Source organism: Hemitrygon akajei, unplaced genomic scaffold (genome assembly GCF_048418815.1).
Source record: "Hemitrygon akajei unplaced genomic scaffold, sHemAka1.3 Scf000069, whole genome shotgun sequence".
In the NCBI taxonomy this organism is placed as follows: Eukaryota; Metazoa; Chordata; class Chondrichthyes; order Myliobatiformes; family Dasyatidae; genus Hemitrygon; species Hemitrygon akajei.
This window is the reverse complement of record NW_027331955.1, coordinates 65,588-137,676: the sequence shown is the minus strand read 5'-3', so window position 1 is coordinate 137,676 and position 72,089 is coordinate 65,588. Positions and strand designations below refer to the sequence as shown.

General features: G+C 46.0%; 1 protein-coding gene across 1 annotated transcript; it reads right to left on the bottom strand.

The window, feature by feature from the left end:
• Positions 1 to 53,604: 53,604 nt before the first annotated feature.
• LOC140722071 (uncharacterized) lies at positions 53,605 to 71,449 on the bottom strand. The gene is made up of 3 exons (XM_073036868.1): positions 71,381 to 71,449; positions 65,467 to 65,633; positions 53,605 to 56,466 (listed from the first exon to the last, which is right to left on the bottom strand). The coding sequence occupies exon 3, from the start codon at positions 56,069 to 56,071 to the stop codon at positions 54,344 to 54,346; it is 1,728 nt and encodes a 575-aa protein (XP_072892969.1). The 5' UTR covers positions 56,072 to 56,466; positions 65,467 to 65,633; positions 71,381 to 71,449; the 3' UTR covers positions 53,605 to 54,343.
• Positions 71,450 to 72,089: the final 640 nt, after the last annotated feature.

The window sequence follows — 72,089 nt, the reverse complement described above, 5'->3', positions numbered from 1 at the left end:
AACCCACACTCTCACACTGTAACAGAGACTGACAGACACAGAATGATACCCACTCTCTCACACTGTAGCAGAAAGTGACAGATACAGAATGAAACCCACACTCTCACACTATAGCACTGTAACCCTCTCTTCATTTTTACCTTGTAATCAACTGCATGCTCAATCCTATTACTCTGTTCTCCCACTTGTACAATGTCCTGTGTATGTTACTAAAAAGGACTTCTTTGGTTTCTTACGAGTAGGAATGCTTCTTTGTCTGTTAAAAGTTTCTCTTGCCGTTGTTTCGCTTTGGAATGGCTGATATGGTAATTGTATTCATTTGTTAATCAATGCGGAATGTTACTGTGTTTTGTGAGGCTGGGTACTTGGGGGAGGGGTTGCGCGGGCTTGGGGTGTGAGGAGAGTCCGGAGGATGACGCCGAGGAAGGAGAACGTGCGCTCGGACGACCACCGGGGAGTCCGAAGTGGGAGTTTCGGGAGGACAACGACCGAGGGGTCGAGTGGTTCGCTGGATGAGCTCCACCGATGTGCACTAAACTGACTGAACTTTGATAAGTTGGCGCCTTTTGCTTTTTTCTTGTATATATATATTGTACTGCCTAATACTCTTTTAATTTTAGTAAACTCTTTAAAGTGTATTTCATAACGGTATTTGTTGTGGGTTTGATACTGTTGGCGGGCGCGAGGCATGAACGCGATTCTCACAGCACCTGCGTGTACGGGAAGTGGGTTGGTGTGTGGCTGGATCTCTTTTCTCCCTAGACATATACCAGCCTGTTGGGTAAGTGTTACACACTTTATTGTTCTTCTTCTTTAATTCTACTGTGAATAATCCTTATTTCTACAACATGGCCTTGCAGCTGTTTCAATGTCGCTTTTGTTTCTTCAATCCTTTAATCGATATTCTGACTCCACCGTGAAATATCGTATTCAACGCGTTCCGACTGGGAGGAGAAAGGCATGAACTGGGAGATCGACAAAGAATTTAATGCGCGTGCTGATACTCATTTGCCTGCGCACGCGCGTGTGCGTGTGTGTGTGTGTGTGTGTGTGTGTGTGTGTGTGTGTGTGTGTGTGTGTGTGTGTTGTGTGTGTGTATGGGCTGTGTGTGCGTGCGTGTGTGTGTGTGTGTGTGTGTGTGTGTGTGTGTGTGTGTGTGTGTGTGTGTGTGTGTGTGTGTGTGTGTGTGTGTGTGCTAATAATGTCTTTAATATGGTTTTATGTGATGGTGTGGCCCTACTTTTCGGTTCTGCATTTATTTCTGCAGGGCACTGCGAAGGTAATGCCAAGAACACGGGCATTTTTACGTTCAACCATGAGAAGAATCCGTTTGGAATCTATAGATGGCAGAAAGTATTTTGTTAAATTATGCCGGTATTCACACCGGAGAGAAACGTGTGGATGGTTGTGCTCGTACCCCACAGGACAGTGAATGGCAGCCTTATCAGCCCATTGTATTCCTACAGCGAATTGCTCGCCACAGAAGTTCGGCATCTCACTGTTCCTCGAGTGGATTCATCATCGGCTTTGTCCGTTACTTCATCGTTTCAAAATCCACAGAACGAGTAGGAAATTTTATACAGACACGTTATAATGTATATTAGAGGTACACACTTACTTACGTAACTTTAGCAGCTTTATACGCACTTTTTCCCCCGAATCAATTTCTTTCTGAAATCCAACCTGGTGACTCTGTAATATCTTCACTGGTACTTATTTGCATTTACACTGATGTTGATACAATGCTTTCTATTTTTTCTCTCTGTCGGGTACAGCAGCGGATAATGTCTGTTATGCTGGGGTCATTGGTTTGCATTTCGCGCCACATACTTGCCAACATCTGTGTTTGTGACTGACTCGGTGACAGTGCAAACAGTGAGGGTTTGCGCCAAAAAGTACAAAACATTAATGTCAATGTATCATCTGCAGGAAAAAGTCACCGGTGCAATGTAAGTGAATCATAAGCTACGTGAATCATTATACCGGATAATATTGAAAACGCCGGTTTCGTGTAAAAACTATAGGCGTCCACCCGAGGCGTTTTTGAAAGTACCTCCGTCCACATTAAAATGGTTATTTGGGCGAATCTTCTCCTACTGGGCATGCGCAGGCCACATTTACCGAAATCAAGCGACATGTTTGGTGTCGAACCTCGCCGTGAAGGATTTGGTGCGCGTTGGTGCGACTAGAAAAACTTAAAATGAAATTGCCAAACGACGGACAGCTGTTGGCTCTCACGCAGGAGGACTTAAAAAAAGCAAACACCGGAGCGTATGGAGGCAACCGACAGGGAGTTCACGGATTGTATGACCCGACTGATGACGAACATTGAAAAACTGACTGACTCTGTTGCAGAGGGATTTGCAGTGATGAGTAATATGATGGCTCATCCCGAGTACTTTTCACCGCCACAATACCAGCTTCACAGCCACTACAATAGCAACACACACGGACACACGGACCACCGGGTGGCCCCAATGCACCACTGCACAACATCTTCCCTACTCCCACAGAGAGGTGACGCTGGAAACAGTTCCTACATCCATTGTGTCTTCACCGATGAAAGGGACGACAGATACAACGAATGCAATAAGGCTTGTTACTGGGCAAAAGTGAAATTTGTTGTTACCTCATTTGTTTGCCTTTACTTTTGCCATGTCTTTCTGTATTATTTTGCTGTATTTAACATGTGCAATAAAACGAGTTACTGGGCAAAGGTGATGTAGTTCTAGCGTTAGCCGTCCCTTGAGGCTACAAGACTGGTGTTGTTTTCAGTTCAATGAAATAAGGCGTATTATTTCCCCATTGGCATTATGGTTCGCTAAAACAGAGAAATAATTGCTAATTAGTAGTAATTATTTGTAGTAAATAGTAGTAATGTACAAGTTGTTTTCATCATTAGTAACTGATTATTCTAAGAAAGAATGCCATTCTGTGCTTCAGCTACACTGAGGACGGAAACATCCAGACGCGGTGGACTCTCAACAACGTGTGATCCGTGAAAAGTTTTACTCTGCAGACATAAAAGAAATTTGCTCTCTGGGCGTTGTTATAACTGTTTGAGTTTACTTAGTGGCTATTTACAACTTTTATGATATTTAGAAATTGGGAATATTCCGAAAAGAATTGCAAATACTAACAGCCTTGGATTAACAATGCCTGAAGACAGGGCTATTTGTTACACAGTGATTACAATTGTCGGCATCCCGGGTAAGTGCCTTTCGATTACTTATACGGAAGCAGAGACCTCCAGCCGCTCTCTGCTACTGCTGATGTGATTTTAATCGGTGTTTATTAAAAATCCCTAAAATGCCGTCTCGTTCCTCTCAATCTCCTGCCCTGTTAATATTTTAACCTGGTTCATGCAGACTTGTCACTGGAACTGCCTGTAGTCTTCTCATTTGTGACGTGAGACCTCGAATTGTACAGACACAACACAAACAACCCATGTCCAGCATAACCTCCCGTCATTAGCGGACCTCATTCCTTCCAACCCTGTCACGTGAGCAGTAGATTAAAGTTTACACTGGCAGTAAATAACTTTGATTTCAACTTGTGAAATTCTGTTCCCTTTTCTGGTTCAGGTTCACGGGAAGTGAGCATCACAGGCAATTCTGATATTATTACCGTCTCTCTAATTTTCCCGATCGGATGATTAACGTAACAATCCACCGCAATCTTGGGTCTACAGTCACATAAGATCCAGAAAAAGGCGAATGTTCTCCATCCCTAAAGGACATTTGTGAAACAAATGAGGTTTGACAGCAACTCAGTAGTGTCATGTGCTTCGTCACCGAGGCCGGCTTGTTAGGAAAGGGTGTAAGAGATTCGTCTAAAGTCAGGAATTCCAACGGCGTGGCCGTGCAGTAGGATTCCATTTCACCATAAAAGATGCATAAAGCTATGATAATGTATAGATACAGTCATTCATCTCCGTGTGGTTGGGTGATCGTGAACAAAAGGGGGTAGATTTAAGATCAGAGGGCAGAAATGTAGCTGGATTCCGAGCGACGTTTTCTCACATAGAAGTTGCTCTGGGTATTGAACAGCCTGACAAAGGAAATGGGCGATAGAGAGTCATTAACAATATTTAAAATACACCTGGGCAATTTGGCAAATGTGAAAGCCTTAGAGAGATGTGATCCAAAAGCGAACGAACGCGAGCAGCTCAGATGGCCTTGGATGGCCTCAGATGGCCTCAGATGGCATGGAGATATGGGCCGAAGGGATCGTTTCTGAGATCTATCATTCTTGGACTCTACTCATCGCTGCTGCATCGGTGAACGTGAGGAGACAAAGCAGCAGGTGCTCCTGTAAAGCGCTTTGTGCTGCGGTCAGGCTTTCAAACAAACCGCAAAAACACAGGTATTCTTTACTTCCACTGATAATGTCCAGCAGAGATGAACAACGGATTTTACTTCAAGCGAACAGATCATGGCTGTATCTTCACGCAAAATGTGTTTGGTTTTGTTAAATTCTTAATGTTGGTCGTTTTTGTCTCACTGCAGTTAACCTTGTGGCGATCATCATTCTCTGCCGAGGAAACTGCGGTCTCTCATAATGCGTCAGGCGCTACCTGATGGCGATGGCTGCGGCGGATCTAATGTTGGTGATTATCGAAGTCCTGTTTTACCAGCTGGGTCGAGCATACGGATTTCGTGACGGAGTCCTGTACAACGCTCCGTTCTGCCTTGTCCACTACGTCCGGTGTCACGTGGCCGTTGACTGTTCCGTGTGGTTTACTGTCGCTTTCACTTTCGATCACTTTGTGGCCATTTGCTCGCCTACTTTTCAAGCAAAATACTGCACACCCAGAATTGCGGGTATGGTGATGGGCGCACTATCTCTCGGTTTCTTTCTTAAAAACATACCATTTTATTTCATGTATATGGAAAGAATAGCGTTGTTGGTGAGGGGTAATTGGATTTGTTTCAGTAGACCCATAGTGCCTTTCTCGCCATCGTTTGAGGGGTTTTATTGGGTGGACCGTCTGTTGAATCCGTTACTTCCTTTCTTCCTCATTTTGACCCTCAATGCTCTGACCGTCAGACAGATACTGGCGGCGAGCAGAGTCCGCAGGGGGCTGAAGGAACGGGGAAATTGCGGGAAACACCGGGATCCGGAGATGCAGAGTCGGAGACAATCCATCATTCTGCTCTTCAGCCTGTCGGCGAGTTTCCTTCTCTGTTGGGCGACAACCACTCTGGTCTTCATTCTCATGCGATGCCTCTACACAGACCTGGAAAGGTCCATTCGGCTTTTTCAGGCACAGTTTTGGGGTTCTGTGATTCAGAATTTCAGCAGCTGCACGAATACATTTATCTACGGAGTGACCCAGACCAGATTCAGAGAGCAGTTGGAAGTTCTTTTGATCTCCCCCGCTACTTTTGTTTTGAAACATTTTAGAAGTCTCTACCGCTCGGTCGAAAGGGTCAAGTAATTTTGACATTCCGAAAATAAATCCACACCTGCTCTACAAGCGCATGAATAAACTGAACTTCCTAAAAACGTTGTTGTTCCCAGCAGTTCAGCCTTTCCATTAATTCAGGAAATGAGGTATTGTCATTTATATATAAGTTGTGGGGATAATCAGGTAAGGGGTTGTGAAAGGGAGACATGAATGCGGAATGGTGAAGAGGTTGTGGGGGTGAGTGTGGGCAATGACCAGCCATTAGAGAAATGGATGTTCATGCCATAATATTGGAAGCTACCCTGACGGAATACAAGGTGTCAGTACTCGAATCTGTGTGTCGCCGCCTTGGCAGTAGAGGAGGCCGCGGACGGGCATATCAGAATGGGAACGGGAAGTAGAATCGAAATGGAAGGCCACCGCTTTTCGTGGCAGGTGCTCGACGAGGGGGAGGGGCTTTCCGATCTACGCTGGGTCTCACTGATATATAGGAGCTCTCAACGACCGGATACATTAGATGACCAACAGACTCGCAGGTGAAGTGTCGCCACACCTGGAAGGACTGTTTGGGGCCTGAGGGAGGGGGGGTGTAAGGGCAGATGTTGCGCTTGTTCCAGTTGTAATGATAAGTGCCAGGAGGAAGATCGGTGGGGAGGGACAAGGAAGTCACATAGGGTGTCATCCCTGCAGAAAGCAGAAATGGTCGGGAGTTGTATGAGGATGGGAATCAATAAAACATGGATGACGCGATACAGACCAATCTGAAGCTCACATAAGAAAATCAAAATAAATATTACATCATTTATGAGTGGGACATCACTGGAACAAACTCACACAGTTGTGCACATTGAGGGACGGATAAAATAATCCGCAAACTCTTAAGAGAGAAGATACTCGGTGAAGGAAGCAATTTAGAATTGTTGAGGGAAATCTATTGATATACATGCTGCTGGAATATGAAACATTCTGCCTCTGTTTGTCTTATATCCATCAATTTATGAATTTACTTACTCACTTATATATTTAAATTACAGCACTTATCTAAAGTGTTTATTTTCAATCAACATTGAAGAAGTTGCATTGCCAAGCCATAGACAATTACAGACCAGGTGCTGTTCTATTTGGCTGTATCTGTTTGTGTAAGAAATAGCATGCAGAATGATGCCGGGCCGAATAGTCTGTTTGCCCCATGACTCTATTATCCTGAATGTACTGCTCCGAACAACCGACATTATTCATTGATGATCTCTCTATCTCACAATTATAGCATAAACCAACCGTAGGAGACTCTTGTTCCAAAAATAGCTCGGGGGAGACAGCAACTACTTTAAGATCAGTTACTAGATTTGAGAATTAAGGTAAAAAATAGACCCGCTCCCACTGAATCAGTGGCTTCCGGCTACAGGACTGAGAGGACACACTTAACGCTCGATCAGAGACTGACAGATACAGAATGAAACCCACACTCTCACACTGTAGCAGAGGCTGACAGATACAGAATGAAACCCACACTCTCACACTGTAACAGGGACTGACAGATACAAAATGAAACAAACATTCTCACTCTGTAACAGAGAGTGACAGATACAGAATGAAACCCACACTCTCACTCTGTGACAGAGACTGACAGATACAGAATGAAACCCACGCTCTCACACTTTTGCAGAGACTGACAGATACTGAATGAAACCCACACTCTCACACTCCAGCAGAGACTGACAGTTACAGAATGAAACCCACACTCTCACACTGTAACAGAGACTGAGAGGTACAGAATGAAACCCACACTCTCACACTGTAGCATAGACTGAGAAATACAAGATGAAACCCCAGTCTCACACTGTGGCAGAGACTGTCAGATACAGAATGTACCCCACACTTCCGCACTAGAGGAGAAACTGGTATATACAGTATGAAATGCACAGAGAGTGTGTGTGAGTATGAGAGAGTGTATCGGTGTGCGCGTGCGTGTATGTGCGTGTGTATGTCATAAATAGTGTATATGTGTATGTGGAAGTTTACATGCGTGTGAGTGCATGTGTGTAAGAGTGTTTATGTGTATGTGTGTGTGTTTGTGTGCGTGTGTGTGTGTGTGTGTGTGTGTGTGTGTGTGTGTGTGTGTGTCTGTGTGTGTGTGTGTGTGTGTGTCTGTGTGTGCGTTCATAATACTTTTAATATGGCTTTATTTGATGGTCCTGCGAAGGACACTGTAAAGGAAATGCCAAAGACATGGGTATTTTTATGTTAAACCATGAGATCATATCGGAATGGAATCTGTACACGTCAGAAAGTATTTTGTTAAATGATGCCGGTATTTACACCATGGAGAAACGTGTTGTGGTTGTGCTCGGAACCCACAGGACAGTGAATGAAAGCCTTATCATCTCATTATATTCCTACAGCTAATTGAACGCCACAGTGTTTCAGCATCTCGCTGTTCCTCAGGCGGATTCAACAGCGGCTTTGTCCGTCACTTTACTGTTCAAAATCCACAGCACGAACAACACATTTTATGCGTATAAATTTTGTGATATATAAGAGTTGCACACAAACATCCATACACATGCGCACACACAATAAAACACGCACACACACACACACACACACACACACACACACACACACACACACACACACACACAGACAGACACATATACACATAAAAACACGCACGCGCTCATACGCACAAACCCACACCCACACACATACATATAAACATAGGTACACACAGATACTACAGATGTGGAGAAGATAGTTTAAGAGTTGGAGGGAAACGTGGACAGTTCTGGAATTATCGACGGTGTCGAAAATAAACATTATACAGGGAAAGTGATCAAACTGACGTAAACATCGATGCCGTCCAGGTCTGAAGGAAAACTGGACAGAGTGTCTGTGTACACAGCGGGTATGTTTATATCTGTCGGCACATAATGGAGCATAATGGGGCGGGTTTAACAGCTGAGCGGTCAAAGTGAACCTGCTGAATTTAAAAAAAATACAAAGTGAATGACATTAGCTGAAAGTCTGCAGAAGAAGACTGAGAGTGTCCCTGGTTCCACAGCACACTGAGGGGAAACCAGGTCTATTTGTAGATGAAACAATAGATGTGACAGTGAAAATTGTCCAAAATGTTGGAAGCACCGATTCCCGTTTGCTTGTGGAAAGAGAACCAAAGTGAAAGTCTGAAGGAGAACTGGACAGAGTGTCTGTGTACACAACGACTATGTTTTGTATATGGTGACACATCGTCGGACGGGGTGGGATGGGTTTGATGTCTGAGCGGCCAGAGTGGAACTGCTGAATTAAGAAAAAGTGAATGGTATTAAATTAAAGTCCGCGGGAGGAGACTGAGAGGGGTTTTCATGTGTCCCTGGATCCAGAGCACACTGAGGGGAAACCGGAGCTATTTGTAGATGAAACAGCAGGCATAACAGTGAAAATTGCTGAAAATGCTGGAAACATCGATTCCGGAATGCCTGTGGAAAGAGAACCACAGTGAAAGTTTCAGGTTGGAAAATGGGAACAGTTGGAATCTCTGTCAATACAACTGTGGAATGTTGTAAATGAAGCTGATTGCTCACTTACTGGTCTCATTGCACATTTTGCTCGAATTACACAAATGGATCTGACTGAGGTAATGCTAATGATATTGATGTGTTCGCGTTACATCCCCACATAATTCACATCTGAGACACTGCCGGTGATCTAATTTGTGTGTTCAATAACAATGGTCAGAGGTGGGACCTTGTCACTGGAGATCGATTCCCTGTATAAATCAGAGCCTGTTGCAGTACGTCAGCCCAGAGTGGCTTGCCGAGCTGTGGAATTCAGAGCAATAGCGTTCACTGCGTCACTCAAATGGGATATCCAGTAATCTGGCGGATTGAAGACATTTACTACCCTGTTATTTCAGCCGTTGGAATTCCCGGTAAGCCGCCGTCACACCTGCAAACGGCAGAAACTGAGAGTTAATTCCGATGTTCTGAAGTGTTTCTCTCGCTACTTGTTTCCACAGCCACCTGTCCAGATCCCGCATTTCAGTCACGGGCGGAAGGCGCTGACAATATTAATCCCATTGTTTTCGTAGCAGGCAGTGCTCCATATTGGAGCCGAGATGCTGCCTTTGACTGAAATCCTCTCCGCTGTCTCGGTATCATGTAATAATTGTGAATCGAAATGTCTGCACAGGATGACTCCGGGCTACACTGCATCCGTGGGAGCCAGACGACCTTCTGTTCCGTCCGTATGAATCGACTATGAATTGCCTGACTGGGTGATGGAACAACGAAAATGGCTCATTATGTTAGAAATATGAGCAGAGGGAACCGCCGATGTGGATTTCATTTCATTCCTGTGCGGCTCAGACCAGTGACGTTGGTATATCAGACCCATTCCTTACTGCGGCCAGGAAACGTTTACCCAGCTGTCATCTGGTCGGTTTGGGAATTCACCCAGATTGAACCCATTTACAAAACTCGCGGAGAGTTCTCTGTCACGCCGATATTGCACACCGTCAGCGAGTTCATATGTTCTGGGTCCAGTATCCACCATTTGAAGCAGGATAAAAAAAACACAAGATGAAATCTAATAATAATAATTTTGTTCTATTGCCCTGACAGGTCAGTAATTTCTCTGTTTCCCTCCCTCTCTCTTTCAGTTAACCCGATGGCGATTGTTATCCTGTCCCGAGGAAAGTGCGGTCTCTCCAAATGCATCACTCGCTAACTGCTGGGAATGGCAGCGGCCGAACTCCTGGTCGTTATCTCTGACCCTCTGCTGAGGTGGACTGTTCTCATATACTTTAGGTCTTCCTTCCTCCATTGGACTCCCGTTTGCAGGGTCGCCCGTTGCCTGCTCATAGGAAGCACCGGGTTCTCTGTCTGACTGACAGTCGCTTTCACCTGTGACAGATTTGTGGCCATTTGTTGTGAAAAGCTGAAAACAAAATATTGTCCCGAAAGAACGGCGGCTGTGGTTATCGGGACAGTGAGTGTGTTGGGCTGTTTGGAAAGTATCCCTTTCTACTTTACATTGGAGCCTGTGGTGATAATTGATGGAGTTTTCTATGGCTGTGCCACCAAAGAGAGCTTCTATACTTCTCCCTCGTGGGCCGCACTTATTATGATACATCGCATTTACATGCCTTGTCTCCCGTTTATTCTGATTTTATTGTTCAATGCTCTGACAGTTAGACGGATTTTGTCCGCTAATAAAGTCCGGATGGGGCTCCGGGGCCGCAGTAACGGAAAGAATGACAAGGACCCGGAGATGGAGAACCGAAAGAAATCGGTCGTTTTACTATTCAGTGTAACCGGTAGTTTTATATTTCTGTGGTTAACACTGCTGGTTTTTGATATTTACGTACTGATTGCAAACATCCCTCGTGACACGGACACGGATCCGATTTATATCGCAGAATCCACGGCGACGATTCTGCAGATCGTCAGCTCCTGCACCAACACATGTATTTACGCCGTGACTCAGAGCAAGTTCAGAGAGGAGCTGAAAAACGCGGTGAAATACCCGCTAAAACTGTTAACCAAATGCCTCAAAACATAGAGCCACTTGTTGGTTTCTGCCAGAGATTTCAGTCGAACACCATGTTTCCTCCATAATCTATCCACTTTCCGATATGTAGAACCACGGGTAACAACTGAGCGCTCTGAAATACGCATGTGTTTTGTGATGATATATTTCACTCACTGTTTAGCCCGTACAGGTGAAATGTGTCCTTCATCAAATATGTAATATGTAGCGGTCACCTCAGCTGTAAGTCACCCCGATGGAGGGTCTATAGTCAGTCCCTGCCCGTTTTATTTTAATAAACTCCCTTACATCTGACAGCGTTTTACTCTGGGTTGGTCCAGTTAGGAAGAATCCTCTCCCTTTTCTCCATTCTCTCCGTTGTTTCTGATTCATCCTTTTCAGTGACGCTCACGGTGTTTTACTCCCAATATCTCTCACGTTGTCCTCGCTCACTCCTTCCCCCACGCCGGTGAGGGGAACGTGATCAGACTGAAACATAGCGGAGGTGTGTGTGTGTGTGTGTGTGTGTGTGTGTGTGTGTGTGTGTGTGTGTGTGTGTGTGTGTGTGTGTGTGTGTGTGTGTGTGTGTGTGTGTGTGTGTGTGTGTGTATGTGTGTGTGTGTGTGTGTGTGTGTGTGTGTGTTTTCTTTCCTTTTCCATCTCCGGACTGCTCCGCTTTGTCCTTTCCTATCTGCCTCTTTATCTCCGTTCACATTCGGTGGTCCCGTGAAAATCTGTTTCCTCTGTTGCCTGTTTCTCTCTGTCCACAAGTCCGGTCCCGTTTTGAACAAAATCTAATCTCATTGTAGACGAGTGAGTTTCACCGTGAGGGAAACATGATCGGGCTGGAACAGAGCGTGTGTGCGTTATTTTCCTTCTTTTTCAACTCCATCTCCATCTCCGACCTGCTCCCTCGTTGTCCCCGCATCTCTCCGGCTTTATCTCTGTTCACATCCCGAGGCCCCGTCACAGTCTGATTCTTTCCCTCTGTTTCCCTCTGTTCTCTTTCTCTCTGACCACTCTTCCGTCCGGTCGCGTACTGAGCAAAGTATATCTCATTACAGGAACATATATTTATATTGATCACCAAAGTACGCTGAAATTTAATGAACGTCAAGAGCAACAGGAAAAAGTTTTTTGTTTATTTTTTTCTCTCTCGACTAACTAAGCTCTACCTGGAAGTTTTATCGATGTATGAAAAATAAAAGAATGATACCGGAAATCCGAATTAAAATTACTTTAAAAGATGTTTTACCGCTTTCTGACGGAACATTACTCACTCTGTTGCATTTCCAGTTCCGTCTCACTGATGTCTGTCCTGCCACCGATCAGCGTTATACAACACTGGTGATTCTCCTCGCCCGGGGTTGACGGAAGCAAGAGTCGACACGGCAGATACCTTTTCGAGCGCAGAATAGATTTATGCATCTCACGCCAGTTAATACTAACTCAACGCTTTATCAGAAATAATGTTTCGAGTGATACGTAAGGATTATGTCCAATCTCTGGCCACCGTGAGCACAAAAGCAGCGTGAATCCCAAGCGACGACATTCTAGTCTTGTCCAATTTATCTCCCAATCAGATTGAGTGGCTTAAAGACTACAACATAATTGCCTGGCAAGATTAAATGACAAGAGCTTCGCATTCCGGAGTTGGTAATGACCCGGGGTTAATTTTGCCTGGTGAAGGCAGCGCAGTTTCCAATGTTGTTGACTGTTGACGTCTAATCGCAAACTGGGGACATCTGCAGACGCTGGAAATCAAAGTAATACCCACACAATCCTAAGGAGCTCAGCAAGCCGGGCAGAATCTATGCAAAAGAGTAAACAGTCAATGTTCCGGGCCGACACACTTCATCAGCGAGATCCCATTTAATAGGATCGGACGTTTCTACCATAATTATATGTATAAGGTGATGAGCGGCATTGATCCTGTGGATAACCCGAGGCTTTTTTTCCCCGGGACAAAATGACTAATACGCGGGGTATGCTTTTAAGGTGCTTGGAAATAGGTACCGAGGGAATGTCAGAGTTCAGTTTTCACACAGAGAGTGTTGGGTGCGTGGAATACACTGCCGGCGGCGGTGATGGAAGCGAATACAATAGGGTGTTTCAGAGCCTCTCGGACAGGTACATGGAACTTTGAAAAGTAGAGGTCTATGCACTGGGGAAATCCATGGCAGTTTCTAGAGTGGGTTTCATGGTGGGCACAACATTGTGGGCCGAAGGGCCTGTAATGGGCTGTAGGTTTCTATGTTCTATGTTTTTTAATTGTAGTATCGGTGACAGATGTTGGACACCTAGGTATGCCTCTCACAACTGCTGGTAATTGTGCAGAGCACTATGCACTGGGTTCTCTGCGGTCCCGTGTCGTTCTGATAACTTGCCATCAGTAAACCCTTCACATGCTATCCTGCTAATCGCCCTTAAGTATTGCAAAAAAAAAGTCACTCATTATCACGACCTGTTTTTGGAACTGGTAAACTAAGAGAATTGCCGGGACTGCAGGTTGATACAAGCCCTTCCTGATCGAATAGTGCTTTATGACAGGTTTCATGCTTTACATTGTCTCCAGTGACAAATCATGTAGCCGTATACATGATCTGTCGTGTATATAAAAGCACGAGGAAAGACATTCTTGCCATAGAGGGAGTACAAAGAAGGTTCACCAGATTGATTCCTGGGATGGCAGGACTTTCATATGAAGAAAGACTGGATCGACTAGGCTTATACTCGCTGGAATTTAGAAGATTGAGGGGGGATCTTATTGAAACGTGTAACATTCTAAAGGGATTGGACAGGCTAGATGCAGGAAGATTGTTTCCGATGTTGGAGAAGTCCAGAACGAGGGGATCACAGTTTAAGGATAAAGGGGAAGACTTTTAGAACCGAGATGAGTAAAAACCTGTTCACACAGAGAGTGGTGAATCTGTGGAATTCTCTGCCACAGGAAACAGTTGAGGCCGGTTCATTGGCTATATTTAAGAGGAAGTTAGATATGGCCCTTGTGGCTAAAGGGATCAGGGGGTATGGAGAGAAATCAGGTACAGGGTTCTGAGTTGGATGATCAGCCATGATCTGACTGAATGGCGGTGCAGGCTCGCAGGGCCGAATGGCCTACTCCTGCACCTATTTTCTATGTTTCTATGTATAGAGTCTTCGTGTGGTGGGGCGGAATGTACAAGCCCCTCGTGATGTTTGTTTATCGCCCACCGAGAGGGAGGTGCCTGCGAAAGCCACGCGTGTACGACATGCTCAGGCAAAGCAGGGGGAGCAAAGATGACAAACTTTGTTTTAACGATGAAGAAGGAAATATTATACATCCAGCCTGAGCGGAATGGAGTTGTAGAGCAGCGTTAGTATTAGGCAGAGTTAGACACTGTGTGCCGTTTAACTCCAGTAAAGTCTGACGCACGGGTCCGAGTAGTTGAGAAGTTGCAGTCTTTTCTGACTATAGTGACATGAGGGGCTGAGTTTGGCAATTCAACTCGTTGATTCTGTTGTTCACTCAAAAACCCTACTGCCACTTTGTCCATTGGACCATAATAGATGTGTCCAGTTAAAGAAAGAGTTTCTGCTCTGTTACGCACAGAAAGGAGCTTCTGGTGATCGCTCGGCTGAGATGTTTCAGTGTATCGGGCGGTGCGATGGAAATGCTTCAGAGGTCGGCATGTCAGGATAAGCTGTCGTTGGTTAAAATCTTAGTCCAAGTGTTTTTTTGAATTCTGTCTTTGGCAGCGCAGAGTTGTTCTGCAATTCTATCATGTGTCAGGGAAACGGGAAATGAAGTCAGTTATATTGTCTTCTGATTTTTGCCTGCACCAGGATCCCTCTCCAAAATCACTCTGCTGACGGATTGCCCCACTCGGGTAGGATCCCTCTCCAAAATCACTCTGCTGACCGATTGCCCCACTCGGGTAGGTTCCCTCTCCAAAATCACTCTGCTGACTGATTGCCCCACTCGGGCAGTCGAACACGGTCCCCTTTAACCACGTCCCCATGGTAACGGAAGATCCATCATTATCGTTTCCCCCTCTATTCCTCTGGGGAATTCAAACGCGCTTTGTACTTCAGTCCAAGTCGGTTCCGCACACAAGTTTTCAGAACATCTCAACATTTCCAGGCAAGGAGTTATAAATTTCACAAATTTGTCCCATAGCCCGAACTTCATACGGGGTCTATAGCCCAATTACTGCGGTGGTGCCAATAATATTTTTTTTTTTTGGATATTCTGTAACAAGATCGAGTTCTGAATTCGCTTCTTTCTTATTTCTCCCCGTTTCCTGTTCCAATACGCAAATTATAGACATGTCCTTTTTTTGAGACCCCTCGACCGTTCAGAAGCGACCTTAAAACTGGGCTCATCTTTCCTTGCATAGTTCTTTGTCTTGCTGTTTGTCCCCCTCCTGCTCCTCTGCTTCGTTTGACTGAGCGGGTTCGGGGTGTTTGATTCTGTCGTATCGCTTCTGCTGACATGAAAACTTTGTCCAGACCTGATTCCGGCCTGGTCACAGGCTGTCTAGGTGAGGACATAAACATTGAGACGCCTCCACTTTCTTTTGTTTGGACATTGTTTAGTCAGTCAGTCTATTTTTTGTTGTTGTTGTTGTTTCGGAGTTTGGTGTCTCTTAGATGACTCCAGCACTTATTCAACTCAAGTCCAGTTTACTGTCATTTAACTACGCACACGCACACCGACAAACGAGACAACGTTTCTCCGACCCAGGGTGTGAAGCACAGCAGCGCACACAGAACATACACAACACACAACCACTTATCAAAGCAAGGACAACATCCTCCGATGAGACAGGCACCAATAAACAAAGTTAAGTGCATAAGTCAAAGCACGTTTTTATATAATCATAATCCCACGTAGGATCTCCGTCTCCGCTACCAGTTTCCTGTTGAAAATATTTGATATACTTTAACTAAAATGATCCCCGTAGAGCCACCGTCCTTTGGTCCAACTACACAAGCCACTAGTAAAAGGAATCACATGGCTAGTATACCCACTTTCCAACCAGACCTCATCAGCCGGGAGACACCAGCGGATCTCCCAGTGGTTTCTTTCCTCGTTCAACATTCGGATGCTTCTTTCTTGATTTCTTCTTTACCTTTACAGATAAAACTCTCCCCGCATTTCACTCATCAACATTACTATCATTACTTATCATCTTCCTTCAATCTACTTACCTTGTTTTCATCTTTATCTTTACAGGGAATTCTCTCAACTCCTCCGCATTCCTGATCAACGTTACTGTACTACTTCCCATCCTACTTCAATCTACTTACCTGGTCCTGCAAAGGAAAGACAGTCAGTCGCAGGCACAAGCGCGAAAGAAATTTTGTTACATTCCTCTCTTCAAGTCTTATTTATATCTATTGGTTTTATTTACTAATCGGAGAATATCTTGGGTGGGACTAGGATCCGGATCCGGATCTCCTTATTTCAGACAATACTTCACATAATACTGTGGTCTTTCCTACTTGGTTCCGCCGATCCCATCCTTTCTACCCGGTCATGGGCCAGGATCAGGGAGGCACAGAGCGGAACACCCAAAGGGTGGCGAACTCGAAATTGCCTCTGCGACTCTCAGTTACTCCATCGGGCCACCCCGTTTTGTCGGGATCCTGCTGGACTACAGCAATTTGTCAGAGATATTTCAAAATGAAATTCGACACCAGATTTCAATTGGATAATCTTTTATTTGAGCAAGATATCATGGAGAGTCCACATGTGTGGAACTCTGAGGTACAAGTACAAGGCTTGCCTTTAGATCTAGTAGCAGTGAAGCGTGCGAAACCGTAGAACAATAGAATCCGGTCATAATGTTGTTTTCTTGATTTGTGGTTCATCCGTTTCCACCCATCTGACTTGTGCAGCCGCGTGATCGTTGCGAGGAGTATTGGTGAGGAGAGGATATTCTTAAGAGGAAAACGCAGGTCTGCGATTTCACAACCTAAAGCAGCATCAGGTACAACATCGGGATAATGAACGATACAAAGTCTTGCACCGATTGATTGAAAGACAATGTAAAGAAGCGAAAGAGAATTGGATGAATGAACAGTGCGGTGAAATTGAGCAGAATGAACGAAGTCATGATTATAGAGGCCTCCACCAACAGGCAAAGGATATGAGGAAATGAAGGAGGACTGTGCCATCAGCTGGGTGTATGGAAGACGGTAGTGGTAATCCATGCCATGATAAAGAAGAGATCATGGACAGATGAGTTTAATACATCTCGGAATTATTTGAAGATAGCAGGATTGAGGATTTACCACAATCAAATCAAATGACTAATCAGCAGAAAAACAATTGATGTCAGAGATGGAAAGTGCGATTTGGAGTCTAAAAGTCAGAAAGGCGGCCGGTGAAGATAAGATTTCCACTCAAATTCTGAAATCACTTGGCCCGAAGGGAAAATCGAACCTTTCAGCGATACTAAACAACAGTTATATGACAGGAAATCTTCCGGAGGACTTTCTCAAATCGGTATTTATCGACTTACCAAAAAAGCCATGGACAATAAAATGTAACGAACACAGGACGATAAGCATAATGTCTCACTGCGTCAAGTTAATGTTGAAAAAAGTGTTCGGCAGAATGAAAGGTACAATCAGCGGTGAAACTGAAGAAACACAGTTTGGTTTTCGTAAAGGCTCAGGAACAAGGGAAGGAACATTTGCGATGGAAAACTTCCTGGACAGATGCACTGAGGCACAAAAGACCATCTACTTATGCTTTATTGAATATGAAAAGGTTTTTGATAAAGAAAGACATGAGAAAGTAACAGAGATGCTGAACAAGTACGATCTGGGATGGGAGAATAAGGAAATTGTATTGGAAACAGGAAGCGGCGGTCAGGGCAGAAAATGGGCTATCACCATGGGCATGTATTAAACCAGGCGGAAGGCTCTCCGGATTTGTCCAACCTCTATGGAGAATGGATATTTCGGGAATGAGACCATCAGGAGACAGGGATTCCAATCGGAGGTCGGAAGGTGGGAAACATCAGGTGTGCGGATATTGCTGAAGGTTGCGTTGGCTCGCCTGGTTTGATCACCCTCTATGGAGAATGGATATTTCGGGAATGAGACCATCAGGAGACAGGGATTCCAATCGGAGGCCGGAAGGTGGGAAACATCAGGTGTGCGGATATTGCTGAAGGTTGCGTTGGCTCGCCTGGTTTGATCACCCTCTATGGAGAATGGATATTTCGGGAATGAGACCATCAGGAGACAGGGATTCCAATCGGAGGCCGGAAGGTGGGAAACATCAGGTGTGCGGATATTGCTGAAGGTTGCGTTGGCTCGCATGGTTTGATCACCCTCTATGGAGAATGGATATTTCGGGAATGAGACCATCAGGAGACAGGGATTCCAATCGGAGGCCGGAAGGTGGGAAACATCAGGTGTGCGGATATTGCTGAAGGTTGCGTTGGCTCGCCTGGTTTGATCAACCTCTACGGAGAATGGATATTCCGGGAATGAGACCATCAGGAAACAGGTATTCCAATCGGAGGCCGGAAGGTGGGAAACATCAGGTATGCGGACGAAACCGCGTTGTTAGCTGACAGAACTGCAAATTATACTGAATAAAGTGAATGAGAAAAGCCTTGAATGCGAACTAAAAATCAACCCTATGAAAACAAAATCGATGGTGGTAAGCAAAACAAACACTGAAGACTCACTCATGATGGCATCGTTACAAGTGAATGGACAAGACATTGAATAGGTGCGGAAGTTTGAATAGGTTGGCAGCTGTCTGACAGATGACGGGAGATGTGAAGTTGAGATCAGAAGGGGAATAGGTATTGGCTAAGACCCAGTTCATGAAGTTAAAATATCTACTATGCAATCAGAAGGTAGACATCCAAAAGTAGAATCCGCTTCCTCGAGTGTTACGTGTGGTCAGTGCTGAGGTAAGGATCAGAAACATGGATCCTGAGGAATGATGATATGAAACGAATTGATGCTTTTGAAACGTGATGCTGTCGACGAATGTTGAAGATCAGCTGGTAGAGTAAATTTCAAATGAGAGGGTTTTGTCTGAAGTTGATAGACCACGGATATTGCTGGAAAAGATCATAAAGTTAAAAGTTGCTTATTGTGGACATATCGTGGAGAGATAACATCGTGTCGGACTTGCTATGTGGAAAGGTGGAGGGAAAGAAACTAAGAGGAAGGCAAAGAACAACGTGGCTGGATAACGTCAAGGTTTGGACCAAGCTGGACAAGACTAGGGATGTTGTGGACAAGTGTCGGGACAGAGCGACATGCGGGAAATCGTTCGCAAGCTGGAAATTCCAGATGCGACCTAACGACGACGACGAAAGCAGCATACAGCACTGTAAACGTTATATTCGGAAATGTCGTCCACAAGGAGGGAGGTTGGAGATGAGAGAGAGAGAGAGAGAGAGAGAGAGAGAGAGAGAGAGAGAGAGAGAGAGAGAGAGAGAGAGAGAGAGAGAGAGAGAGAGAGAGAGAGAGAGAGAGCGGTGGCGAAGAATGTTACGAGGGAGGGAGAGCGCAGATGCGGGTTGGATTATTCGGCCCCACTTTACAATGGTGGCACTGCAGTCCCAGAATGCTATGCGTGGCGGAAAGCCCTCTAGACCCTCAGGGTACATTTTTCTCGGTTTTGACTCACTCACTCACTCTTCCCAAGACCCCCTCATCCATGACTTACCACGTCCGCACAGTCTCCCACATCTCTGCCCAGGCCTGGTCACTTTCTCCCCCCTGTGTCTCTCTGGGCATCTCGGTCTCCCCCAGGCTCCTATATCTTCAGCCATTTGAAATCTCTCTCGTCACCCAGCCTCTCTCTCTACACGGTTTCTCTCTCCTGTCTCTGTTCTCCACTGTCCCCTCCAGTCATTCTCTCTCTCTCGCTGCACATTGCTCTCTCCTACCTCACTCCCAGGTTCTTTCTACCCCCAAATCCCCCTCTCTCCACACTCGCTTTCTGCACAGTTTCTCTCTCTCCGTCTCCATGTCCCTCTTCCCCTCTCTCACTCTCTCTACCTAGCTCTATCACTCTCGCCACCTTTCTCTCTCCCGCTCCCCCTCCCCATATATCACCCCAATCTCGCCCTCCCACATTCTCTTTCTTCTACCCCAGTCACGCTAAGTTTTATATCTGTAATTAGTTTAGATCACGTTTTAGAGATCTGCTTTCACTTTAACATGGAGTGAATTTTTTATGTTTATTGCTGATAAAAAAATCCAAATTAAATCCACTATTATACAATGCTGTACAACAATAAAACAAGAACTTCCAAGTTGGTGAATACTTTTCATAGGCACTGTATGGGTATTTGAAAGAAAGTTTAAACTCTTAAAATTGTATATTCATTGGCACAGTTCCGGAAAACGGTAGAGATGTGGATCTGGTTAGATACGTTGCTACTGCGAAGCAAAAATCGATTCGTTCTGGATTGGAAAGCTCTGGAGCGAGCCTGGGATTATCTCTTTGGAGGATGAGAGGTGACTTGATAGAGTTATGCACGATCGTAAGAGGCAAAGATAGACTCAACCGCTTGTGCCTTTTTTCCAAGATGTGAATAACAAATACGAGTGGGAAAATACGGTGGGTGGGTGATGATAGGTTTTCTATACAAGGAGAGGTAGGGGCTTAGAAAGCTCTCCGTGGTCTATCAACTTCAGACAAAACCCTCTCATTTGAAACTTACTCTACCAGCTGATCTTCAACATTCGTCGACAGCATCACGTTTCAAAAGCATCAATTCGTTTCATGTCATCATTCCTCAGGGTCCATGTTTCTGATCCTCACCTCAGCACTGACCACACGTAACACTCGACGAAGCGGATTCTACTTTTGGATGTCTACCTTCTGATTGCATAGTAGATCATTTAGCTTCATGAACTGGGTCTTAGCCAATACCTATTCCCCTTCTGATCTCAACTTCACATCTCCCGTCATCTTTCAGACAGCTGCCAAGCTATTCAAACTTCCGCACCTGTTCAATGTCTTGTCCATTCACTTGTAACGATAGTGGCTGATATATTGGGGCGATAAAACAGACATTGGCACACCCAGGCTCTCAGTTTGATGTATGATTTCTGTACTTCTGCTTTTCACAGTGAACGTGGTGACGATTGTCATACCATCGCGGGGAAAGAGTGCAATCTCTGAAACTGTCAACCGCTATCTGTCGGCCATATATATCCTTCCTTTAACATGCCTTTGCATGTCGAGATGAGAGTTACTTGTGTCACTATTTTGGACAGTAATGGGTGTCCTTCGTTCTGTATTTTCAACTCTGATCCCATTCCTCGTTGTCGTCCTGCTCGATGGTTTCACCATCACGAACAATTCAGTGGCCAGTAGAGCCCGCGGCAGACTCCAGGCTTCTAGTAGTAGTCAGAGTTTCAGCGACCCCAAGATGCGGGACCTCACAAAATCTTCGGTTGTACCTGCTAGTCCTCTCAGGAGATTTCATCCTGTATGGACATTGTATGGGGTGATGGTTATCTGGAACAAGATGATTCATGCGGTGGACGTCCCACATTGTTTGAAAATGCCTTCATTCTTTATGACCTGTGCTACGTGCTGCAACATCTGAGCTCTTTACCTCGTCTGTCAGACTGAGCTCAGGCAGCAGCCGGAGGAGGTGCTGAACTCTCCTCTGTCACTCATTGTGAAATGGATTCCACACTGGTGGCCTACGTGACCAGCGTCAATCTCTTCTCCTTTCAATAAGGAGATCAGAATGTTGCCCATTGATTATCGGTGTCACTCCAAATTCTCCCTGGATGAATGGACAGAACTCTCCAGTTTCAACACTTTATGCCCTTCACTCTTCCCTGAGGATCCCTGCCAAGCTCATCTATTGTCATTCGGAACTTTGCTCATTTCCTTCAGCAGGCTGATACACTCGGTAACCTCTCGAATGTATCACATAAAGTAGACTAGAACAAAATACATGGTGTGACATAATCCCAAATGTTAGCGCCAGACCAACAAAATGAGAATACTGGAGAACACACCCTGAATATCAAGCAATGTTGTTCAAACACATTGCAAGTTTCAATGTTATAACGAACTACTACCTAATCAACTCACTCATAGCATTCACCTCGTCAATGGGATAGTCACAAATCGGAGCCATGAAACTGACAAATAAATCCCACACTGTCCACCTACAAATCTACTAATGTATCATTAGACCAATGACCACTTCAGAATCACATCGTGAGACAATGACAGCTTGATGTTTCTGAGAGTAACTCGTTCCAAATGTTTGCAGCCGCAAGGATGGAAAGCTCCTGGCCATTAAAGTGCTTTATCTGAGTACAGGTTTTCAGAGTCATTAATAACATGAACATTATGGGGCGCCCGGCTTTTAATTCAACTTCATTATTGTGAAATGCAAGAGGCATCAATGGCTCAAAAATATCGCAATGACACATTTGACTTTCAGCTCCGTCACGATGTCTCTCAACAAAAACACTAAAAGCGACAGAAACAAACTGCGAGAGGAACTCGGCGGGTCAGGCAGCATCTTTGGGAATGAATAAACAGGCGAAGTGTCGGGCCGAGACACTCCTCCAGAACGAAGTGGTGAGACGCCAGAATAAAGAAGGTAACAGAGGAGGAGACGGATAGCTGGAAGGTAATAGATCAAGCCTGGTTGACAGGAAAACGAAAAGGATCGAGAGGAATGAATCTGATTAAACTGGAGAATGGACCCTACGAGAAAGGGAAGCTGGTGAGGACCGACGAGGAGGTGATAGGCAGCAGAGAAGAGGTAAAAGGCCAGATTGAGGAAGAGAACAAAAGGAGAAGGGTGATCATTATTTATACCGGAAGGAGATTCGATATTCATGCCGTCAGGGAGGAGGCTACCCAGACAACATATAGGTTGTTGCTCCTCCACCCTGAGGATGGTCTCATCATAGAAAAAGAGAGGAAGCTGCGGAACGACATGTCCAAACAGGAGTAGGAAGCGAAATTAAAATGTTTGGCCTGCGGGAAGATCTGTTTTTGGCGGATGGAGCTGAGCTGCTCGACGAAATGTCCCACGATTAACGCTGAATCTCGCCAATGTAGAGAAAGCCGCTTCGGGAACATTGGACACACAGACTATCCCAGTGGATTCGTAGGTAAATTGTTGCCTCGCCTGGAAGGGCTGCTTGGGGACAAAGACCGTGGTGGGGTAGGAGGTGGATGGGCAGGTGTAGCGCTGTGGCCGCTTGCAGGGGTAAGCGCCGGGAGGGAGATGAATGGTGACGGACGGAATGGCAATTGAATAACGGTGGAAGCGATCGCTGTGAAAAGCGGAGTGTGGTTGGGGGTAGAGGTAAAAATAAGATTGTTTCTACGATCTCTTTGGAGATGGCGGAAGTTGAAAATAATGATTTTTTTTGGGGTGCGCAACGTCATGGGATGGTAGGAAGTCCATCGCCGGTAAAGTGGCGGAAAACTTGGTGAGCGTGAATGGGATGATCCCATTTTTAAAGTGATGCTACCAACAAAGATATCACTAGCTCCCGTTCCCATCTCTTGCTTTCCACAGGGATCTCTCCCTCCATGACGCCCTGTTTCATTCAGCCCTCGGCACCTATCTCCCTCGCGGTGCATATCCCTGCAAGCACCCAAAGTACTACACCCGCACCTTCATCTCCTCCCTCACCATCAGACCGGGCCCAAACAGTCTGCCTGGTAAGGCAAAACTTCACCTGCGAATCTGCTGTGATCGTCCATTGTGTCTGGTGCTCCAAGTGCGGCCTTCTCTACATTGGAGAGACCCGGGATAAACTGGGGCTGATTTCCTCGAGCACCACCGCCCCATCCGTGAAAAGCGGAGCTTCCCGGCGTCCAAACATTTTAATTCTGATTCCCTTTCCCGATCCGACATGTTCCGTCCATTGCTTCCTCTTGTGCCCCAGTGAGGCTGACCTCAAGAGGCAGGAGAGACAACTTATTTTCCGTCTAGGTGGCCTCCAACCTGGTGTCATGAATGTCGATAAAAAGAGATCCCTCCCCCCCCCCCCTCTCCCTTTCCTTCTATTCCCCACTCTGGGCTATTCTCACCCGCTTATCACCTCACACGGCGTCCCTAACTACTTCCAGCTTTCCTGCACTCCACTGTGCTCTCTTATCAGATTTCTTCCGCTCCAGCTCTTCGCCTTTCACCTGGATTCATCTATCACCTTTCCCCTCCTCTAAAATAAACAAAATTTAATCACGCCTAATTATCTGCTCCTAATAGTGATGGATTTTATACGAACGACACAACACCTCAGAACGGTGGTGCATCTCAAACTAACACAGTTTGTTTAATAACTTCAGTATTAAATAAAGTGTAATACAGTCACACTTTATCAATTCAGGTCACTTCAGCTTCAGGAGTGGAACAAAATATCAGCAAATTTGCAGAAATTTATAATCACTGTCCCAGAGAGCAGCATCATTGCTTTAACTCGATTCAATTCGCAGGAGCTATTTCTAATGATCTGCATTTCAGGGAACGTTGTATCAATGCATTTCAATTGAAATCAGATTTTGATCAAGAATCTGTCTTGTTCAGCAGTGGCGGGCAATTGAGGGTTCTTTAACATCTTTTCTGTCTCAATTTCAAATTCGCCGTGATTCTTCAAAACTCGTACAAAATGCAGAAGTAAACGGTTGGTCCTTTGTAGGGAGAAAACACAGCCTGGGCTGTCAACTTAATTCTGGAAATTAGGAGGGTGGTTATGTTTTCCAAAGACTTCTGTGCTGCCAGGCCTTTTTCCTCGGTAAGAGGAGAACACTGCTAATTACGTACAGACTGATCGGCATTTAGTTCATCCCGGAGGCAGAGAATAACACCCGGACAGAGAAAGACGCAAAGCCATGCGCTTGAAATGGCCGCTCTCGGTGATAAATGATTCATACAGAATGCCTACTACATCAAACAATTATCATGCCGATTATATCTCAAATTTAAGAGATAACGCAGATGACGGAGATCTAGTGAAATTCACTCAAAATGTTGGAGCTGAATAAACAGTCGATGTTTCTGATCGAGCCCCTTCTTTAGGATTTGTCTGGGGTCTTTATCGCCGGAGAACTTTGTCCGGATATGGAAGGACATTTTGCACTCGGGTGTTGTGTTACATACCCCGTAACTGGGTGTCAGACCAGCAGAGAACGAAGAATCCGTTGGAGTCTGGTGGTACTATATTCAAAAGTGTTTATTAGTAAAATAAGCAAAACGATACCACTAATGAATATATATATATATATATAAAACACAAGTTAGCAATAATAAACCTAAAAGTGTAGGAATAATAATAAGCAATAATAAACAAGCTCTATCGATGTCTAGGGGCAAATGAATTGTTATAGAAAAGTATAAAGTTCAGTTCAGTTCATGAGTGCTGATGTAGTTATGGTTGTTGTGTTGTAATCGTTGGAGAGAGAGAGAGAGAGAGAGAGAGAGAGAGAGAGAGAGAGAGAGAGAGAGAGAGAGAGAGAGAGAGAGAGAGAGAGAGAGAGAGAGAGAGATGTAACAGCAACTGCTGCGGCAGGCAAACCTTTTACTCCTTTCTAAATCCGTCGGGTCGTTGTGGCCATTCAGTTATGACCCCTCTGTCATTCAGCTAGACCGTTCCTCTGTGGTGGACTCGTCACTCTGGCATGAGTGGACGCACACTCAAGTCTCCACCGGCCCTGCTGTAACACTGTGAGTTTAACTGACCGATCTCCTGGTTCGGTCTCCGATGCCCCAACCTTTCCTTGTGGGTTCCAACACTCAATCAGTGTCCACTAGTGTGTCTCCTGGTGTGTCTGAAGGGTGTCTCTCCAGACCTGTCTTTTATCCCTACTCAGATATCAATCAATTTTGAATGACTGTGTCCGTCAAACCAGCGCACTCCTGCATTCCACTGAGGAATGTTAATGAGCAAAATAGTAGAAGATAAATAACCCTTGCAGAAGTCATAATACAGTAAATCAACAGTCTGTCTCCCCTCTCTTATCTGTAGCAGATGCTCTTGCATGTTTTCCATCTCTCTCTCTCATGAGCAGCATAGCAACAGTAATGGTTCGTGGTTCACGGGGCGGGGGTGATGGGTAACTCTGCACCCCACTGTCCATCAGAACTGTTCATCACTCATAACAGTTGCAACACAATACTTGCTCACGTTTCAATTATAAAAGAAATCGGGAAAATACGCGTAATGTTCTCTCCTGCTCCTCAGTTAAATAACCATCTGTGGCAAAGCTACAGTGGTCACACAGGCAATGAAGGAATGCTTCCGTCCCTTGCTCACAAAATGTAAAAAAAGAACATGCTGTGCTTTGAAATCTATTAAATATAATGCAAGATTCAACAGTAATATTTTCCGTTGCAATAGAGTTTCCATTCTGGTGTCCACGAACCCCTCTGCTAATGGTAAAAGTACATGGCATAAATAGTTTCGGAACCTCTTGGACTACAACATAGTTAGATCTGATTTAATGGAAGGAAACTAAATGACACAGTACTATAATTCCAATGAGTTTGTATAAACGCGGGAAAAGGACGTAATAACGAAAGGCACTGGTGATCCTTCAGGTGCCTGAAACCCTTACATGGTCATGAATTCCTGCAATCCTGATTACGTGTTTGTGAAGGGAATAGGATGTCCCCAATCACACCCCACTTCCACAACATGCATAGCTGTTGATTTCGTAATACTGAATATTAGCACGTGACACTGACATGATTGATATCTGCACATGCATAAGGGTCACTGACGTACAGCATGCATTTAGATTCAGCCGAGTTTTTATACACGCAGCAAAAAGCTAAGCAATTCAGGCAGCATCTATGGAGAGAAATTTGCAGTTGTGACTTCCGACCTCTTTCGCAATGGAAAAGAAGTTAGCAGAGTTCGGAGTAATGTGGTTGGATTGGAGACCAGATATTGCAAATGTATTGCAGGTATATTGGTAAAAGTTTCCCCAGATTCGGCATTTAAACGTTTACAAATTTCTACAGACTCACAGTGCTTTGTACATTTTGTCTGATTTTGCATGTTCATTGTCGTATCTCGTGTCATCGGCGTATTATTTTATAAAACTACTTTGATATTTGAACTTCGTCATTCTTAGTTCTGAGTTTCAGTTCTTCATCTACCACAGAGGAATTTAATCTAATGTTTAGGTATAAATAAGCACGTGGTGCGCAAAGATAATAATCAGTTTGTTGCTGCTTAATTCGCTGGTCACGTTTCTATGCAAAACACAATGAGTTATAGAGTGAAAATAGAAATTAGTACGCCACTGAACAGCGATACAAATATATCTACATATTTATGACAAAACACAATTTGTGATAATTACATTTACATTTTATTTACAGAGCTTCCCATTCAGTGTAAACAGATACTTCGCCCCATTCTTCAGCTCATCCCGGAATTTCCTCTGTGTCAGTCCATAGATACACGTGTTGGTGCAGGAACTGAGCAGCATCAGCATATCCCCGAACACTTGTAGGATAAATGAAGGCGTGTTGTAATATTTGTCTGTGAAATGAACGTTTACCGCTGCCCAGGTCATGGAGTGTACAATGTTCGTTATCCACAATAATATGAAATTGGCGGACAGAGAGAACAACAAAACCATTGACTTTCTCCGGTTCTTAACCTCTGGATCACTTTTGTTGTCAGTATTGCTCCGAAGTCCACGGCGAACCATATTCGCTGCTATAATAGATCTGGTGGTTAAAACATTGAACAGCAGAATTAAACCAATTGGTAATAATGGGGTCATGATGATATCAAATAACTCGTAACCTCTCCACAGGGATGATGTATAGTACTCGGGTTTGGGAATGCACGCCCCTGGTTCTCCTGCAAAGTAAAATGGAAATGTCTGAACACAGCTACCTACGGCCACTGCCACGATCACCACGGTCGCTATTCTCTCCGTACAATATCGGGGCCGCAGCTTCTGAAGGCAGATCGCCACGGAGCGATCGAAAGTGAAAGCGACCGTCAGCCAAACGGAACAATCCATGGTTGCACTCCCCAGAATAAGTCCCAGAGCACACAGCCCAGGTTTCATCAAGAAGTCAGCATACAAATAGAGAGCATTGATTCTTTCCAAAACAACACCAAAGACAACGACCATCAGATCAGCTGCCGCCATGGCCACGAGGTAGCGAGTGATACATTTGGAGAGCCCACAATTTCTGCGAGACAGGATCACAATCGCCGCTAAATTAACTGAAACAAAAGAAAAATATTCATTGCTTAATGGGTCTCGAATGCTCAGCGTGATTTTATTTGCATTGTAAGGCTTATAGTCCAGATCGCGCCACTTCCCACAATATGCCTGCGCTGACTGAGATGAGATGTTGGTGATCGATCACCCTGACACCCCTTCAGCGACAGGTAACTGAGCTCTCGCCAGTTCCGCGAAGGAAAGCGGTTCGAACTCCGATGGTTTTATGAAGCAGAGAACAGACAACAGGGTATATTTGGATCAGACCGGTTGAGGGCAACCCTCATTAACTCTCTTGGCCCCATGTTCTTCTCTCCGGTCAATACCGATGGAGATGTTCATTTATGCTGGTCTCGCGTTCTTTCCCAGCGTTCAGAGGGGACTGGCTGTGCACGATTGCACAACAGACACAGGCAGGGAACCGGACGGAGTATTTCTCGGTGAAAGTAAGCAGCTCGCGAAGAGGTTAAAAGCAAGCCACGGAAGTGGTAATGCAATCCTTTTAATAAATGTGGATTAATGCGAGCGTCTTCTGCGAGTGATGCTAAGAATTGGAAGTCAAGTCAATTGAATTCGTGGCTGCAGTTTATGTGGAAAGCGCAAAGACTCAGATTTCTGGAATATTGGAATATTGGTATCACTTTTTTCAATGTGTTCTGCACAAGGAGAACAGTTTACACCTGAACGTCAGAGGGGCAACAACCATGGATTTGCTATATTTCGATTAAATTGACAGGGGATGGATTCATCAGCACCAAGGAGTCAAATTATATTTCCCCCTAAGTTTTGTTCTAATTGGACGCATAACTGAGGCTGTGAATTCTGGCCCTAGACTCCCCCCCCCCATTGAAAACATCCTTTCCACATCAACAGTATGCGGGCTTTCAATATTGATATATTACAATGAGATCCCACTTCTGAACCCCAAAGTGTACAGTCCATGAAACATCGAACATTCCTCACATGTTCGCACTTTCTTTGCTGGGATCATTCTCGCGAACCTCGTCTGGACCTTCCCACATGCCAGCACATCTGTTGTTGGAGGTGGAGCCCACAACTGCTCACGATACTCCGTGTGAGTTCCGATCAATGCATTACAAAGCCGTCAGTTCCATCATGGTAATCCTTGGTGGTAGGGAGAAGAAATCCATTGTAGAAATTTGTTTCTGGGATCGCAAGTCAGCGAATAGTGATTGGTTCGGCGATCGTTGCCGGGCCAATTGTCATGTGTCATCTATATCGAAGATTTGGATAACAATGTGCAAAACCCTGGGAATAAATTTACAGACGGCAATTAAATAGATTGTCTAATGGAGAGCGAGGTCAGCTATCAAACATCAGGCTGCTTTCTTTATCGGTTCAGTAAGTTGGTCAAATAATGGAATGCTGAAGCTTAATTGGGAAACATGGACTTTTTTGTTTTGGAAAGATTAGCGCGGTAGGAGTTTCTCAGCGAACATTAGGGCTCTGTGGAGTCTCGAGAATAGAGGGATCTTGTATTTCAAGAACATGATTCACTGAAAGTGGAACATAAGGAGGACAGGGTGGTTACGAAGCTAGGATCGATAAGCTTCATCAGTGAAGGAATGGGGTAGAGAATTTTGGATGGGGATGCAAATGCGCACGTTATGCCTGTACATCGCGGTCGCATTCTAAATGAAGAGGCTCACACTGAATTAATTCAGAAACAATTTACCAGAATGTTTCCAGGATTTTAGAAACTGCTTTGCAGAGAGAGATTGATCAGAGCCGGACATTACTCGCTGCAGCGCAGGTAGATGGGAGTTAATCACACTGACGCACAGAAAACCACAAGGGACAGAGACAGTGTAAATTCACCCAGTCTATTCTTACAGGGTTGCGGAATCCTGATCCTGACGGCGCGGGTATAAATTGAGTGGGGAAGGTTCAATAGGTATTTGAGGGGCAACTTTTATACAAATGTGGCAATTAGGTGAAACATGCTGTGCGATGACGTGGCTGCAGGAGATCCAATAACAAAAGGCAGTTGGACGGGTGAATTGTTATAAAGCGTTTGAAAGGTTGTGAGGCGAACGCTGAAACATCGCGCAGCATCTTATTTGACATGGAATCGTTGGATGAAATAACTCTTTTTAGTGCTGCATAGCTCTACCCCTCTAGAATAAACTGGGTTCTCGTTAATCCTAAATTCGAGGTATTTCCATAGAACACTTTTCCCTCTGGATTAATTTCACTTTTCTCCTGGATACCTTATAAAATTTCGTTAACCCTTCAGATATCAGTTTCCAATGGACTGACAGCCAGGACAGCACATACCATTTGGCTGAATACACAGGACAGTCACCATAACTACTCCAGATAGAGGACATCATGAATCAAACACAATCACTTTGTATTAGAATCTGAACCAGACTCAGGTTTAATATCAGCGGCAAATTCATTACATCCAAAACAAAAATGTGTAAGGTTATGATACAGTACATTAAAACAAAAAAAAAAAACAGTAAAGTCGTCGAAGTCACGGAACTCACATTTTAAACAAATCGAGGAAAACTGTTTCTTTTTTCATTATTTCCTGAGTGATTTTATATGAAAAGACTTGAACAGCGAAACACGACTGCTCTAAATTGCAGCGCATAAATTAAAGACTACAGTATGTCGCAGATCTCGGCATTTCCGTGACCTTACCTGGAATACCAACGGCTGCCAGTACGGGATAGTAAATTGAGACGATACAATAAATTGCTGGGTATCCCATTTTCTGCCAGAAGCGTCGATCATTTTACGAAAAGTGCCAACTTGCGCAGATGCGGTGGTTCAGTGAGCCCTTATACACCAGGAGGAAAGTCCCTTAAGCCAATTAATGCCCCCTTAGCTACATTAGCTACAGGACAGTGAACAAACAACCAGTGTTTGTCTCGGTCTCTTTTTACTCATTGTGACATTAGGTAACACACTGAACTCTTGGCGGTGCATGACAAACAATGGGTTCGATGTTCATTCAATGTATTTCAGAAGAGTCAGTGAAATAGTGTACCACAGCACAAAAAACTGGACCCATCCAGTCCGTGTCAAATTCTGCCTCGACTTCCGTAACGTTACATTCACGCACCTACCCAAATTTGTCTTAAATGTTACTTCAAGCCCATGTCCATCGCTTTCGCTGGCAACTAGTTGCACAGTCTCCCCACTCGTGAAATAGAGCTCCCCATCAGTTTCCCTTAAATATTTTACTTTTCATCCCTAACCTATGAACGGCAGTTTTAGTCTCACCCAAATAGTGACAAAAGCCTGATTCCATTTACCTCTCATAATTTGTATGCCTCTGTGCAATCTCCCCACATTCTCCTGTGCTCAGGATAAGGAAAACAAAATAAATGTCCGAACCGATTCAAGCATTCCCTATAAATCAGGTTTTCAAGTTTCAACAAAGGCCTTGTATACTTTCTCTGTATTTGATCACTCTCAGTGATTTTTTTGTGTAGGTATTTGATCAGAACTCCACACAATTCTCCAAACGGAGTCTCGCCAACGTACAATTCAACTTCAGAATTACATCCTCAGCTAAATAGTCTGATTTGTCAATGCCTAACTGCCCAAACCCGCTTTACGACCCAATCTCCCTCAGACGCCACTATCAATGAATAATGGATCGGTACTCACAGACCCCTTTGTTCACTGCGCTACTCAGTGCCGTACTATTCCATGTGTACGTCCCACGCTGGTCAGTCCTCCCAGTGTGCAACGTCCCACACGTCCGCATTAACAACAGAGCCTGCGGTGATCACTGCGGCTCTCCACTATTTTCAGGCCTCCATTCAGAGTGGCAACCATATCACTTCACTCTCTGGCTTCTACCGCAGTCATGCTGAATCCGGATTATCACATCCCACCGAAAGAAAGGGACTGAACCGTCTGGACTAACCTCCAGTGTGGGCTTTGTCAAAAGCCTTGCTGATGTCCAAGTCAACGAGATCCACTGACACGTCTTCATCAGATTTTCTGGTAACTCCTAGAAAAAAAGTCTGTAAGATTGCTGATATATGACGTACCACTCACAGAGCCAAGTTGAATTTCGACAATAATGCCATGTCTATCGAAATACCGACCATATATATACCGTCCCTTCGAGTACCTTGAAATAACTTACCCACTACCGGCTTCAGACTCACTGGCGTGTAATTTACCGACATAATCCGAGCCTTTCCTGAGCAGAAAAAAAGGACAATACCTGTTCTCCAGTCACCTGGCCTCTGAATCGCGATTAAGGATCTTTCAAATATCTCAGCCGAGACCCCAGAAATTAATGGACTTGTCTCCCACGAGGTTCGCGTGGACAACTTTTCAAGGATCTGGACATTAGCCTCCCTAATTGATTCAAAGCAAATTTATCCGTCTATCCATCTGTCTGTCTGTCTATCTATCTATCTATCTATCTATCTATCTATCTATCTATCTATCTATCTATCTATCTATCTATCTATCTATCTATCTATCTATCTATCTATCTATCTCTCTCTCTCTCTCTGTCTATTTATCTGTCTTGCTAAGTCCCCTTCACGTTTTCTGCTAGAGCAACATCAGGACAGATTTTAAACCTGCTGATTTCCCTCTTGTGCCCTCTTAAATGGTGTTTATTCCTCACGTTTGTTATTCAGCCCGTCTGCCTGACAAAAGTAAATATACCCCTTTAAAAGCAAGCTTCTGTAGGAAGGGTGGACTTTGGATTTTGTTCTAACAGGAATATAGGAGCAGTGTACACTAAATACCGCTTCTGAAGACCTCCCACTTACCCAGCATTCATTTGAACAGATTTGGTCAATTCTATCCCATCCATTTCTTTACAGAATCAAAGTCCCAGTCAATGTGTTGAATGTTAAACTGAACTACGAACACAACCTTTATTTTTTCTGACGTTTCTGCAAATTGGCTCCTCTCAGTTCCGCCGCTTTTCAATGTAGTCAGTGACGTGATCATCGGTTTGGTTTAATTCCGTTGTACTCATGCAGACTCATTGGAGGAGTCCTCCAGTCGGGGCTGCCCGAGCTCTGTTGTCACATCTTCCATGACTAGTAATGCCGCCCTTTCCTCTTTAATAACCACCTCACCTTTCTATCGTTTATGAAACAACTGAACCGCGGAACATTGAGCTGCCGGCGCTGCCACCCCGCATGTAATTGTTACCATTGGCTATAATAGCATAAACCCACGTGTTGATCCTTCCCTAAATCACTCATTGTATTGAAATAGACGCGATTCAGATTATTAGTCCCACCATGCCCAACCTCTCAATCATTTCTTTTAATGCAGACATAATATCTACATTCCCCACAACCACTTCACTAGATGACCTGTCACACTCATTTCCATATCACCACAACTTCATTTTGAACGTCTCGGAGCAGAACCAGGAAACCTCGACACAACGAAATTGGTTCCCGTGCAGTTGATGTGCGATCTGTTCCCGTTGTGAACGTCCTGCCTTCCGTGTAAGAGAGTCCAATGATCCACATTCTGCATCCTGTCTCCTTCCCCACGTGTTGAACTGTGTCATGTTCATATTTCAAGCGTCAGTGACATGTGGTAAGGGTAGCAATCTCGATACCACCGACCTTGTGGTCCGGCCCTTTAACTTATCACCTAAATACCGGAACTCACTTTGCAGGATATCGTTACTCGTCTTGTCCATGTATTTGATAAGGCTGCGGTTCACAACCTTGGCTGTTTTCCTCCCACCCCCCAACACCCACATTAACAATGCTAAGGCCATTATCCGAAATTTCACCGACCCTTCTGCCTGGGGGCCATACTATCTTGAAATCTCGCTCTATAACCAATGAATGTCCTGTTATTTCTATCAGTTTGCTCTCTAATCCCCGTCCAGTAGTGAGGTGGAGGACAATATGGACAAGGGAGTCACTGGAGCTTTTACAGGACTGGACTGTATTCAGGGATTCACCTTCGACTCTGGAGTCCACCATCTGTGCGGATTGGAAATAACATCTCCGCTCGCTGTCGATCAGCACTGACGCGCCACCAGGATGCCGCTGTTGTCACCGACTACATTAAACCCTGCGGGGATGAGTGTTTGCCTATGAAATCTCTCTGTACATTCTCAATCACAAACCTGCGGACGAACAATGAGGTTCGTAGGGCCAGATCTGTGGCATTTAACTCCGGTGAACCAGGCCTGTACGGGAAAACCTGGTATGACTTGCAGAGGACTATTTCCAGAGCTAAGAAACAGTTCCGAAAGTGCTTAGAGGCGACGTCGGGTACACGTCAACTCTGGCAGGGTTTGCAGCTATGACTTCCGACAAAGCAAAACCCAACATCATGAAGGACAGTATTGTTTCGCTTCCAGTCGAGCTCAACCCCGTTTATGCTCGATTAGAAAGGAAGAATAAAGTTTCAGCTCTGAGGATCCTGCAGCATCCGGTGACCTTGTGACCTCTGCGTTGGAGGCCGACGTCAGGTTGTCCATCAAGAGGGTGAACCCTGCAAGGCGGCAGTCCCCTATGGAGTACCTGGTAAGGCTCTAAAATCTCTGCCATCCAACTGGCAGGGGTATTGAGAGACATTTTCAATGGCATTGCTACGGTTGGCAATTCGCACCTGCTTCGAAAGGGCAGGAACAATACCAGTGCCCAGCAAGATCAGTGAAAGCTGCCTTAACGAATACTGTCCAGAGCACTCACGTCTACGGTGATGAACCGCTTTGAGATGTAGGTCATGTCGATAATCACCTCCAGTCTCAGTAAGGACCTGGACCTTCTGCAATTTGCCTACGCAATCATAGATCTATAGCAGAAGCGATCTCGGTGAATCTCCTTGCAGCTTTGGGTCACCTGGACAGTACAAATACCTACATCAGGATGCTTTATATTGGCTGTGGCTCAGCGTACAACACCATCATTCCTACAGTCCTGATCGGAAAACTACAGACCATGTGCCTCAGTGACTGCAATCGCTCGTCCGTCAGCTGCAACCGCCTTGCCGAAACTTTGATGTTCCTTCTACCCCGGAGCCTCGGCTGGCGACACCGGCATGGAATTGGTCGTCTACAGGGCAGCGCAGGGCCGCTTCCCGGAGTCGCGTCATCCGGGACGGTCCTTGTTATGTCGGAAAACGGCCGGTCAGTGAGCTCCGGGAGCAGGAAACCCAAACGGGAAATGACAATTTGAGCGCAGCTGCAGATCCTAGACTTTAACAGGACCCCTTTCACCTTGAAAAAACACGAAAGAGATTAAGTAAAGCTGTTACTGCGGACGAGCTTGAAGGGGCAACCATTTGGCGCCATCTTAGCTCCTCCTCCCCTAAACCCGCACTTCCACCCCCAGATTTCTTAGCTACTCCTTACGTAGTGTTTTCGGCATTCTCTGAATTTCTGCTTAAACAACACTCTTCCTTGAGATATTAGAGGAATACTAATGGCTCTCGAAGTTATTTTCAACCATGATCCCTTTTGCTTTATTTATCAATATTTCCCTACTCAGTCGCGACAAACAATAGGCAAATGGCAGACTTTTGCAATATTGAACTTTGAGAAACGACCCGTTTCGTAGAAGTAATTAGAATCTGATTATTTCGCATTCGAGCTATCAGTTTGCCAAATAAATCAGTTTTCCCAATAAATCCACCTTTTGTCAGATATGCATCTGTACGATTTCCTCTCTTTCTTCTGAAGTACAGTCAGTTTACTCTCAGGAGACTCAAAGACTTAATCCCGTCCTCTCCACAATCAATTCCTCCTCACCATCTCCAACGACAGTATATTTTCCGTGACGGTATATTTTCAGGTCTGCAAAATGTTGTTACACCAAACTTGGAGTGTTGTGTTGAACTCTGAACGTAGAACATAGAACATAAATCAGTATAGTACAGGAACAGGCCATTCGGCCAACAAAAAAATCAAATCCAATAAACCCTAGCACCCTAGTATTGTGTCTTTCTGACACAATGTCGATATCCTTCCGTCTACCTAATGTCTATGTGTCAACCCAAACGTCTGTTGAAAGCCTCTCATGTATTTGCCTCTACTACCATACCGGGCAGCGCATTCCAGGTATCCGCCACTCTCTGAGTAATGGTACTTGCCTCTCAGATTACCCTTGATCCTATCCCCTCTCCCTTTAAATGCACTCCCTCTGATATCGGACATTTCAGCACCGTGGAACAGACACTCACATTCTGCTCCATCTACGCGTCTCATAATGTTAGAAACCTCTATCAGATCTCCCCTCAGCCCCCGCTGCTCCAGCGAAAACAGCCCACATTTACCCAGCCTCTCATGATAGCACATCCACTGTAAACCAGACAGCATCCTGGTAAACCTCTTCTGCACCCCCGTCAAAGCCTGAACATCCTTTCTATGCCGGGGCGTGCGGAACTGTATGCAATACTCCACATGTGGGCTGAGCAGGATTTGATAAAGTTGCAACGTTTGAACTGTTTGCAATACTCCAGATATGGGCTGAGCACGGTTTTATAAAGTTGCAACGTAGCCTCCGGACTTTTCAACTGAATGCTCCGGCTAATCGAAACAACCATTCAATAAGCCTTCTTAATTTCTTTATCGGCATGTGTCACCAATTTCTAGGCGCTATGAACTTGCATCTCAAGTTCCCTCTACTCCGCAACACGGATCTTGCCTTTAACAGTACACTGTCTCCTTGGACTTACCCAACCCAGGTGCAATACCTCACATTTATCTGGGTTAAACTCCAATTGCCATTTCTCTACACTAGATACACTATCCACAACTCCACCAAACTTGGTATCATCGGTAAAACTACAAACTATTCCATCTACATTTTCACCCGGGTTATTTATATCCACCACAAACAGCAGGGGTCCCAGCACAGACCCTTGTGTAACTCCGGGAATTACAGTCCTCCAGCTCGAGTAATACCCTTCCACCACCGCACACATTGTACTATGGACAAGCCAGTTCCGAAACCAAACGGCCATTTCACCGTGGACCACATTCAGCTTAATCGTCTGGATTCGCCTCTCATGAGTGACTTTGTCAAACGCCTTACTAAACTCATGTAGACAGCATCCATTGCCCTACCCTCGTCAATCCCTCTCGTCACATTGTCCCAATAATCATTCGAGTTTGTAAAACAAGAACAGCCCCGCACAAAGGTATTCTGGCTCTCCCTAATAACTCCATGCGATTCCAAACGGTCATGTCTACTGTCCCTACGAATTTTCGCCAGCAATTTCCCTACAACTGATGAGAAACTCTCCAGTCTGTAGTTTCCAGAACTTCTCCTTTTTCCTTTCTTATATAGGGATACTGACCAGTCATCTGGGACCTCGCCTGTGCCGAGAGGACACGAACATGCTGGTCAAGACCGCAGCACTCTTTACCCTTGCCTCCTTCAATAACCTGGTGTACATCCCGTCCGCCACTGGAGTCCTCCACCTTAGTACTCATAGGAGGTACAGCACTTCCCCGTGCTTTATCTCAAAACACCGTAACGTGTTTGTACACTCAGCACTGATGTCCTGGGCCTCCATATCCTTTTCCTTGATAAATACTGAAGCAAAACATTCATTAATTGCCTCACGCAATTCTCCGCAGACAAGCAAATGCCACCCCCCCCCCCCCCATTATCCGTGAGTGGTCCCACCTCTCCCCTGATATCCTGTTGCTCTTCATGTCGGTATGAAAAGCCCTGGGATTGTCCGGAATCCTACTTGCCAAGGACATTACATGCTTCCCCCTGGCTTCCCTAATTCCACTCCGGTCTTCTTTACCGGCTTCTTTATACGCTTCATGTGCATCGTTTGATGAGATCTACTTTTCCTTTTTATTCTTGTTTGCATTCATCATCTCTCTGGACATCCAAGGTTGTATTATTTTCCAATCCCGTCTTTCATGCTAACGGGAACACACCATTCCTGTACTCTATGCTATTGATCTCCCAACACTCTCCGCATGTCTGATGTGGAGTTACTGGAGAAAAGGTCTTCCCAAAAATCTCTTCTCAGTTCTTGCCTAATGTATCCTACTCCAATTTAAGACACCCCGGAAGTATCATACCAAACCTTATCTGTCATGGTCGTGAGAGTTAATGAGATGTGATCACTGTTCTCTAACTGCTCCCCACTGAAAGGTCAGTCACCTGGCCAAGCTCGTTACCCAACACCAGGTCCAGTTGGACCGCCTACATATTGATTCAATGAACTCACCAGCATACACGGAACAAATTCAGCCCTATCTGCAGCCTTTGCACGAAGAAGGTCCCAGTTCATAACCAACAAGTGTAACGGGGACATCGAGGAGCAGGTAGGGAGACAGATTCTGGAAAGGTGTAATAATAACAGGCCTGTTTTGGTGGGAGATTTTAATTTCCCAATTACTGATTGGCATTTCTTTAGAGCCATTAGGAATAGGTGGTGTGCCGTTTGTTAGGTGCGTTCAGGAAGGTTTCCGGAAACAAGATTTAGATAAGCCTACAAGAGGAGAGGCTGTAGTTGGTCTGCTATTGGGAAACGAACCTGGTCAGGTGGCAGGTCTCTCAGTTGGACAGCATTTTGGAGATAGTGATCACAATTCTATCTCCGTTAACATAGCATTGGAAAGGGATAGGAACAGATAAGTTGGGAAAGCGTTTAATTGCAGTAAGGGGAAATACGAGACAGGAACCTGGAAGCATACATTGGAAACAGATGTTCTCGGGGAAAAGTAAGAGAGAAATGTGGCAAATGTTCAGGGGATATCCGCGTGGAGGTCTACATGAGTAAGTTCCAATGAGAAAGGGAAGGGATGGTAAGGTATAGGAACAGTGGTGAACCAAGGCAGATAAAAATCTAGTCAAGAAGAAAAGAAAACTTCAGAAAGGTTCGAAAACCTACATAGTGATCACGAAGATTATGTCACGGAGGAAGAAGTTTAAGAATGCAATTAGTAGAGCCGGAAGTGGCCGTGAGAAGGCCGTGGCGAGCAGGATTAAAGAAAACCGCCAAGGGATTCCACAAGTATGTGAAGATCAAGAGGATAAGACGTCAGAGAACAGGACCAATCCAATGTGAACGTGCAGAAAACTGTGTGTGGAACGGGAGAATATAGCTGAGGTACTGGTAAAGGATCTTGGCGATTGTAGGGATGACTTACAGCGGATTGAAAAGCTTGAGCATATTCACATTAAGAAAGAGGACGTTGTGAAGTGGTCAGCACATGATGGGACGAAGGGCCCGTCCTGTATACAATCTTTCCTCAAGTAGGGAGGGTACAACTGCATACGGTACTCCGGCTGCTGCGTCGGCACTACCCTGAAAGTATGCAGCATAATCCTCCTGCTTTGAAATTCAACCCCTCCAGCCACGGAGGCCGACCTTCCATTTGCCTTCTCATAAACAATTGCACCTTTTTACGACTCACAAGTCGCTCCGAGCAAAATCGCACTGCAATCCTCCACTGTTTATATAATTAATTGTGTTTTCCCCTCCAAAGTGGAGAATCCCGCACTCCCAACGTGGTAATACATCCGAAATACTTTTGCCCTCTCTCCGAACCTGTACCTATCACTGTGCAGACTATCCACATCCAAAATCGAATCTACTTTTCAGTTTAGTGTGATCAGTAAAATGAACTTCACTTCGCTGTGTCCCTGTTCCAACCCGGTGATATAGAGGGTGAACTGTTGTGAGCTCAGATCCAACCCACTTAGTTTTCCGCTCACCACTGAAGCCCAACCAGAGGAACATCGGTGGGAGGAGTATAGCTGAGACAGTGGTGTTTGTAGGATGAGAGACGGAGTCAGGGAGAGGAGGCGGCGGGGTCAGTGGGAGCAGGGGTGGTCAGTGGCAGGATGGGGAGCAGTGCCCCATTACAGCCTCTCCAGTGTAGACATCTAACATCTATCCTCTCTTCTCTGCCACTTGTATAGAAACTTCGGCGTCAGTCGGCTCTGCTGACAGCCACCGGACTGTCACCTTTCTCAAACAAAGTAGGTCTCGAGGCAGTGTGATTTCGGTCACAGCAAACCAGAAATCCGGGACGATTCCAATAACGGAATCCCGACTTGAGCGATGGGATGTAAATATTACCCTCATGCAATTATGCATCGGCAGGGAATAGCAGATTATGCCCTCACATACAATTATAACGTAGTATATTTACTAATTCCAGCTTTAGCGAACAGTTATTAAGAGGAAAAGAAGAAAATTCAAAGGGCCCATTAACAATTAAACCAGGCTAAATGCACACAACGTCGGGGCTCATATCTTCCAAAAGCCTGGTGTGTCCTTCACTCATGCCGCCGAGTCACATCACCGTCACCGATAAAACTTCCCATCTGGGCCTCCTTCGGATCGCGCCTTGCCGCCGGATCGAACCCTATGGCCGTCTCCCCCGATCTTCCCCTCTCCCCAGCTCCCATCAAATGACCCCGAAACCCAGCAGTGTCCCTCACAAATTGCTCTCCGCCCAGCTTTCTCTCGAACCTTCTCCCATTCCACCATCCTGAATGGATGACTCATTGGTTGATCATCACCGATACTTATCTTTAACTGAAACTTAAACACTACCAACAGAGCACGCCGCTTCCACAGAAAGCTACAAAATGAAATCTTCTACAGCGCTCGCGGAAATCTTAACTACGGCAGTACATTTATCGGGAAAATCTTTGATATTTTTGCTAGCTTTCCTTCCTATTTCATATTTCCTCATGCCTTTTTTAGTCACGTTCTGGTGATTATTTTCTTAAAGTTTTACAATCGTCTAAGTTCCCTCCATTTTTTGTTCTGTTATATGTCCTTTCATTTGATTTAATGTTGGCTTTGACTTCCCTGTCAGCCATGGTTTCGTCGTCAATCCTTCTTCTTATTCGGGACGTGTGGATTTTCGGAATTGCTCCCAGAAACTCCAGACATTTGGTTCCTGCGAATGTCCCCTTCCAATCAGCTTTGCCCTGCTCCTCTCTCATGCCCGTGTGATTCCCTTTACTCCACTGTAATACTGAGAGATCTGACTTTCCCTTTTCCCTCTAAAATTGCAGGGTGCATTCTGTGTATTATTTTTAAAATTCATTTACGGGATGTCAGCTTCGCCAGCTAAGCCAGCATTCATTGTCAATTCTAGTATTTTGATCACTGTCTGCGAAGAGTTCCGCCACTGTAAGCTCCCTAATCAAATCCGGGTCAGTACGCCACCCGATCCAGATTAACCGAGCCCCCTGTGGGTCAAACACGAGCAGCTCTGAAATGCCTTCTCACAGATATTCTACAAGTTCTTTCTCTTCAGATCCAACACCAAACTGTTTGTCGCAAACTGCCTACCTTTTGAAATCTTCTTGCTAACACGATGTCGTCTGTTTTTAAACCAAATACTCCGGCCTCAGCCCGATCTTCCCGATTCCATTCCTTCCGACAAATTAGTTCAAACCCCCCCCCCCCCCCCCCCGAACAGCCGCCGTTTTTGGTCCAGGTGTAAAGTGTCCTTTCTGTGCAGGTCGTACCTTCCCTAAATCTTCCATAGATAATATCCCAACGATCCGGGGACATAGAGAGAGAGAGAGAGAGAGAGAGAGAGAGAGAGAGAGAGAGAGAGAGAGAGAGAGAGAGAGAGAGAGAGAGAGAGAGAGAGAGAGAGAGAGAGAGAGAGAGAGAGAGAGAGAGAGAGAGAGAGAGAGAGAGAGAGAGAGAGAGAGAGAGAGAGAGAGAGAGAGAGAGAGAGAGAGAGAGAGAGAGAGAGAGAGAGAGAGAGAGAGAGAGAGATGGGAGAGTAAAGGGGAAGCAAAACAAGAGAAACAGGGCGAGAGAGATCGGCAGCAGATGGGGAATAGAGAGAGTGCATGGGGTGGAGGAGGAAAGGTTTTGAGAAAGACCAGTATAGAGAAGGTGTAGAGACAGTGCGAGAGGTGGGAAGAAGTGGAGAGAGAAGGAAGATCGAGGGGAATTCGACGGGTGGAGAGCAGAGGAGAGAGTTGTGGAGGGAGGAGATTCTGGGTAGGGGAGAGTTGTGGGCTGGAAGACTGATGGAGCATATAGGGAAAGAGGAGAGACGGTCTGGCGATTGGAGTTGGTGGTGCGCTTCATCGTTGTCCTTCTCCAGTGGCGTTTGAAGCCTGACTTCAGCGCGGAGACGGGTTAAGCCCGCGGAGTAGCGAGCTGAACCGTCCGCTCCCTCTCCGCTCTCTGGTAAATCCGGACCACTTCCATCGCGCTCGGCGCTTGGACCATCCAAACCTCGGGCCGTTCCACGATCTCCGACACCCTCCAGCTCTCCAGCCTGTCCACGGCCCCGCGATTCGGCCTGTCAATGTCCTTTCTAATTCTCCCCGCCAGTTGACACGATATCGGTTCTCTTCTCGCTCTCGGGTCTAGGCCCGGTCCCCGCCGCCTCCATTCTATTTCGGCTCTGCTCACCTCGGTTCTGCCGCATCGACTCACGAAACGCCTCCATGTCCTCTCCGGCTAGGGCCAAACATCGGCTCATTCCCCGCTCTCGGGTCCGGGTCCGGTCGCGTCGATTTGGCCCGCAACCGTCTGCACCCTCGATACTTCAGTTCACACCAGAAACATGCCGGATCGTACAGGCGATTCAAAAACTCAACTCAGTTCGGAAGTTTTCTGAACCTCCGGATTAAATGAAGCGGACAGTGGAGAAGAACTTCGATGCGAAACTGTCCTTCTTCACTGCGGTAAATCTTCGTCAGTGGGAAGTGATTGGCTCCAGGTAGACTGATCAACGTAATTTCTGAGCAAGGGGGCGTCACAAATTTGTGAGAGGTGCGGGCGAGGGAAGAACTGAAGGAGACGGGGAGTGCTGTAGGTGAAGGACGCGGCCAGAGATCCCCGGAGGTGTGTAGGGGAGGGAGGAGTAACGAAGACGGTGAGAGGTGCAAGAGAAGGAGCGGATGGGCAGAGAGGGAGTCACGAATTCGGGAAGAGACTGGGAGACGTTCTGCTGGGGTATTGAGGAGGGAGTGGGTAACGGAGGCGAGATAGGCTGTAGGGGAGGGAAGGGTGAGGTAGACGGAGAGGGCTGTCGGTAACTAACGGAGTGAAGAGTGGGCTAAAATGTTCAGAGAGGGGAGCTGAGATGGGGGGGGGGGTGGTATCCGTGAGGGAGCGGCTGCTGGAATGGTATGGGACACAGGGGAGCTGTGCTGGGTAGAGAAGGAGCGACTGACACGCTGAGGTACCTAGCAGGTGGAGAGGTGACGGAGGCGGGGAACTTTTTCCTGGAGAGAGAACTTCTCAGAGTCCGAGTGAGTCATTGGGAAGGGAGGGGTAACGGAGAAGGGGATTGGAGTACAGGTGGATGGATGATGAGGGGAGGGGCGATGTAATGACAACCTCTCACCGACTCGCACCCACAGTTCGATACCGGACAGATGCTAAACTATCTCCACCTCAAACCGATTTCTCAGCGTTGTGAAAAGCCGCCCCTCTTCGGACGTCAAGGAAACTACGGGAGGAACGGCCCTCAGGTTCCCCTCCTCCGTGGGCGGCGGAGGGACTGTGGTCCATGCAATCTCACCAACCCTTCCCTCTCCCTCTGCTTCAGCCACCAAGATCATAATTACAACTCCACAGATCTCCCTCAACGCCCCAGCACCATTACCCCGGTGTGCGCAGACCCCCTACTACACCACACCGACAATCAGTCGGCTGTAACACGGAGGTGGGGGGAGGGAGACACGACGGACAATTGATTAGACGCCCCACTCACCCGGGTGGTTCAATATCACCGTGAGGGGTATCTACTGGATCTTCCTGTGCATCGGCAAATGCCCACTTCCCACAGACTCCCCATCTGAGCTTTGAGGGTAGGGTTAGAATGCAGTGGCCACTCTGCCTACCAACTCAGCACTCCCTCATTACCTCATGTGGAGAGTATGGTTTACTGTTGAGCGGTTTAGTCCATTAATCTGCCGGGTCCTCTCTGCTGTCCCGGGATCTGATCGGCTGATTCTCTTTCTCTTTTTCCTCTGTTTCGATCTCCTCCGAAGCTCTCAGCCTCTCTTCCTATCTCTGTCCTCGCTCCCTGTCTATTACTCTGTTTCTCCCAGCCTCCCTCTTTCTCTCCCCTTATCGTGTAGTGTCTCACTTTTCACTTACGAAGGAAGATGTTTCCTTGTTTCTGCGTTTTGTGTTGGACATAATGGCGTTTATGGACTGTGGCGATCTCACACTAATGGTTTCTATCTTCCGTGTTTTTCGCTCATTCCTTTCCATTTTGGTTTACGAGGGGAGCGGGGTTTGGGGTTTGGTGATCGGGACGCTGTTCCTTTCTGTGCGGTGTGGGGTTGATATTTTTCTCCGAACGGCTTTTCCTTTCTCTCATCGTCTTGATCCTGTCTCGGAAGGTGCACGGATGGGAAGGGGTGTGGAGGACTAATGACTCGGTGCACGTCGAGAGGACGAGGTTGGAAAGCAGGTCGACACAGAATGGAAGGTCCAAGGTCCATAGAACCGTAGAACATTACAGCATAGAAATAGGCCTTTTGGATCTTCTAGGCTGTGCAGAACCATTTTTCTGCCTAGTCCCACTGACCTGCACCTGGACCATATCCCTCCATTCACCTTTCATCCATGTACCAAGTTTTTCTTAAGTGTTAAAATTGAGCCCGCATTTATAACTTCATCTTGCAGTTCATTCCACACACCCACAATTCTCTGCGTGAAGAAGACATCCTGCTACCCCATGATCCCTATAATCTTTTCCCCCTTCACCCTTAACCCATGTCCTCTGGTTTTAATTCTCCCCTAGCCTCAGTGGAAAGAGCCTGATTGCATTCACTCTATCTCTACCCATCATAATTTTATACACCTCTGTCAAGTCTCCCATCATTCTTCTACGCTCCAGGGAATAAAGTCCTAACCTAGTCAACCTTTCTCTGTAACTCAGTTTCTCAAGTCCCGGGAACATCCTTGCAAACTTTCTCTGCACTCTTTCAACCTTATTAATATCCTTCCTGTAATTCGGTGACCAGAACTGCACACAATACTGCAAATTCTGTTTCACCAATGTCTTATACAACCTCACCATTACATTCCAACTCTTATACTCAATACTTTGATTTATAAATGACAATGTACCAAAAACTCTGTTTACTACTCTGTCTACCTGTGATGCCACTTTTAGGGAATTTTGTATCTGTATTCCCAAATCCTTCTGTTCTACTGGTCCCCTCAGTGCCTTATCATTTACCTTGTATGTTCTAACTTGGTTTTTCCTTCCAAAGTGCAATACCTCACACTTGTCTGCATTAAGCTCCAATTGACATTTTTCAGCCCACTTTTTCATTTGGTCCAGATCCCTCTGCAAGCTTTGAAAACCTTCCTCACTGTCCACTACACCTCCAATCTTTGTTTCGTCAGCAACTTTGCTGATACAATATTATCATCCAGATCATTGATATAGATGACAAATAGCAATGGACCCAGCACTGATCCCTGTGGCACACCACTAGTCACAGGTCTCCACTCAGAGAAGCAATCCTCCACCACCACTCTCTAGACATTGAACCAATGTCTAATCCAATTTACAACCTCACCAAGTATACCTAGTGACTGAATCTCCCTAACCTCCCAGACGAGACCTTGTCAAAGGCCTTACTGAAGTCCATGTAGGCAACATCCACTGGTCCCTTCATCCACTTTCCTTATAACCTCCTCGAAAAACTCTAATAGGTTTGCTAAACATAACATTCCACGCAAAAAGCCGTGTTGACTCTCCCTAATAAGTCCTTGCCTATATACACCCATGTAGATCCTATCTCTTGGTACTCCTTCCAAAAATTTACCTGCTCCCGACGTCAAACTTACCGGCCTATAATTCCCCGGGGTCATTTTGTGTGCATGCTGTTCGAAAACTCTACTAGCTCTATTTAATAATCCGGCCGAGTAACTCATCTACCCCTGACGTGAGGTTGCTCTGTGTGCTTTAAGAGAACCCATCCCGCTTCTAAATTAACAATAACATTTATCATTGGCTTTCTGGAATCTTGCTTGTGGGTAAGGAGAACCCAAATGCATTGGTTAAATCCGCATTTTACCCATCTCCTCCCTCAGAATAATGTACAGTAAATCCCGTCAACGCGCTGGAAACATATCCCGGTTGATGCTCTTTAACAGACCAGAAGCGACATCGTTAACGACCACATGCTTGTACAAAGTTAAAATGCGTTTTGTATATCCTGATGGTTTTGTATGCTTGTAGGATACTGAAAGTCTGGTCAAGCATACCGACGGCGGGGAAAAAGCCCCTTCAACGCATGTGCAAAACGACGGGGGTCTATTCGAGCCAATTCCTGTCCCAAGGGAGATGGGTCAAACGAAGGCACTTGTTTTCTCATATTTTATTTATTTATTTTTAATTTAGTGTCATTTTGTATCTTTTCTCCAGAATGATGCGGGAAAAAATGAACAACCAATATAACACGGTAATGTTAAACGTGACCCATAATGTATTTATGAGATATGCGTTGCTAGTCCTTTTTTCACACTCATAGTGGTGAGTGTCTGGAAAGAATTGCAGGGGCGATGGTAGCGACAGAGGCGATGGAGGGTATTGGAATCCACAGGAGTATATGGAAAAAGTGGGGATGTGGACCTTGTGTGGGCAAACTGGACTGGTTCAGCTAGGCATGAAATTATCAGTTCGAAAAGTCACGGACATATTTTACTCCCAAATCCTACGAGCCTGCGTTGACTGCGCACTCATCCCAGAATTCAGACCCACCACTGATTGACGGTGGGTAGAATTTACAATCAAGGCAGGTCACTCGTGAATAAGGAGAGTAAGTACCCGGGCTGGACAAACTCTATAACACAGCTCCCTCTCCCCACTTCCTGGCATCATCCTCGCAAATCACGCACACACACACACACTCACACACACACACACACACACATATACATACAAACGCACACACACAGACACACTCTCACACACACACACACCTACACACACACACACACACACACACACACACACACACACAGACGCAGTCACATACACACACACACACACACACACATTCACACAAACAATCTCGCTCGTTTTCCGAATTATTTTCCCAAGTCCACGTGAGCACCGCACTCGCTTCCCCACCTCGCTCACCCACTGTCTCACGGCTCCCTCTCACAACCACATCCCTCTCTCCCTCGATCACGATGCGCGCTCCTCCATCCTCTTCTGGTCCACATCCCAGCTGCTCCTAACGTCCAGGAGCTGCTGGTCCATGGGACAACAATCCCGGAGTTAACACATGAGAGATCAGGCGGTGAATGTGAGGATCTGGGGCCCGGACTGGAGACACTGCTGCCGCCTCCAGACTCCGCTCAGTGCGCGGCTTGAGTAATGAACTGAATCACCGAGGTGAACGGATATTTCACCGCGCTGATCACCTGCTCCCTGAATTTCGACTGAGTGACCGTGTAAATAAATGTGTTCGTGCAGCAGCTGAAATTCTTCAGCAAGGCTCCAACGTAGTGAAAGATCCATTCAGAATCATTGAAATGCATGAATCGTATTCCTTTGATCTCATAATACATGAAATTTAACACCCACGTCATCCACAAGAGGATGAAGCTACCAGAGATGGTGAAGAGTAAAATCACAGACCTCCTCCGGCTCTCCATCTCCGGGTCCCTGCTGTTCTCCCCCTTGCTCTGACCCCTCAGCCCCTTACGGACACGACTGGTCACAACAATGTGCCTGACCGTCAGAGCGTTGAGCAGCAGAATCACAACGAAAGGGATGAGCAGATTTAAAAATATGCCGAGCCAGTCGTATACTACCCAGCCGAAGTCAGTGAAAATATTGGCCGCGAGTTTACAGAACCACGGTACATTGTTGATTATCTGTCTGCGTTCATAGAGTAAGTAGCGGGGAACGTTTTTCAGAAAGGACAGCACGCCGGTTGTTGTGAGAACCGCAGCCGCAGTTTTCCCGGTGCAATATTTTGTTTTCAGCTTCTGACAGCAGATGGCGACAAACCGATCAAAAGTGAAGGTGACGGTAAACAAGACAGAGCAGTCTGTGGCTGCGATTCTAAGTACCTCCATAGACTTGCACACAGGGGTAACGTGGAGAAAATTCCACGGAAAGTAACGATTTACGACAAGACGCAAAAGAACCTCTATGACTACGGTCAGCAGATCCCCCGCTGCCATGGCCACCAGGTAGCGAGTGGTGCAGGTAGAGAGGCCGCACTTTCCCCGGGACAGGATCACAATCGCTGTTAAATTCACTGCAGGGGGAGTAAAGAGAACAGACACTGGGTATTATGGAACTCATTCACCGGGAATGAACAGAGTTTCGACTAGATGCGGTGAACGGCTGCTCATCCAAGACCAAACATGCGTCACACTGTCTCTGACCTGCCTTCTTCAGTGTGGAGATAAGACGATGTGTCGGCAATTGTCGAGGTTAAACATGAGCAGCACGAACAGCAACGATCGATCCTTAAGGCGATTCTAGTCGCTGGTGGGGCCGGTGTCACTGATTTCCAGGGACTGTGCGGACCTCTGGAAACTCAGCACCTGACGGGGCCGAAACAGTCTCCACCGGGTGAAAACACACACAAATTGCTGGTGAAACTCACCAGTTTTCACGATATTGAACAGACACTCAAAATATTCGGCCGAGACCTTTCTTCAGGGCCGAATGGTGAACCGAGCGAGGTCGGATCTCTGAGGGAAAGCCGGGACAACATAGTAACCAGATGCCGAGTGGCTCCGTTAATGGATTACTTCTACAGCGCAGCTGATTTCGACAACCCGCGTCAGTAAATCCGTGGACTCAGGTTCAGGAGATCAGACCCAATTATTGACAAACAGGCAATAGAATGCGACTGTGACAGGTTCCACAGGGAAAAGTGAAACACAGGAGCAAGGGTTCAATCTGATCAGAAACACAATGACTGATTTCAATCTCTGGATATCGCTCCTAGTCACACTGGGACAACATGGAGACGGTGCCACTGAAAGTCTCCTAGTCTCTCCTTCCTGGAGAGCTGCCTGTCCCCAGCAGTGGGACAACATTGAGAGGGTGCCATAAAAACGTCCCAGTCACACCTCCCCGGAGGATTCCCGGCCCCCTACACTGGGGCACTTTGACAACAGCGTGTCATTAAAAGACCAAGTATTCACTCTGGTCAATAACTCATAAACAGTCAAGACCACAATGTATAACATTCCCAGTCTCACATTCCTGGACAGCAGCCTATCCCCAGCATTGGTACCACTCCCAACAAAATTCCATCAAATACAAGAACAACGTTCGAGTCGATTCCGTGAGTTAGAGGAGAGACAGGGGTTTAGTTCAGTTTGTCATTAAATATGAAAAATCAGAATATTGAATAGTGAGGATCAATATCACTGACGGGTATTACTGCCACGAGCATCAAGGGGAAAGCTGGTAAAATGACTCCAAACAGGCTCAGTGTTGTTAACAGACAGAAGTGCCAAACACGAATATCTGTGCTCACTCACCAGGAAGTCCGATAACGACAATGAACACGTTCAGTATTTTGTCCACATGCTGGTGACTATCAAACGATGCAGGCATTTTCTCTGGCCAGTGGTTTGTCCCCGTGTGTCACAGGCGATCTCCAGGAATGAAATGTCAAGGCTGCACATACCTGGGGTTTTAATACAATTTACCGACTCCACGGGGACAGGTTTCAACAGGTTTAAAAATAAACATCTTTTAAATTTATTTACAATGTGATTACGACAGCCAAGTGCAGTCCCTGGTTGCGACACTGTGATTGCTTCCGTGAATTAATTGTGAAACTGACACAATGTGAAGTGACTAAGGGTTGTAAATTCCGAGTGGCATGATTAAATGAGAGGCCAACTCAGAAAAATGAATCATCACTCTGGAAGAAAACATTAACCAGTGGAATGAGTATGACCCTCCATGGGAGACATCCTAACGATCTGGGCAGACTAGATGGTGACAAGGAAGCATCGAGCACCTGACTGGGAGTTGGAGACCTTTTCCCAGAAACAGAGGGGTTCATGCGGAAATACAGGACAAGGTGTTCAACCAAAGGGAGAAAAATACTTACAGTAAAACAAGGCAATCAATGCAGAAAATGCCAGGAGAAACCAGACACAATCCAACATATTCCAGGACCCTGCAGCAGTTTAACTCAATCTGATTACTAATGCAGTTACAATCAAGTGGCAAATATCATTCACCACAATCTTGCTTTAAAATATAAACTTATAAATGACCACCATAACTTCAGTATGGCAACATAAATTCAAGCCTGATTCAGTTAGGGATATATATATCCTATAATATTATAGGATTACCAAGCAGGAACAACTCCCTCAATAGATATAACCATTCTCAACACACACATGTGCCTCCAGACAATGGGGCACCTCACCACAGGCATTGTTTCTCTCATCAGTCAGACAAACGAAAGATTTTCTCTGTCCATCTGCTTCCAAATGTTGCTACTCTGTCATTCGTTGCCACACCCCGCTGCTGCTTCCCTTCTCCTCATCACATTCTTAACCCGACCATCGTCCAGAGCCTCAAACTCTGCCCTGTGCGGACTCACCTCTGGTTTCTGACCCTGCTCCGTTGAACATCCAAACTGAGGGTTTCCATTCCGATATCAGTCTTTAGGACAGTGGGGTTCGCTAGCAACCTTTCAGAAGCAGAGAAAATGACCCAGAATGTGCAAATGAGCCCTGAATAAGGAGGTTAACTCCCAATGTCAGTCTTCCTCAGCCCGGAAATTTGAGGGGCGAGCAATATCTCAGACAGAACTGCAGTAAGCTCGACTTGTTCAGTCTGCAGCAAATTCAAGGGAATTTCACCCACGGAATGGTGACTGGAACCCGTCACCACAGGGAGAGTGACAGATGAACAACAGGGGAGGATTTATAAGGACTGTCGTGGAGCAGAATCACTAGCCGGGTCCAGCAGGCCTGAGTACAATAGCTGTGTTATAAATTCACTAAGTACCAAATCCAGAGTTTAAAACAAACTGACTTATTTGTCACAGATCTAGAATATTAACCTCCAGTCCCATGAAAGTTGAATGTGCAGCAGAAGAAACTCCTGTCATGCCCAGTGACCAGGGTGCAGAACTGGGTGTGGTGAGCAGCAGCAATAATTGCAGAGTTCAGCATCGACAGTCACTCTCGAAAGTGCATTCAGCAATGGTGATGGACAAATATCCAGCACGCAGCTTACTGAAGCTTTAACCCCAGTGTGAACCCGGCAGTGTGTCACAGGATTCACTGCTCATGTAACGGCCTCTCTGTAATGTTTCACTGCTGAGGTAATGGCTTCTCTGGAGCAGCAATGTTTAGGTTACGACCAGAGATAACAGGGTTTTGGAGTGCGGGGCTATCCAATGACAGAAGTATTCTTTCTTTTGAGTCTGGAAGAGATATTACAGCGGTCTTTTGCCGGGGAGAGATGAGAAGATTCAAATGGAGAGAGTGGGCCCTTTTTCTTTTTTAAAAAAAAAATTCTTTACTAATGCTATGGTCAAAGTAAGAATTATAAAGCTCAATCGTTTAATCACATATTGTGTACTGTCTGCTATTTCGGGGTACTGATTTGTAACAGGGGACACATCAAGCAGCATCCACCCAAACGATACTGTGAAGCCTCAGTATCCCGAAGAATTTTCACTGGTACCGGGGTTAACCCTTCATTTACTAATAGAAATCTATCTGACATAAAATGATCGAACCCCTTCTTAACTCGGTCAGACCTCTCAGTCCTTAACTGAGCCTCAACAGAATGTTCAGAACCCTGTGGGTTTATAGGTGATTCAACATACTGACCACGGGTATTTGGGACTGCCTCCTATTCCTTTTTCTTCTTCAGGACGGAACAATTAGCCATCATATGAGCAGCTTTCTTAGAATAGTAACAAGTAAGACCAGAATATTTCTCCTTCAACTGTTTCCCTTCATTTTTACTCTTGTCACTAGTCCCAGCTTTAATTTCTGGTTTACCCTGGTTATCCCTGCTACTCTTTTGGAAACTCTTATTTGGGATAAACTTAACCTTATGAGTTAAAGCAAACTCATCTGCTAATCTAGCAGACTCCTGTAAAGTGGCAGCATCCTTTTCATCTAAATACGTCTTTATGTCATCAGGGATGCAACTTTTGAATTCTTCAATTAAAGCCAACTCTTTCAAGCTGTTAAAATCGTCATTCACATTTTTACATGTGCACCAGTGGGTAATACACATAAACTTCTCATAAGCAAATTCCATAAAAGTCTGGTTGATAGATTTCCTCAAATTTCTAAACTTCTGCCTGTATGCTTCTGGAACCAACTCGTAAGCTTTGAGCACAGCCTGTTTCACTATGTCATAATTAGCTAATTCATCAACTGTCAAAGCAGAATAGGCTTGCTGAGCCTTCCCCTTAATCACACTTTGTAAGAGAATAGGCCATTTTATTTTTTGATTTGTTAAGAGGAGTTGTGGTTTCTTGATTATATTTATAACAGCATAACATTCTACTTCAAGTCAAGTCTAATCACTAATATTGTCATTTCGACCATAACTGCTGGCACAGTACCTAGTAAAAATGAGACAACGTTTTTCAGGACAATGGTGTTACATGACACAGTAAAAAAACTACCTATCTGATTTTCACAATATATACTTATTTGCCGTTTATATGTCTTTCGTATTATCTGTTTGCTAAAACCTCCGCTGACTTGTATTTTTTATTGGAAAATCAATAAAAAGATTGAAAAATGAATGAAATGAGAATAGGCCAACCCTCGTTTGGCCACTTTAAACTCTGAGCAACCTTCTCAAAATGCTGAAAGTATTTATCAACCTCTGCCTCGTCAAACGCAGGTACCAATTTAACTTTCCGACTGGCCTCAAACTTATCACCAGAATACCTTTCCTGCAATCTTTCTATCCTCTCCAGCTCGAGCAGCCTCTGTCTTTCTGCTTCCACGCTCTGTTTTTCTGCCTCTCTGGCCTCAAATTGCCTCTACCTTACCGTAGCTTAAATCTTTAGATTTTCTAACTTCTACGGGAGCTCAAGCTCACGAGGTTTACTTTCAGGAAACACCTCCAACTCCTCCACTTTAAACACTCCCTCGGATACATAATGTTCAGCTATTATCCTCTGCATCTGTGCCCTCCTCATTGTCGATTTCACCTTAGCAAGTTTTAACCTTCTAGCAATACTCAACAACTCAATACTTCTGGCGTCATCTAATGCCTCAGAGGTTGGCGCTTCCACAATCCTATCAGCATCCGCTGCTGATTTTCCACACACAAATAAATCAAATGGGATTTCCCCAATGAAATCGATAATAAATCAATCAATACGCCCCAAATGAGTACATATTTCGGATGCAGGCCCCAATTTTATTACGAACCATATCACTTTAGAAACAAACAAGCGGCAATAGAGTTCACACTGGAGTCTGGTTTTTATGTAAAAACCACTATCTTTATTAGTATCTACTTATTATATAGAAACTTGAGCAAGATAAACAAAAGTTAACAGGGTAATGTGTATATGTGTGTATAAATTTAACTCCCAAACTATTGAGATTAGGGGAATCGAGGCTTGGTAATGTATGAAAGTTCAGTTCATTCATGGAATAGGTGATGAAAGAGATATTTGTAATCCAGGTTAAATGTCGAGAGAAGGCAATTATGTCGAATTCCATAGGTTCCACGGTGGTAAAACGAGAGAACAGTCGCTGTAGATTTTAACCGTCGTTCCAAATCCACATACAAATGATTACCGAAAGTGACTTGTCACAAGGCGTATTGTCTTCAAGTGTATTACCACACCACACCCAGACAAGGGGTAACGCATCAGTGGTCTTCACAGGATACCCCAAATCAGATCCACTCTCATGGATCAAACGAGATGACCACCACACATTCGATGTACTTTATGCCGAATCGATAATTAACCCACCCTTGTGGGCATAGGAAAGTCACAAATAGTGACCCTTGGCTACTAGTTCCTTTCTGTCGACTGTTCCATTTCCCCTCCTTCGTTTCTGCCTGACTCTGAGTGCCTGTGTCCTCGGTTAATACTAAACAAGCTGCGAACGACTTAAACAAGTTGCAAGTCAGACTCTCTCTCTCTCTCTTATAAAATAACAGTCCACAGCAAACGAAACCTAAGGATTCATAACAACGACCACTCCCTAGTGTGAACTGACTGTTGTGCCAGTAGTTGGGATGACTGAATGAATCCTTTCCCACATTCTTAGCAGCTGAACGGCTTCTCTCCAGTGTGAACTCGCAGATGACTCTGAAGGCTGGATGACTTAGTGAACCCCTTCCCACATTCTGAGCAGTTGAATGGCTTCTCATCAGTGTGAGCTCGATGATGAACCAGTAAGTTGGATGACTTAGTGAATCTCTTTCCACAGACGGAGCAGATGAACGGCTTCTCCCCAGTATGAACTCGCTGATGACTCAGTCGGGTGGATGAGTGAGTAAATCCCTTCCCACAGACCGAGCAGATGAACGGCTTCTCCCCAGTGTGAACTCGCTGATGACTCTGTAGGTGGGATAACCGAGTGAATCCCTTCCCACAGACTGAGCAGGTGAACGGCCTTTCCCCAGTGTGAACTCGCTGGTGAGTCTGTAGGTTGCATGACAGAGTGAATCTCTGCCCACATTCTGAGCAGGTGAACGGCTTCTCACCAGTGTGAGCTCGATGATGTACCAGTAAGTTGGATGACAGAGTGAATCTCTTCCCACAGACGGAGCAGGTGAACGGCTTATCCCCAGTGTGAACTCGCTGATGACTCTGTAGGTGGGATGACTGAGTGAATCTCTTCCCACATTCTGAGCAGGTGAACGGCCTCTCCCCAGTGTGAACTCGCTGATGACACAGTAGGTCGGATGAACGAGTGAATCTCTTCCCACATTCTGAGCAGGTGAACGGCTTCTCCCCAGTGTGAACTCGCTGATGACTCTGTAGGTTGGATGACTGAGCGAATCTCCTCCCGCAGTCCGAGCAGGTGAATGGCCTCTCCCCAGTGTGAACTCGCTGATGACTCAGTAGGTCGGATGAATGAGTGAATCTCTTCCCACATTCTGAGCAGGAGAACGGCTTATCCCCAGTGTGAACTCGTTGATGACTCTGTAGGTGGGATGACTGAGTGAATCCCTTCCCACATTCGGAACAGGTGAATGGCCTCTCCTCAGTGTGAACTCGCTGATGACTCAGTAGGTAGGATGAACGAGTGAATCGCTTCCCACATTCTGAGCAGGCGAACGGCCTCTCTCCAGTGTGAACTCGCAGATGACTCTGAAGGCTAGATGACTGTGTGAATCCCTTCCCACAGTCCGAGCAGTTGAATGGCCTCTCTCCAGTGTGAACTCGCTGGTGTCTCTGTAGATGGGATGAGTGAGTGAATCCCTTCCCACATTCTGAGCAGGTGAACGGCCTTTCCCCAGTGTGAATTCGCAGATGACTCTGAAGGCTAGATGACTGTGTGAATCCCTTCCCACAGTCCGAGCAGGTGAATGGCCTCTCCCCAGTGTGAACTCGCCGGTGTCCCTGAAGATGGGATGAGTGAGTGAATCCCTTCCCACATTCTGAGCAGGTGAACGGCTTCTCCCCAGTGTGAACTAGCTGATGACTCAGTAGGTGAGATATCTGTCTGAATCCCTTTCCACATTCTGAGCAGGTGAACGGCTTCTCCCCAGTGTGAACTCGCTGATGACTCTGTAGGTTGGATGACTGAGTGAATCTTTTCCCGCAGTCCGAGCAGGTGAATGGCTTCTTCCCAGTGTGAACTCGCTGATGACTCAGTAGGGTGGATGACCGAGTGAATCCTTTCCCACAGTCTAAGCAGGTGAATGGCCGCTCGCCAGCGTGAGTTGACTGATGTCTCAGTAGGGGAGTTAATTTAGTGAATCCCTTCCCACAGTCCGAGCAGGTGAACGGCTGCTCTCCAGAATGAACTCTCTGGAGAGCCATTATGTGAGATGACCGAGTAAATCCCTCCCCACAAATTCAGCAGATGACCTGCCTCTGCCCAATGGAAACTGACTGTTGTGTCCACAGGTGGGATAACCGACTGAATCTCCTCTCTCACAAAGAACAGGTGAACGTTCTTGCCCAGCGTGAATTTGCTGATGTAACTTCAATTGAGGTGACCGAGTGAATCCATTCCCAATGTCTGAGCAGGTGAACGGCCTTTCTCCTGTGGAAAATGACCGGCTTGACAGTTGGCCAGATGACCTAGTGGATCCCTCCCCACAGTCTGAGCAGGAAGGACGGACGACTCCACTTTATAAATATCTAGATAGAGACAGCAAAATTGGCGTGCCGTTTTTGAGATTCCTGAAGACAAATTCCTTCTCGTTTTTAACCTGTAAAAAGATTTACAAAATCCATCAATGGGTGTAGTACAACATTTCAGATGAGATCACTTTAGTGACCAAGGTGTGATCTGACATCACACTCTGGCTTCTCCCAAAGACTGTGTCTCATCCAATTTACTATCTCGTCTTGAATGCTGAGTGACCGAACCTTCTGGATCAACCTCCCATATGAGACTTTGCAAAGTGCCTTCCTAACGTCCATGTAGACAACATCTACTGCCTTGCCTTCATCCACTTTCCTGATAACTTCCTCGAGAGACTCTATAAGATCGGCTAGACATGACCTACCATGCACAAAGCCATGCTGTCTATTTTTAATCAGTCCACATCTATCCAAATACTTTGATCCAGTTCCTGCATATACTTTCCTATAACTTTCCCAGTACTAATGTCAGACTCACCAATGTACAATTTGATAGATTATTTTTAGAGTCTTCCTTGAACAGCAGAACAACATTGGCTGCCCTCCAATCCTCCAGTCCCTCACCTGTCACTGAGGATGATTTAAATATCTGTGCTTGGGCCGCTACAATTTCTGCACTTGTCATCCGCAGAGTCACAGGGAACAACTTGTCAGGCCCTGGGGATTGATCCACACTAATTTGCCTTAAGACAGCAAACGCCTCCACCACTGTAATCTGTACAGGGTCCATGAAGCTTTACCTCACTTCTATAGACTCTGTGTCCATCTCCTGTGTAAATACGGATGAGGAAAAACTCTCCCACATCTATTTTGTCTCCTCATATGGATTACCATTCTGATCTTCGAGAGGATTAATTTTTCCCTTGCAATCTTTTTGCTCTTAACATATCTGCAGAATCCATTAGGATTCTCCTTCACCTTGTCTGCTGGGGCAACCTCATGCCTTCTTTTATTTCTTTCATAAGAGTTCACTTGAATTTCATGTAGTTCATAAGTGCCCCATTTATTCCTCTCTGCCTGTACATGGTCTGAACGTCCTTTTTATTGATCTGGGAGAGGAAAGCCAAAGGGGTGATAGAGCTGCATGCTGGGAGGTGGGGTAGGTGGGGGTAAACTAAAGTTGCAGGGGGAATGGGAGTCTGAATAACACAAAGGAGAGTGGACAGGTTGTGCAGACAGTTATTGTTCAGTCCTCAGACAAGGTCAGGAATAAAAACGTTGAGCATGGTGCAGTGAATATGCTGAGCCCTGAATATTTCAATACAAGGAGCAGCGTAGGAAAGGTGGATGTGTTCAGGACATGGATCAACACCTGGAATAATGACACTAGGATCTGGCAACTGTAGACTGGGACAGGCTGCTTTATGGCAAAGGTGTGCTTGGTAAATGGGAGACCTTCAAAGTAAAATCTTGAAAGTACAAAGCGGGTATGTGCTTGTCAGAATAAAAGGTAAAGATAGAAACTGTAGGGAAAACATGGATTTCAAGAGATATTGAGACCCTGGTGAAGCACAAAATGAATGGAGTTGCATAACAGGGATGGGCAGGCAGTTTCGTATGGAGCATAAGAAATGCAAGAGAACACATAAGAAGTAAATCAGGATGTCTAAAAGAAGATGTCTAAAATGTGTGGGAGTCCCACACATTGATTGGGACTTCCATACTGTTAAAGGTCTAGATGGGTTAGAGTTTGTGAAATGTGTTCAGCAAAGTTTTCTAAATTAATATATAGATATACCAACTAGGGAGGATGTAATATTAGATCTCCTATTAGGAAGTGAGTTAGGGCAGGTGACGGAAGTGTGTGTAGGGGAACACTTTGTTTCCATTGTTCATAACGTCATTAGTTTCAACTTGATCATGGATAAAGATAGATCTGGTCCTCGGGATGAAGTTATAAACTGGAAAAAGAGCCAAATTTGAAGAAATGAGAAAGGATCTAAAACGCGTAGATTGGAACAAGTTATTCTCTGGCACGTATGTGATTGGTAATTGGGAGGCCTTCAAAGGAGAAATTTTGAGAGTGCAGATTTTTTTTTTTTGTTCCTGTTAGGGTTAAAGGCAAAACGAACAACTATAAGGAACCTTGGTTCTCGAGGGATATTGGAACTCTGATAAAGGAGAAGAGATATATGTATAACATTTACATGCAACAGGGAGGAAATAAGATGCTTGAGGAGTATAAAAAGAGTAAGAAAATACTTAAGAAAGAAATCAGGAGGGTTAAAAGAAGACATGAGGTTGCTTTGGCAGTCAGCGTGAAGTATAATCCTAAGAGCTTCTACAGGTATGTTAAGAACAAAGGGATAATAAGGGATAAAATTGGTCTCCTGAAGATCAGAGTCGTCGGCTATGTATGGAACCAAAAGAAATGGGAGAGATATTAAATGGGTTTTTTTTTTGCATCTGTATTTATTAAGGAAACTGGAATGGAGTCTATGGAAACAAGGCAAACAAGTCGGGAGGTCATGGAACATACAGATTGAAGAGGAGGAGGTGCTTGCTTTCTTGAGGTAAATCAGAGTAGATAAATCCCCTGGACCTGACAGGGTATTCACTCGGACTTTGAAGGAGACTGGTGTTGAATTTGTAGGGGCCCTGGCAGAAATATTTATAATGTCGATATCCACGGGTCAGGTGCCGGAGGTGCTCTTGTAGTTCCATTGTTTAAAAGTGGGTCAAAAATTAAGCCGGGAAATTATAGGCCGGTAAGTTTGACATCAGTAGTAGGTACATTATTGGAAGGAGTACTAAGAGATAGGGTCTACAAGTATTTGGATGGACAGGGACTTATTAGGAAAAGTCAGCATGGGTTTGTGCATGATAGGTCATGTTTAACCAATCTATTAGCGTTTTCTGAGGGAGTTACCAGGAAAGTGGATGAAGGGAAGGCAGTGGATGTTGTATACATGGACTTCAGTAAGGCTTTTGACAAGGTCCCACATGGGAGGTTAGTTAGGAAGATTCATTTGCTAGGTATACATGGAGAGATAGTATATTGGATTAGACATTGGCTCAATGGAAGAAGCCAGAGGGTGGTAGTGGAGGATTGATACGCTGAATTGAGGCCTGTGACTAGTGGTGTGCCACAGGGATCAGTGCTGGGTCCATTGTTCTTTTCCATCCATATCAATGATCTGGATGATAATGTGGCAAATTGGATCAACAAATATGCTGATGATACAAAGATTGGAGGTGTAGTTGACAGTGAGGAAGGTTTTCAAAGGTTGCAGACGTTTGCAGGAATGGGCTGCAAAAATGGCAGATGGAGTTTAATGCGGACAAGTGTGAGGTATTGCACTTCGGAAGGTCAAACCAAGGTAGAACATACAAGGTAAATGATAGGACACTGAGGAGTGCAGTAGAACAGAGAGATCTGGAAGTATAGATTCATAATTCCCTAAAAGTTGCGTCACAAGTAGATAGGGTTGTAAAGAGAGCTTCTGGTACATTGGCCTTTATGAATCAAAGTATTGAGTATAAGAGTTGGAATGTAATGGTGAGGTTGTATACGACATTGGTGAGACCGAATTTGGAGTATTGTGTGAAGGTTTGGTCACCTAATTACAGGAAGGATATTGATAAGGTTGAAAGAGTGCTGAGAACTTTTAGATGGATGTTGCCGGGACTTGAGAAACTGAGTTACAGAGAAAGGTTGAATAGGTTAGGACTTTATTCCCTGGAGCGTAGGAGAATGAGGGGTGATTTGATAGAGTAGTAAAAAATTATGGTGGGCATAGATAGAGTGAATGCAAGCAGGCTTTTTCCACTGAGGCTAGGGGTGAAAAAAAAACAGAGAAGTTTAAAGGGAACATGGCGGCGGTGGGGGTGCTTCTTCACACAGAGACTGCTGGGAGTGTGGAATGAGCTGCCAGATGAAGTGGTGAATGCAGGTTCACTTTTAACATTTAAGAAAAACTTGGGACAGGTATATGGATGAGAGGGGTATGGAGGGATAAGGTCCAGTTGCAGGTCAGTGGGACTAGGCAGAAAAATGATTCGGCACAGCCAAGAAAGGCCAAAAGGCCTGTTTCTGTGTTGTCGTGTTCTTTGGGTCTACGGATCTAGCCATCCAGCAGTATCTTAAAAAGACCCTATCGTTTCCACCTCCATCAGCGCCATCGACAGCCCATTCCACGCACACCATTTTCGTAAAAAAAAACTACCCCGACATCTCCTCTGTACCTACTTACAAGCTCCTTAAAACTATGCCCTCTCGTGCTAGCCATTTCAGCCTTGCGAAAAAGCCTCTAACTATCCACACGATCAATGCATCTCATTATCTTGTATTCCTCTATCAGGTCACCTCTCCTCCTCGGTCGCTCCAAGGAGAAAAGGTGGAGTTCACTCAACCTATTCTCATAAGGCCTGCACTCCAATCCAGGCAACATCCTTGTAAATCGCCTCTGCACCATTTCTATGGTTTCCACATCCTTCTTGTAGTGAGGCGACCAGAATTGAAAACAGTACTCCAAGTGGGGTCTGACTAGGGTCCTACATAGCTGCAACATTACCTCTCGGCGCTTAAACTGAATCCCATGACTGATGAAAGCTAATGCGTTGTATGTCTTCTTAACTACAGAGTCAACCTGCGTAACTTTTCTGAGTGCCTTATGGACTCGGACCCCAGGATCCTGCTGATCCTCATATAAAGAAGACCATTAATGAGGATCTGAAACCCAGAAATATCCCAGTTACAAAAGGCACTTGGCATTTCAGTATTGTTGATGTATGTACAGTATGGGATGAGGTGGAGAGCGCAGGGTGTGACGATTGGGAGGGAGAGAGAGGGAGAGAGGGAGGGAGGGAGAGGGGAACCGGGGAGTGTTGAGAGAGAGTGAGAGAGAGCGAAGAGGGGGAACACTTAGGACGAGCGGTGCATTTAGAGGGTGAGAGAGAGGGTAAGACAGTGTGGGATACGGGTGTCAGCAGGGAGATTGCTTGGGAGAGTGAGGGGGAGAGTGTGGGACACTGGGAGAGAGATAGCGAGGGAGAGGGTTAGAAATGGAGAAGGTTACAAAGAGGCAGAGGTGAGTGAGTGAGAGAGACGAGTTTGAGTGAGGTGAGAGGGTACATGAGAGAGGAGGAGATGGAGAGGGGAAGACAGAAGGCAACTGAGATTGGGATAGGGATGACAGGTGATGGGGTAGGGACAGGGATTGTGGGATGGGAGAGAGAATGGAAGAGTAAGAGAAAGATGGATAGAGGCGAGAGAGTGTGAGAGAAATTAAAAGAGGCATGAGAGAGTGAAGAAATGAAGAGAGACGAGAGAGGAGTACGATTTGTTAATAGTGTAGAGACAGTGGTGAGACTAGAAAGCGAGGAAAGGGTGATAGAGAGTGGGAGACTGGTCGAATAGGGGTGTAACAGAGTGTTAGAGAAGGGTGACAGGGAGAAAGGTGAAGAACCAAGGACTATTGTGAGGGGCGATGATGAAGCGATCAGGGAGAGGCAAGATGGTGAGGGCGAGAGGGAGAAAGAAGTAAGGGCTGGGGTAGAGGGCTGGATGATGAAGAGGGACTGGGAGGAGGGAGTGGTGAGGGAGAGGTGGTAAGTAGCCAGGGGTGAGAGAGAAAGGCGAGTAGATGGTATGTCTGATTAGAATTGTTAGACTAAATATTTATTCAGTCCCTAGTTGCAGGGTCGTTAATCACGTATGTTCGCAAGTCACCAAACAAATCCACCATGCGATTACATTTCCAAGCCGGGAGTTTGACCGTGTACGGTTCGGGTCTCCATTTCGGACAGCGGGGAGTTTTATCTAGTACAGTTCCGGTCTCCATTTCCAACAGCGGGGAGTTTGACTGCGTACGGTTCCAGTCTCCATTTCCAACAGCGGGGAGTTTGACCGCGTACGGTTCCGGTCTCCATTTCCGACAGCGGGGAGTTTGACCACGTATGTTTCTGGTCTCCATTTCCGACAGCGGGGAGTTTGACCACGTATGGTTCCCGTCTCCATTTCCGACAGCGGGGAGTTTGACCGAGTACGGTTCCGGTCTCCATTTCGGACAGCGGGGAGTCTGACCACGTACGGTTCTGATTACCATTTCGGACAGCGGGGAGTATGACCGCGTATGGTTCCGGTCTACATTTCCAACAGCGGGGAGTTTGACTGCGTACGGTTCCAGTCTCCATTTCCAACAGCGGGGAGTTTGACCGCGTACGGTTCCGGTCTCCATTTCCGACATCGGGGAGTGTGACCACGTACGGTTCCCGTCTCCATTTCCGACAGCGGGGAGTTTGACCACGTACGGTTCCAGTCTCCATTTCCAACAGCGGGGAGTTTGACCGCGTACGGTTCCGGTCTCCATTTCCGACAGCGGGGAGTTTGACCACGTATGTTTCTGGTCTCCATTTCCGACAGCGGGGAGTTTGACCACGTATGGTTCCCGTCTCCATTTCCGACAGCGGGGAGTTTGACCGAGTACGGTTCCGGTCTCCATTTCGGACAGCGGGGAGTCTGACCACGTACGGTTCTGATTACCATTTCGGACAGCGGGGAGTATGACCGCGTATGGTTCCGGTCTACATTTCCAACAGCGGGGAGTTTGACTGCGTACGGTTCCAGTCTCCATTTCCAACAGCGGGGAGTTTGACCGCGTACGGTTCCGGTCTCCATTTCCGACAGCGGGGAGTGTGACCACGTATGGTTCCCGTCTCCATTTCCGACAGCGGGGAGTTTGACCACGTACGGTTCCGGTCTCCATTTTGGGCAGCGGATCGTTTGACCGCGTACGGTTCGGGTCTCCATTTACGACAGCGGGGAGTTTGACCGCGTACGGTTCCGGTCTCCATTTCCGACAGCGGGGAGTTTGACCACGTATGTTTCTGGTCTCCATTTCCGACAGCGGGGAGTTTGACCACGTATGGTTCCCGTCTCCATTTCCGACAGCGGGGAGTTTGACCGAGTACGGTTCCGGTCTCCATTTCGGACATCGGGGAGTCTGACCACGTACGGTTCTGATTACCATTTCGGACAGCGGGGAGTATGACCGCGTATGGTTCCGGTCTACATTTCCAACAGCGGGGAGTTTGACTGCGTACGGTTCCAGTCTCCATTTCCAACAGCGGGGAGTTTGACCGCGTACGGTTCCGGTCTCCATTTCCGACAGCGGGGAGTGTGACCACGTATGGTTCCCGTCTCCATTTCCGACAGCGGGGAGTTTGACCACGTACGGTTCCGGTCTCCATTTTGGGCAGCGGATCGTTTGACCGCGTACGGTTCGGGTCTCCATTTACGACAGCGGGGAGATTGACCGCGTACGGTTCGGGTCTCCATTTACGACAGCGGGGAGTTTGACCGCGTACGGTTCCGGTCTCCATTTCGGGCAGCGGGGAGTTTAACCGCGTATGGTTCCGGTCTCCATTTTGGACAGCGGAGAGTTTGACCGCGTATGGTTCGGGTCTCCATTTACGACAGCGGGGAGTTTGACCGCGTACGGTTCCGGTCTCCATTTCCGACAGCGGAAAGTTTGACCGCATACGGTTCGGGTCCCCTTCTCGGACAGCGGGGAGTTTTAAAGCGTACGGTTCCGGTCTCCATTTCCGACAGCGGAAAGTTTGACCGCATACGGTTCGGGTCCCCTTCTCGGACAGCGGGGAGTTTGACCGCGTATGTTTCCGGTCTCCATTTCGGACAGCGGGGCATTTGACCACGTATGGTTCTGTTCTCCATTTCCGACAGCCGGGAGTTTTACCGCGTACAGTTCGGGTCTCCATTTCCGACAGCGGGGAGTTTGACCACGTACGGTTCCGGTCTCCATTTCAGACAGCGGGGAGTTGACCACTTACAGTTCCGGTCTCCATTTCGGACAGCGGGGAGTTTGACCATGTACTGTTTGGGTCTCCATTTCGGACAGAGGGGAGTTTGACCACATACGGTTCAGGTCTCCATTTCCAACAGCGGGGAGTTTGACCGCGTACGGTTCTGGTCTCCATTTTCGACAGCGGGGTGTTTGACCACTTACGGTTCCGGTGTCCATTTTGGACAGCGGGGAGTAGTTTGACCCCATACGGTTCCGGTCTCCATTTCTGACAGCGGGGAGTTTGACCGTATGAGGGGAGCTACTGCAAGTCGCAGCACGATATCAACCGCAGCTAATGCTGGGGTGTTTCCTGTTCAGATGATGTGAGGAAGGGGCTGATCTCTGGTTTGTGTAAATAGATGGCCGGTGGCAGTGGGAAAGGGTCGGGACCTTGCCGGACAGCTGGAGGCTCCGCGCTCTCCAGTCTTGCATCCCTGGATTTAGTTTTGCATTAAGTCAGGATTGCGGGATCAGTTTGCTCTGGTTCTCCAAACTAGGAGGGTTGATGTGGGTGAAGGGGGACTGTCTATGTGTCGGTGTGGGGTGAATGGTCAGAAGGGTGTGGGGCCACTGGTGGGATGGAGGGTGGTTGGGGTACTGTGGGTGATCGGAAGTAACATGACCTGGGTGGATGGGCAAGGGGTAAATTACATTGTCAACGAGGGCGGATCTGGTCCAATGAACCAGACAGCTCAGCTCGCGTGTCCTTTCAGGAGGCCACAATTCTCTTATCATCTTAATCACTGACTAATCTTCCTGTTAATATTGAGTTTGTTACAGAGCCCCAGGGTCTGCAAACAGATGGAAGCAGAGGGTAAGAGGCTGTTTCTTGAGCTCGAGTCCTGAGCTTAGTGACATTTCCTGGGGCTATGCCCATTGCTACTCGTCATCTATGTCATTAACTTAGCTGAGAAAGTGCAGGCTATGGGTAGAGAGTTTGCAGCAAGTTCAAACAATTACTCTTTTTGAAAGACAGTCAGTATAAACATTCCCCTCTCTTTCCCTCTCCCCACTCAGAACTGACCAAAAGTTACTTCAGGAGATGCAAGATCTGGAACTGAGTAAACACTGTGAGGGAGAGGGACTGGTTTTAAATGGCTGTGCTGCTCGAAGCATATTACCAGACCTGGAGTGATTGGAACTGGGTCTGACAGAGGCATAACCGTTACTTCTGGGCACATTCAGTCTCACTCTAACTATTTCCTACTTTCCTTTGTACAGGTATGAAATGTCTGATGTGTTTGAGTAAATGAGACTCACCAAACTTTCTCCCGACTGAATCCTGGAATCTCCGATTCAGATGAGTCCTCTCCAGTTGATGCTCTTAATCCTCGGGCTGGTTCACTTGTTGCTGTTCCCGCATCTTCATCTGTGGTTTGCTTCCAGTTGGGGTTTTTCTTCCAATAAACCTCTCACCTCAGGTCTGACTTTAACATGAAATATAATGAAGCTCATTAGCAATAAAAAGGAGAACCAAACATTTCTACTAAATGTTACTAAGAACAAAACTGACTGATATTTAAACTTTTAAGGCAGATATAATGATCTCAGTGAACAACCTTCTATTGACCTTCACACGTCACAAAATGATATGGGATAAGAAGGTGCCATCATTCAGTCATGTTAAGACATAAGACACAGGAACAGAATTATTTGATTCGATCCATCTGGTCTCCCCACCACTGAAACATGGCTGAGATTAATTTTAACACCATATTCCTGCCTTCCTTCTGTAACCCTGAACTGACTTAGCAATCATGGATATATTAATCTATGTCATAAATACACTCTATGACGGCCTCAACCTACCTCTGCGGCAACAAATTCTACAGATCAGACATCTTGGCGACATTCTTTTTCTTATCTCAGTTTTAAAGGGAAGCATTTTTATTCTGAGATTGTGCTGTAAGATTACAGACACTCCGTCTAATGGAAACATCCTCTCTATGTCCACTGTATCCAGGCTTTTCAGCATTCGGTAGGTTTACTTAACCACACTTCCCCCCGCCCCCCACCACCACCATCGACCCTCTGAACTCCATTGAGCACAGGTCCGGAAACATCAAATGCTCCTCATACATAAAGCTGATCATCCCTGAGATTATTCTTGTAAATCTTCTTAGCAATAACTGCACTGAACACATTTCCTGGAATAACAGACAAATTGGTACCAGGATAATTGACAGGGAAAAGTTGTGCTTTCTTTACTGTTCTCCTATCACAGAACGAGTCATTTCCATTTCCAGGTTAAATCAGGTCCATTTCGGAAAATATAAACCAGTCTAGGGTGAATGTAATAAAAAGAAGCTGGAATTACCAGAAACTCTCAGCAGGTAAGGAACAACTGGGGGGAGAGGAACAAACTTTACAATTCAGATTAATAACGTTTCATCAGAATGACTTCAAACGTTTACAGTTTTTAGTGCAGACCTCCAGCAACGTGAAATTCTGCCTGATTTCCACCGGGTGACAGGCAGATGACAGTGAAGGGGGGGGGGATTTCCAAACACAGTTTTAACACCAAAACTCACGAGTCTATTTCTACTGTTGCAAATACGGATCAGCACATTCACTCATAGCCTCTCCCTGTGAGGATGGACTGGTAACCCATCTTCTCCTCGGCAGCAGTCTTAGCTTCCAAAGGAGCTCCAGAAAAAAAAATCTGATTCCAGACCACGAATATTCTCTCAACACCTCATAAGCCCGAGCAGCTCGTTCCACGGGTCCTTTTTACCTGGATCAAAAACTGTAATATCTAGTTCCCAGCCTCACAGGGTCAAACAGCTGAACCTGTCATTTAACAACCCTGAGAGTCTCACACATCGTCCCCCCTCCCATCTGACAATCCCGGATTTCCACACAACCAATGTACAGCTGCTCGAAATTACTGCTTTATTGCAGAAGGACGACTATCCAGCCCCATCTGTAGAAGCAAAATCCAATGTCAAAGCTAAATCATCAACAGTTCCATATGCCTGGAATACCGATCACAGGATTATAGCCCAAGCATCAACTCTCCCAGTACACTTTGCTGCCAGTAAAATGCCGCAGTGTGTCAGCCAGTCACCTCCACACCAATGCACAACAGAACTGGGACCTGATGACTCTCCGGCATTCCAGCTAACAATAACCGACTCTGGAAATGACTCACTGAGGCCAAAGGTACAAAAGAACACTTCACAATGAAGACAACGGTTGGAGGAAAGATTGCTGATGTATTACATTGAGGTGTGGGATACAGGTTGGACAGAGGTTGACCCAGATAGTTGATGTAGGGCGGGGTGTAGGTTAGGAGACTGGACAGAGGTTGAACAACATGGGCAGGGATGAGCAGATGGAACCAGGTGGGTGAAGGAATCAAGGACAATCACTGATGGTCCTCCAGCAATACACAGATACTGAATTAATAGTATATACTGCTGCATAAAAGATTCTAAAATGACAAAGTTAGAGCAAACAATAAGAACTTTGCCAGATATACTTTGACGCTCACCATATCAACACACCATAGAAAATTCCCCATCCAGATACTTCACACTTTGCATGGTAACTCCTCTGCCCGTGACTGTGAGGAACTGCAGAGACTTTTTGAGACAGTTCAGCACATCACAGAAATCATTCTGCCCCCTAGACTTCCGAGTCCCTCGGTAAAGCAGGCATTTAAATCAAAGATGCCCACAACCTGGGACGTTCACCTTTCTCACCCACCCCATTCCGGGAGAAGACACAACAGCCATAAAGCTCCAGGACAAATGCGAGGAGCCTCAGGAAGCGAGGAGAGTTCGGGGAAGTTAACGGCATTCAGGGGCCAGCATCAGATTTCCCGAACACAACACGGAGAAAGCATCACCACCCATCCGGGAACTTGCAACACACCACGTGATCTTGCGTCACAAAGCGGAGGGCGGAGCAGATCTGCGGCACACAGCCTCACATGACCTGTTGGCGGGAGTACCATTTCGATTCTGCGGAAACAGACGGCCTGGGCTCCTGGTTTGGATCATTCAATGCAGATTAAGTGAAGTAGACACAATTTTGACCAGGACATATCACTGGGTACTAAATGAGTAATTGGCCCACAGTTCGGGGCTCACGACCAACATCAGATCTCCCCGCTCGGGATCGGTCTCAATACTCACCGATGGGAAAGTGATATCTTCGGCCCGCAGAGAGTGATCCCGATCCCGGCTCCTCCCAATGGCCACACACTTTAATTCCATGTCCCATTCCCATTCTGATATGTCTATCCATGGCCTCCTCTACTGTAAAGATGAATCCACACTCAGGTTGGAGGAACAACACCTTATATAACGGCTGGGTAGCCTCCAAACTGATGGCATGAACATTGATCTCTCTAACTTCTGTTAATGCCCCTCCTCCCCTTCTTACCACATCACTGACATACTTAGTTGTGTGTTCATTTTTTCTCTCTCTGCCCATCACCCTGTCTGTTCCCCATCTCCTTCTGGTGCTCCCCCTCCCCCTTTCTTTCTCCTGAGCCCTCCCGTCCCATGATCCTTTCCCTTCTCCTGCTCTGTATCACTTTCGTCAATCACCTTTCCAGCCCTTGGCTTCATCCCATCCCCTCCGGCCTTCTATCATTTCGCATCCCCCCCCCCCCTCACTACTTTCAAATATCTTAGTATCTCTCCTTTCAATTAGTCCTGAAGAAGGGTCTAGGCCCGAATCGTCGACAGTGCTTCTCCTTATAGATGTTGCCTGGCCTGTTGTGTTCTACCAGCATTTTGTGTGTAATTTCCAACATCTGCAGATTACCTCGTGTTTGCTCTTGGAAATGTTGAATTTGGTTCCTCGGTCTAATAGTTGACTCACTTTGGGGACAACTGGGCTCCAAGCACCGGTCCCTACAACACCCACTGGGACATCCCTCAGTGAACAAATCTGTAATTGTCCCTCACACGTAATAAAACCTGATATGGTAAGAGTCATCGTCCAGTCATGGAAAGACACAAGACAGAGGAACAGAATTAGGAAATTCGGTCCATCGAGTCTGCTCCACCACTCAACCATGGCTGATAAATATTTCAACACCATATTCCCTCCTTTTCCATTTTGTAACGTTTAAGCTAAGATTGTAATGGCTGCCTTTACACTTCCTTGTGCTGCATTCAACAAATTCTCTGGATTTTCTGGTAACAAAAAAAAGCGATTTCAGAAATAACTCAGTAAGGCAAAATACATCACAATGAAGACAACGGCAGGAGAAAGATTGTTGATGAAAAATCATTGGTGAAATACAGACTGGACAGAGGTTGAACAGGATGGTTGATATATATCATTGAGGTGGTGGGATACAGGCTGGACAGAGGTTGAACAAGATCGTTCATATATACCATTGAGGTGCAGGGAATCAGACTGTATAGAGATTGAACAAGATGGTTGATATATATCATTGAGGTGGAGGGATACAGACTGGACAAAGGTTGAACAAGATGGTTGATGTATATCATTGTGTTAGTAGGATGCAGTCTGTACAGAGGTTGAACAAGATGTTTGATATATACCATTGAGGTGATGGGATGCAGACTGGACAGAGGTTGAACAAGATGGTTGATATTTCACATTGAGATGGTGAGATAAAGGCTGGACAGAGGTTGACCAAGATGGTTGATATATATCATTGAGGTGGTGGAATACAGGCCGGACAGAGGTTGTACAAGATGGTTGATATATATCATTGAGGTGGTGGCTTACAGGCCGGACGGAGGTTGAACAAGATGGGCAGGGGATGAGCAAATGGACCCAGATGGGACAATGGGATCAAGGGCGATCTCTGATGTTCCTCCCGCAATACACAGACCCTGAAATAATAGTACGCACGAGTAGATAACAGATTCCAATATAACAAAGCCAGAACAAACAAGAAGAAATTCGGTATATGCCCTTTTCTACTCTACACACTTTATCAATGCACCGCAGAAAGTATCCCATCCCGATTCTTCATATATTCGTATGGCCACTGCTCTTCCTTTAACTGAATGAAATAGCGCAGAACTGTGGACACAGCTGAGCACATCATAGAAACCAACCTCCCATCCATGGACTCTGTCTACACTTCTCACTACCACAGTAAAGCAAACAACATAATGAAAGATCCCTATAACCCTGAACATTCTCATTTCTAATGCCCCATACGGGCGAAGATAAAATAAAACAGAAACATGCCACCGGGCTCAAGGACGGTGTCCATTCTGCTGTTAGAAGCGAACAGCGTGACGAGTGGACTCCTGACCTCACAGTCTAAATCGATGTGACCTTGCACCACATATCTACCTGCGCTGCACTTTCTCTGTAACCAGAATGATTTGTTTTACCTCAATGTACTGCTGCAATGTATTGATCTGTGTGGAGAATACCGGAGACTCGATTTTCACTCAACCTCTGTACATGGAAAACAAAATAAAGATTCCCCATTTCATCGTGTGGAATTATTAAACAGCCTGGGTTGCTCCTTTGGAAATTCCGGAGTGTGCACAATTCAGAGAAACTCGGGTAAATGAAAAAAATAGTTAATTCTCGCATTAATAGGGCCAGATGACGGGAAAAGCTGTCAGTATTTTGACAAGTCGTAGTCATGGAAAGAAGATGGAAATAAACTTCCCAGCACCACGGGAGGACGTGAGAGATCTGGATCTCACTGTCCTGTCTGAACGGGGGAAAGATGAATTCCTCATACACGTGGAGCAGTGTCCCGAGGGTGCGATTACTCTGTTTAACGCTCGAGTCTGCAAGAACACAACGGGCCGAACGGCCGCTTCCAGTGTGCTGGAAATATGTAAAACAATTATCGACCCCAGGCGTCGATCCAGGTGAAGTTTGGATCCGATACCGGGCCGGGTGATGGAGGTAAAGTTCCCCAGGTACATCTTAATGGATGGGTTCAGTCTCGGCATCACCACCTCATCCCGCTCCTGGGACCAGAACACCAGGGGCTGAGCGGCGGATCACCTCAGGCGGTTCGGTGTAAAGGTCCCATAACCCGGACCGAGCACGACAGGTTGTGTCCAGGAAGCGGGACGAGGCCGCCAGTTCAGGGAAGTTAACGGGACTCTCTGCCCAGCATCAGTTTCCCCTCCCCCGGGATCGGCTTCAGTACTCACCGATGTGAAATTGTCGGTCGCGTTCACCCCTAGTGACCGGCCTCAATACTCACCGATGAGAACGTGATCAATTTGCCCCGGAGACAGCGATCGGACCATCCGCTCCCAGCAGACGATCCGCTTCAACAGAGAACGGAAAGAAAACCCCGCCCATCCGGAGACTGTGAGAGCGGGGGCGGGGCCTCGGAAGCGAAAACCTCAGATGCTGCAGATCTGCGTTTGAAATGGGAGTGAGAATCTGGATCACGTGACGGGTGGAGGGTCTCCCACCTGAACCGGTGATTCAGCTCCTCGCCCCTCACACGCTGTCCGACCTACCTGCCGCATTTTACACCAGCTACATTTTTGATTTTTCCTGCTGTATCTTCCCGTCCCCATCTCTCCACCTCCCGGTTCTCAGAGTTACGGGTTCGATTCATATCCCGTATGAAGAAGGCAGGGGCCCTATAAAGAAGGTGGGGGAAGGGTGGGAAGGAGATGGCTGGTAGGTGCCAGTTGAAAAAATAGTAAAGGGAAAGATCAAGGGGTGGGGATGGGGAAGCAGAGAGGTGATAGGCAGGAAAGGTAAAGAAGGTAAAACACTATGTGTAGTAGAAGAAGGCAGAACGATGAGAGAGGTGATAGGCAGCTGGAGGAGGAGGCAGAGTGAAACTGGGATGGAGCCACATGCAGAAATTTTTTTCCCTATTCCCAGTTCCTCGGTCTCCGCTGCATCTGCTCCCAGGACAAGACTTTCCATTCCAGGACATCTCTAATTTCCTC

Excerpts from the sequence above, each read along its gene's own strand:
- LOC140722071 (XM_073036868.1), bottom strand. The coding sequence starts at position 56,071 with ATGGCTCTCCAGAGAGTTCATTCTGGAGAGCAGCCGTTCACCTGCTCG.